The sequence below is a fragment of the Drosophila mojavensis genome, unplaced genomic scaffold, assembly GCF_018153725.1.
Source record: "Drosophila mojavensis isolate 15081-1352.22 unplaced genomic scaffold, ASM1815372v1 contig_136, whole genome shotgun sequence".
In the NCBI taxonomy this organism is placed as follows: domain Eukaryota; kingdom Metazoa; phylum Arthropoda; class Insecta; order Diptera; family Drosophilidae; genus Drosophila; species Drosophila mojavensis.
Window position 1 is genome coordinate 12307725 of NW_025318667.1, and position 72089 is coordinate 12379813.

The 72089-nt window shown below is 39.6% G+C and overlaps 4 protein-coding genes across 5 annotated transcripts; 1 reads left to right on the forward strand and 3 right to left on the reverse strand.

Moving 5' to 3' along the window:
• Positions 1-11694: 11694 nt before the first annotated feature.
• On the forward strand, positions 11695-13496 carry LOC6584950 (sentrin-specific protease 8). Its single transcript, XM_002009295.4, has 2 exons — positions 11695-11820; positions 11935-13496. The coding sequence occupies exon 2, from the start codon at positions 12031-12033 to the stop codon at positions 13078-13080; it is 1050 nt and encodes a 349-aa protein (XP_002009331.3). The 5' UTR covers positions 11695-11820; positions 11935-12030; the 3' UTR covers positions 13081-13496.
• A 19732-nt stretch (positions 13497-33228) lies between these two features.
• On the reverse strand, positions 33229-35552 carry LOC6583672 (AT-rich binding protein). Its single transcript, XM_002009296.4, has 2 exons — positions 35250-35552; positions 33229-35120 (listed from the first exon to the last, which is right to left on the reverse strand). Exons 1-2 carry the CDS (start codon positions 35427-35429, stop codon positions 34029-34031), a joined length of 1272 nt encoding a protein of 423 aa, XP_002009332.2. The 5' UTR covers positions 35430-35552; the 3' UTR covers positions 33229-34028.
• A 1146-nt stretch (positions 35553-36698) lies between these two features.
• LOC122756711 (putative cyclin-dependent serine/threonine-protein kinase DDB_G0272797/DDB_G0274007) lies at positions 36699-38491 on the reverse strand. Its single transcript, XM_044006936.1, has one exon. The coding sequence runs from the start codon at positions 38436-38438 to the stop codon at positions 37290-37292; it is 1149 nt and encodes a 382-aa protein (XP_043862871.1). The 5' UTR covers positions 38439-38491; the 3' UTR covers positions 36699-37289.
• LOC6583667 (uncharacterized protein DDB_G0283357) lies at positions 38449-53309 on the reverse strand. 2 transcript variants are annotated; one of them, XM_002009298.4, is made up of 5 exons: positions 53014-53309; positions 50638-52308; positions 45078-45280; positions 39464-41653; positions 38449-38709 (listed from the first exon to the last, which is right to left on the reverse strand). In XM_002009298.4, the coding sequence occupies exons 2-5, from the start codon at positions 52180-52182 to the stop codon at positions 38556-38558; spliced, it is 4092 nt and encodes a 1363-aa protein (XP_002009334.4). In that variant the 5' UTR covers positions 52183-52308; positions 53014-53309; the 3' UTR covers positions 38449-38555. The 2 variants fall into 2 exon arrangements, with proteins under 2 accessions (XP_002009334.4, XP_043867653.1); XM_044011718.1 differs by lacking the exon at positions 38449-38709 and having other exon boundaries at positions 41617-42862; positions 53014-53308.
• Between the last annotated feature and the right edge of the window lie 18780 nt (positions 53310-72089).

A 72089-nucleotide genomic window follows, 5' to 3' on the forward strand; every position in this document is an offset into this window, starting at 1 on the left:
GTCTGCACAGCCTCATGTTTACCCTGTTTTATCCGTATATACAGAGTCTGCAGCTGTAAAAACAATTCTGAAAAATACAAATATTTGCAAGTCATAAAAAGTTTCATGTATATTTGAAAACAATTGAAAATAGCATGAACATGCATAGTACTATCAATAAACATTCTGTCTACAAAATTAAATTAACCTACATGTATGTATGTATATTCTACAGCTAATAACTGTATATGTATGTATGTATGTTCTGAGCCTATGTTAATAACATTTAGATATTTTCATATTAATAGCCCTCCTGAAAGCCATCAAACAGCATAAACATAGTCTAAGCGATTGATATAAAGCGTTTATGTTAATAGCATTTAAAGTCTTTAAATTCCAATATGCATCATTCCTCATGTCGGAGGAGAGTCCGCCGAGATCACAAATCACCCTGAACAACAGCTGACAGTTTTAGCTGTGCCGCAATTGGAAATTCTTTGAGGCCATAAAAACTCAATGCTGCTGCTGTTACTGGTGCCAGCCTGTGTGCCTGACCATTAGAGTGCGGCCTCGACGGCCAGCGATTAGGAAGTCACACACACACACACACACACATAAATACATATATCTGTATATGTATATAGTCCTAATCACATAGATAGATAAATGTACGCCCACATTGAGACGTGCCCAGAAAAGTATGCAACAGAAATGTGACTTCGCTTAGGGCATTCTAATGAATGGCATTTAATTAGCAATATTTATTATTAATTAGTATAATTTCCAAAGCGCTGGCGCACATTTGATTTATGATGCAAGCAGCCTGCAGATGGGCACAGGTAATTAAAATCTTGATTGAAATCTCCTTAGGCTTATTCAGGTTGTAGTTTCGGCATGTGAGTGTGTGTGGGAGAGAGAGAGTGTGTGTGAAGGTGTTAAAGAGAGAGGCAGAGTTAACGTTGAATACTTAATAATTAACATTTAATATTTAACATTTAACATTTAACATTGGAGGATTAATTACATATGTATATCTTAAACAGATGTTACATACTGAATGACATAGCTGTAATATCCTTCGTCGGAGACGTCTTTGGTCAGCTTTTGATTTGATTTTGTGAAAACTTGTTGCTCTTTTAGCTCTCACTCTCACTCTACTTCTCATTCGTATTCGTATTCGTATTCGTATTCGTATTCGCCTTCACAATCCCCATTCTCCATTTCTGTAATAAAAAAACATTTTGATTAAATTAAAAGCAAAACAACGAATTAGTGTGGAATAAAGGAGAGCAGAGGGAAAAGAGAAGAAAAACGAGCATTTTGGGAATTAAGCAATGAATAATGAAGTAAAGCTGAAAACTTTTCAAATTATTTAGCTGCAAAATAGCCACATACATATATACACACATGTGTATGTATATCTGTATATAGAATTGTATATATGCACACCTTGATATACCTTGATTTTGTCATGTTTATGGAAATGTTTGCGTTTGCTGTTGACATTTTGTGTTGTGAAAAATTCAAAGGAATTTGAAACCTGGCCACGCTCCAGCTCTCATCTAATCTTTTTGTTCTATGGTTTTGTTGACCGTTAGTCATATGTGAAGGCAAACACACAATACACACGAGTATACACACACACACACGAGCTGTTCATATATTGGTTGAAAGGGCAAAGGTCCTGACTTTTGGCTTTTGCAAGAATCAAAACAAAAAACAAAACTAAATAAAACAAAAGACAATTTGGCAAATGCCACAAATCGGATATTTAATGGAATCGCCCTTTTTTTAGGAGGGTGGGGGGGGCGGAGCGTCCTTTTTTTGGACCTTTGACAAGAGCCGTTAACACGGCTATGCTCTATATATAACGGGACTTGCCGATATTACCTCGCATTGCCAGTGAAGTGTACCGTTATTGCTGCTCCTGAATCAATATTTTGGTTCATTGAAAATTCATGAATATGCATTGAATGTGTTCATGAATATATACATAAATATGTATAAGCATGTATGTATGTATGTATATATGTATTTTTATATTTACACATATCCCCTTTACTGGCACAATCAAACAGCAAAGCAGCTCGTCTTTCATAACTCTTGCCTGGCATCAAAAGCAACCTCCTCCATCTCTCTCTCTCTCTCTCCCTCTCTCTCTCTGTGTCACTTCATACTTGTGTGTGTGCACTTTATATGCATATTGTAATATCTTTTTCGCTTACTTTACCTTGACACAAAGCTGGAAGAGAAACAAGTGCAACACTCGACGGGAGACTTTAATCGAAACTTCGTGTGCGACAAAGTTTGTCAATTCTTTATGGCTCCATTAGTAAAATGCATCTTTGATAATTCCCATTAGAGCTTGAAATATAGAAATATACATATGTATGTATGTGGCTCAACATATTGTCATAACAAATATTAAGAGTATTGCTATATACTTTATTATTTACTGTCATCAGTCTCTCACTCTCCCTCTCTCTCTTTCGGCCTGTCTCTCTTCTCCTCCCTCAATCTCAATATATCACTCTCTCTCTCATTCTGTGCCTCTCTCTCTCTCTCTCTCTCGTATCACTCTATCTCCCTCCTTACGCCACCACCCTCAAGACCTACTGGATCGGGTCTTGACTTAACACCTCCAGATTTGACAATGAATATATGCATATAATATTAATAATAATATAGCTTTTAAGTAAATAAATTTTTGTAAATATCTGTTTAGGTTAAGTTACCAATTAGGTAGCGGTGCGCTAAGCTGTAAATAAATACATTTTATAATTTCTCTTAAAAAAAAAAAAAAAAAATATTCCTCCTTCTCTTTTCCCCTTTTAGAAAGACGAGACTGAGAGAGTTTAAGGTAGGGAGAGAGCGAAAGACAGAGAGAGGAAGAGAGAAAGACAGAAAGAATATAGATCCCACTCTCTTTATTTCTCTTTTTCTCTCTCTCTCTCTTTACAACTTTTTTCACTCTCTCACACTTTCTCTTTCGCTCTCATTCCCATCTTCTCTTTTCCACATCTCATTCATCTTTTATCTCCGCCGTCGCCGCGTCTAGCCTCAGCTATTTGTCACTTCTGTCAACAGTTAAGTTGACCAACTTTTTGTCCGCTTTGTAAACTTGACTTGCTTGAGATAGTTTGCCCCGCGTAATTTCTGTAGCCCTCGCAGTTGCAATCCTTAACTTTAATTGAATACATTAATTTGAGCACTTCCAGTGTTTGCATTTGACTCGCTCCTCGTTTTATTTGTGCCGTGTAAGCAAGATGAGCGGAGCATGGAGCGCAGGCCGCAGATATGGCCCATGAATAATGGCTTAAAAATTGAAATTTATGTTCGGCTCTAATGCCTTCCGCTGAGGCCATGGCGAGAGCAAATGTTGAATTGCATATTCATGTGGCGGCGTAAGACGTCAACATTTTACAGCTGATTAGCTGAATAGGACCCAAGTTGAAAGTCAAAGTTTAACTTGAAGCTAAACTAAATGGTAAGGTTAAGATAAAGGTTGAGTTTAAGGTTTAAGCGGCTTTCTCACTGCTCCTTCAGCAAAGGTTTATTGGCGATAATCGTGCCAAAGGTCTGATGCCATAAAGCATTTTTAATTTGGCGTCTTATCGATTGATGCCCTCCAGTTGAGGCGGCGTAGCAATGGCCGCCACCTGATGCGATGCTACCTTTGTCATCTTCTGAAGGCGCATAAGAGATTGCAATTGCTGTGCGGGCAATGGTGGATGGCATTAAGTGGCGACAAAAGCCAGGTAATGAGGGAAGCTTCGGCAAGAGCTTCAGTTATCCGTCTGCTGCGCATATGTTACTTGAAGCTACACTAGATAATTGTCATTGTCATTGTCATTGTCATTGTCATTGTCATTGTCATTGTCATTGTCATTGTCATTGTCATTGTCATTGTCATTTTCATTGTCATTGTCATTGTCATTGTCATTGTCATTGTCATTGTCATTGTCATTGTCATTGTCATTGTCATTGTCATTGTCATTGTCATTGTCATTGTCATTGTCATTGTCATTGTCATTGTCATTGTCATTGTCATTGTCATTGTCATTGTCATTGTCATTGTCATTGTCATTGTCATTGTCATTGTCATTGTCATTGTCATTGTCATTGTCATTGTCATTGTCATTGTCATTGTCATTGTCATTGTCATTGTCATTGTCATTGTCATTGTCATTGTCATTGTCATTGTCATTGTCATTTTCATTTTCATTGTCATTGTCATTGTCATTGTCATTGTCATTGTCATTGTCATTATCATTATCATTGTCATTGTTATTGCCATTGTCATTGTCATTGTCATTGTCATTGTCATTGTCATTGCCAATATCATTATATGCTTTCCTATAAATATCTATTGTTATCCGAAAAGTGTATTACAGTGTATAAAGCTCACAAGGGAGAGAATAAATTATGGTTTACCATATTTCAAGTTCATTTAATTTTCGGCTTCCGCACTTTTATCTCGGCTTTGGCTTGGCAGGGCGGACGCCTCACTGCATCCTTCTCGGACGGGGTATCAAAAGTCGAATTATATTTCAAGCACAAAAGCAGCTGGAGGTATGGTGGGTGCCGGCTGGAGGTACTTTTCCAGCTGCCAAACATATTCGACAGCTGTTCATAAGCTGCCTCCTGCTTGCCAGCCAGCCAGCCAGCCAATGAGGCAGGCATCCAGGCAGCAGGTGGGCGGAAGGTGTTCGGCCAGGAGGGCATATACAGGATAAGTTTTCAGCATTACTGTATTGGATTTTCGCAATTTGTTTGCCATCCCAAAATCGCAAACTCACATACGAAGCTAGCCAAGTATTAAGTCCCCTTCGAGGCAAACAAATTGCAAGGAAGCTGGCCGTGTGCAGGAAAGTGCAAATCCCATATGCCGGCTAAATGTCATAATAATAATAATGCCCATAATAATAATAAAGTGCCTTGTTTTCCGCATTAGCCTCGCTGCTGTCGACATTGAAATTATGGGAGCTGCACATGATTCAAGGCTGCTTGATCCGCATTTATGACAAACTTTTGGCCGCATTGCTGCTTTTTGCGAAAAGTTATCGATAAGTGCGGCGATTACACTGCCTCTGGTAATGTTCGTCTCAGCGGTGCAGAAATTAATGCGCAGCTGGCAATACGAGCCTGTGTTCCGATTCCATTTCCTCCTAAGCTGCTGTGCTTTAATGGAAATCGGACTGCCTTAAGTATACTCGTGCCTGCTTTTTATTTCATACAAATGTTTCAGTTCCATTTCATTGCAAGCAGTTTATCCTTATTGGAAATTATACAGTTATGCATTAATATATGTATCTATCTCTTAGTAAATAACTTTCACATAAAATGCAAAAAAAGCAATGTTTCAATTGCACTTATTTTCTTATCTAAATCTTCTCTTATCTTAAATCTAAATGGCCAACTCGCTTCAAGTGCAATGCACAAATTATCAAAAATAAAATCACGTTTCAACACCAGTTTGTTTCAATGGAATCAAGAGAGCTGTGGCTATACTCTTATGCAACAAAGCAAACAAATATAAACAGACTTTAAGTTTAAGATTTGCCTCCAAATGATGACATTATAATGTCAAAAGCGAAAAGAGACATGCATACGTTTTACATGGAAGAGCTACTTACACATGTATGTACATACATATATGTACGTACGTATGTGTGTGTGCGTGTGTGCGGCGACAGCTTTGCGACTGAGATTACTGACAGTTAGGCGCAGGCGGCCCACTTATGTAATTACCGCTTTTTGGGGGCATTTAGCAGGCACAGAGCTGGGTGCTCGACTAGCACATACCCAGTACAACCCACAATCACACCAATGCAATATATATTTGATATAGAGATGATATTATTCTGATATTAAGTAAGACGAATAGTAGTAATAGGTCTCACTGAAAGTATATGCCTTTAACCACTGTAGCTACAGGGTATAGCTTGCATAAAGTATGAGCAGTGTTTCAGGTGTGCTGCTCTCTCCCTCTCTCTCCCTCCCTCTCTCTTGCTCTGTGTGTGTGTGTGTGTATTATACAATATCCTCAGGGCATCAGCAGTTGCCATGCTCTTTTATTTCAATTACGTGTTTGGCGACGTTTTTTCTTCATCTTTCTTTTGTGCTTCAGCAAAAGGGTAGCTTGGCTGCGCATTTAATTAGCACCCAAACAAGAACACTTACAACAACAACAACAACAAGAACAACATCCTTGCTTGCGTGTGCGGAAGACGTTTTAAACATTTTGATTCCCCGCAATGCGAAAGCTCTCAAAGGACTTAAAGCACTCAAAGCAAACGCAAAGCAAAGGAAAGCAGAGCAATTGCGAGGATACCCTGTAAAATATACTACAGTCAAGTCGAATCGTATCAAATTCGATTTTATTATTTTGGTTAGAAATATATAAGTAAAAATATAAAATTTAAGTACTACGATTTCATATCAGTGTTTTGTTGTTCCCTCTCACTCATATGCACATAAGCACCCTCTCTCTCTCTCTCTCTCTCTCTCTGTCTCTCTCTTTCTCTCTTTCTCTCTTTTGGGTATACCCTTTCTCAGACAGATTTTATATACCAATTACAAGCTCAATGTAACCTCAATAACCTTCGCCCCACTCCCCCTCGAGCAGCCACAGCTCCTTATTCCCCCATAAATTCGGGTGTGTGTGTGTGTGTGTGTGTGTGTGTGAGTGTGTGGCAATTTCATTAGAATCTTATCTGGTTGGGCAGAAGCCACAACATTTACATGCAAGCCGCTGTCTCTGATTCCTCTTTCTCTCTCCCTCTCTTTCCCTTTACCAGACTCAATCTCTGCTTTAGGCTCTGCCTCTCTCTCTCTTCCGTTCGCTGTAAATTTTTTTACACATTTCCTTAACCTTAATCTAAACACTGTAAATCGAAAACTAAGGTATAATGATTTTTCTATTATGTATGTAATGGGTAGACGAAAAAGAGGAGGAGAGCTAGACCTAATGAGAAGCTCACTCGAGAGTCAGGGTGTTTATCAGTCGGACAGTCTGAGCTAGAATCTTGTTACTTGTAATTTTCCGTTACTACAGAGAATGTAGTATATGCTTTTTTTTTTAACGCATATGTGTATACATATTTATATATGTACATAGTACCATACATATGCACATAAAACAAGAATAATAGTCATAAAAAAAAATGCAAGCACATTTTGTTGCTGTTACAGTTGTGTTAAAAACCAACAAACATACAAATATGTAGGTTTGCATATTCCAATATATATATATACCCTATACAGCTATGCATGGTTATATATATTAATAAATATAAATTTCCTCTGCTGGACATAGTTTATACCACAAAATACTCTCAAAATTATGTTTCAGATATATTTTCCTGCATTATAATATATTATTTATGCTACATTTGAGTGTTTTGGCTCTTCTTTTCATTTGTGTCTCTCTTGCTGAAGCACATTTACAGGGTATTTTTAAGTCGAGGTCTCTATAATTTGGCATGCATGAATTTTTCGTGTCGTATTTTTATAGCTTTTGGGCGCATTTTAATTTGAATCCTTAACAATATTTTCGACAACAATACATTCACAAATATACTTATATACATATGTATATCAATATATATTTTCAGATATATGAAAAAAAAAAAAGAGTTTTATTTCAGATTTACAAGGCATTTTTATACTCGTTTATGCAACGTAATGTGAGCATATTGGTTGTTTAAGCAAACTGTTTTTTGATGGAAATGACGGGGATATAATTCGTCTCCACTAACCTTATGCAGTCGGTTACGCTCGTCTGCAGCTGGCTGACTTGCCTTTCGGACTGCTAGCTCAGCCCATGGGCATAATTGAATGCAATATCTTTGCCACCGCATGGTATTTTGCCTGTTATGATTTTGCGCTTGATTTTGCTTCCATTTGGTTTTATGGTTACTCTGACCTCTGCCTCCATTCCCGCCCTCTGGGCGCTTCCAATTGGATGAACAATATCATGGGAACATATTGCCAACATCTTTGTAAGCTGCTTAAAAACGAAAAAAGCCAACAAAAAACAGTCCACTCTCAGAATGAAGCTACAGGAATTACTTTTTGCGACAAAATTTGATGAATTTCTTTAAGCCAAATTGCTTCACAACTATTCAAGTCTTTTGAAGATTATACATTGGAATAAAATTTGCATTCAAATAGTATTTTACATTTTCTTTACTAAATCAAAAGGCTAGCCAAAATGATGCTGAAGCCAAAGTAAGTCGAGATATTTTACCATATTTATTAAGATTTGTTGAGTATGATTTTAATTGACTATACGATTTGAGCTCTAATGTTGTAATTACACTAGCCAACAGAATATCGTAGCCAGTAATAAAAGAACGATTAAGAAAGGAGAGAGTCCTTGAAAAAGATTGAGAACGACAGAAAAAGAGAATAATTTGGTCACTGGCCCCTCGAGGTCACTGGCCCCTCGAGGTCACTGCCTCCTCAAGGTCATTCAAGGCCACTGCCTCCTCAAGGTCCCTAAGCCCTCAAGGTCACTGAACCCTCAAGGTTTCTGCCCATCTCGCATTTAGCAGAGTGCGTGCTTATACTTGCCTGTGGATGCAGGTGTATGTATGTATGTATGTGTGCATAAGAGAAGTACAAAATGATTCGATTACCAGCTTGGCTTAGGGTATCTCCTAGTCGAGCAGTCTCGATCACAGCCACTTGTTAATATTATACAATTTTGTTGGCCAGTGTTATTTTCATAGACCGCCTTGACATGTATTTTACACTCCCACACATCAGGTAAACTGCTCACGTTTTTCTCCCTCCCTCTCGCTCTCGCCCCTCGAATCTTCCGTTGAGCTTGTCCATTGCTCGTTGCGCTTTTCATATTTTCCATTTGCCAGACTGCATATCTTCCCTAATCCTTATACATGTCGCCCTCTCTCTCTCTCTCTCTCTCTCACGCCCTGTCTCTGTGTGCACCGCCCTCCCTTTCAGTAATGTCATAATTGCATTTTAAGTAGCCTTTGCTATTTCAGATTTCATAGCTGCTCGCGGATGCTTGCGTAATCCCAAAGCTGCCCAACACGACAGCATCCCTGGAGCATTCGGTTAGACGCTTTGATGCCTTGATGCTGTGACGCTTTGATGCTTTAACCCGATGCGCCAGCTCTCTGTTCTGCATGCATATTAAACTTGAATGCAGAGCCACTGCCAGCAGCTGCATCTGCGGTCCAGTGCTGTGCATCGCTTGCATTTGCCAGTGTTGTGCAATGAGCGTAAGTGTTTATGTGCTTGTGTGTGCGTATGAATGTGTGACTGTGTGCGTGTGTGTGTGTGAATATGGGGTAATTGCAACTGACTACCCTATAGCTACAGCCTACAGAGAGTATCGGCTCTGATTGCCTCCATTTGCCAGTGTTGCACAATGTATAAAAATAGTGTTTGAAATTGACATTTAAATAAATTCTGACTTGCAGCCTGTGCAACGATGATTCGATGATTCTGTGAGCGCCTTTTCAAGGCCCAGTGAGTCTCAATTCTGTGCGCTTGCAGCTACCAGTGTTGTAAGGCGCCAGTCAGTGTCAGCCTTACATCATATACATACATATACATAGGTATGCCTGCGCCTAGCCCAAATGGTCAACCAGCCACACAGCAATTGTAGCAACCCTTTATTTACCTATCGGCTCTTTACAGGGTATTCGCGAACGTGTTGAACGAGCAAAATCAGCGAAGCAAATTCAATTTTGGGCGCCACAAATCGATTTATTAAAGTTCTTAAACATCTGACAAAAACCAGCAAAACGAACAAAAAATGAAGTGCAAATGGCGTCGACTGTGCGGCATGTCCTTTCATATCCTGCCACACCTCCTCGCATCGCCGCCGCCGCCCACTGTTAATTTAAATGAGCTGACGAACGGCCCCGGCCGCAGGCCATAAACAGCCTCGAAATGACAATACCAAATGGGATAAGGAGATTTTCGGTCGCATGGATAAGTCCATATCGCATAGACACAGACCTATATATGCCATATATATGTATACATGTATATTAATGTGTGTGTGTGTGTGTGTATGTGCCTATATGCAAATGAGTCACGCACACGCTGGCCTCTTCATAAGTATTATGTGCTTCCTTCCATCCATTTTTTCGCTTCTTTTTTTTTTTTTTTTTTTTTTTTTTTTTTTGCCTGAATGTCGCGTTAATGTTATTTTTCACAGCTATTGGCAAGCAGCAGGACCTGGAGGGACCCTGCGGGAATGGAGAAAGGGGCAAGAACAAGGGCAGCCACAAGGGCAGGGGCAGCGGCAGGGGCAGCGGCGCGGCATATGCGCACGTCGCATCTGGCAAGTAAATGAAATTACGGAGGACAACGACGAGAACGACAAATCCCTTTAAATAAATCCTGACCGCGCGCAACAGCAAAAATGAAACCGACAAGAAATGAGTTAAAATAATCAGAGCAAAAAAAAAAAAAAAAAAAAAAAACCCAAAAGGAACCGTGCTCGAGAGTGGAGAGTGCTCGACTGGGCAATACCCTCACCTAGACGGAGTTGCCTTTCTGAATATTCTAGCTTACATCTCCATAGCTGTAAGTATTACAAGAAGAATTTCTGATTGCAAACTCATTTTCCTTTGTAGGATTGAAACTCTTGAATGCAAATGAATCTGCGCAAATCTGAAGCCGTTGACAACTGGCAAAAATCAAACTAAAATTTCCAAATCAAGCAGAATGGAATGACAATTGTAGAAATTCACGCATTTGAACAATCGTTCAAATACAAACAAAAGAAAACATAGAGTTTTAATAAAAATAATAATAAAGTATGAATTAAAGTTAGAATTATTATTGAATTAAACTTTTGCCCTATATGTGGATTTCTCCACATTTGAAAATGGGAAATCAGGGTATAATGATTTTATTTTTATACCCTGAACCCATTTAAAAGTGGAGACTCGCAGTCAAGCAGTCTCGACTAGAGCTTTCTTACTTGTTTTACTTAATTATATTAAAAAGTCACTAATTCTAGTGCTAACGAAATATAAAAAAAAAAAATTTTTATTATCATATGTATAACACTTATAGATATAGCTGATTATCACTATAATTAGTGCGTTTCAAGATGGTTACAAAAAACCAAGGGATTCGCACGGTACTAGAGTAGACCTTTCTGGAAAAACTCTTATCATAAACTTAAATGTATGTATGTGCGTATTTATCTCCATCGCAGCCTCCCAGCCTCCCTAAAAAACCGGCAAGCAAATACAATTACACTTAAATGAATTAACTGGATTTGTGACAGCCGCTTGGGCAAATGTCAAGCGCAGCTGAGCACAGAGAGATACAGGCTACACACACATGCTGAAATAAGCACACACACACACACACACCACACAAGTATATTTCATTTGTCAAATTATTGTATTGATATCGATATTTTGTTGCATAGCTCAAATTTATCGCAATGTATCGATAAGCGCAAAGCTATTGATGTGTTAAATAGAAGCTGAGATGTAGAAACTTCTTATACTCTCTCTTTTCACGCGTCCACCTTAAAAGTGATTTCTTCCCCTCTCTCTCTTGGTCTCTCTCTCTCTCTCTCTCTCTCTGCCTCTCTTGAATGAGTATTGATAATGAAAACAAAAGTCAAAAACCAATCGATATTTGAACTCAACGATTAACAATTAGCTGGGAAAAGCCTATTGAAGTTGGCCTAGAAAAAACTGATGAACAGTAACAGAAAAAAACTAGAAACCGAGTAGGCTACATAGCTAGTGTAATACTCGTCAGAAACAAAAGGAACCCAAACTCAGACTATTTCTTTGGATTTTGACTTGAAATTCACATTGACTTGAATTCTGCGTAAGTATTAAATGAAAATTCCAATTTACTCAAATTCTTAGAACTCTCGCTCTCTCTCTCTCTCTCTCTCTCCCTGTCTCTGTGATTCTGCATTCCTCGATTCTATTTCTGTAGCTCTGTCGAATTCGCCCAATCTTCACAGAGATTGGACACGCCTGACGAGCAACAAAGGGAGTTAACTCACAATCAATCAATACAATCAATTCAAAGATGCCGCGCAACGTGCGCCAGAAGAAACGCGCCGAGCGACGCGTCCAAGGGGCTACCACAGCTGCCGCTGATGAGACGGCCAATGGCAGCAAGAAGCTGATCAACGCCGAGCTGGACGAGCAGGCCATGGGCGATGGCCATGGCAACGAGATGAACAGCAATGCCAACAGCAATACCAATGGCAATGGCAACGACAGCAGCAAGGATCAGGATGGGCATGGCCATAACGATCAGCAGAAGAGCAGTGGCAATGGCAATGGCAATGGCAATGGCAATGGCAATGGCAATGGCAATGGCAGCAACACCAACAACAACAACAGCAATAACAACAACAACAACAACATAGGCCCAGCCAGCTCGAGCAGCAGCAGCAGCACCACCAATGTGATGCACACCAAGAAGCCAAAGGCTTCGCGCGCCGATCCCATCCTGGCATCGCTCAGCAAGAACGCCTTGCGTATGAGCGATGTGCAGCTGTTGCACGGACCGCACTGGCTGAACGATGCCATATTGAATTTCTATTTCGCCTATTTGGAGGAGATCAAGTACAAGTCGAACACGGACTTTCTCTTTGTCACACCGGAGATGTCGCAGTGCATGCTCTACATGGACGACAAGGAGCTGCACGGACTGCTCGTCTCACAGCATCAGGTGCTGCGCAAGCCGTTCCTCTTCATAGCGGTCAACGATAGTCAGTCGCGTGAGCGAGGCGGCGCCCACTGGTCGCTGGTGGTGGCCTCGCGGCCAGACAAGAGCTTCTTTCACTTCGATTCGTATGGCGGGAGCAATACGAGCAGCTCTTTGGAGCTGGTCAACAATATCAAGGATGTGCTGGACATGCAGCACGCTCGCTTCCGTGGCATGCGCTGCCTCCAGCAGAGCAACGACTACGACTGCGGCATCCATGTCATTTGCATGGCCGACCAGATCACCGACTATGTGAATCGCTATGACAGTGTCGATGGGGTGCAGCCCCTGCATCAGGATGTCATCAAGGCCAAGCGCAATCAGCTGATCAAGCTGGTCACCACCCTCGGGCAGCACATTTAAGCAGCGACAGCGACAGCAGCCTAGCACACGAATTCGATCAGTTGAAACCGAAACGCATTTTTCCAAATTACATTTTACATTTGATAACACTGCATATAACTGCATTGCATTCTGCACTTTACAGCACTGCGCTGCACCTAATTCACTCTAGCTTGGCCCCCTGCTCAAGCACTCACTCACTCGCTTGCTCGCTCACTCACTTGCTGACTCGCTCGCACACCCACACACACACACACGCACACACATCTGTTCGCTCTTTAACTTTCCCCCTCTTCGACTCCTTAGTTCGCTCCCTTTGACAGTTTTGGAAAATGCGTTTTGTTTGCTTCTTGACAAACACACAGTGAATGATTATCTGTTTTTACTACTGTATGATTCTAGAAATATATTAAATGATGTCAAGAGGACATATTATATATATTGAGGCATCAATTTAGAGACTTCCTTTGCCAGCTCGGACCTAACCTCAATTCATCAAGACATCAAAAGCACCTACACACTCTTAGCTCGTCTGCATTAGTTTTCCAAACTCAAATTATTGGAATAATTCGATTTAACGTTTGCTCAAGTCTGACTTAACCTAAAATTTTGCCAACTTTCTTGATTGATCTCTAGATATATTACAAAAACTTCCAATGACTTTATCGATTCATAGCTCAGCTACCTTTTAGATGTTTTCAGTCTTAGCCCACCATTTCACGCCAGCTTCAACTATCAAGTCTGACCTAACCACAATTTGTTTAGCTCTTTTGATGATGATCTCTGGCTCGACATTAGGCACATGGCCGGCACGTTTGGTGGTCAACAGCTGAACATCTGCACAGCTTAAGTAGAGAAATGACCAATACAATCCAACTTGTTGCCAAAGTTCAAGCAGCAATCATGACCTAACCTCAATTTATTTGATTTTTTGTTTTTTGTTTTTTTTTTTCTTGCATTTCATATATGCATCATTTTCCTCACTTTTTTTGTTGGAGTAGTCGCTGTTTAAACAAATACCGCATGCACGGCAAATACGGTTTCAGCGAGCTACGTGCTGCCGCAAATGTTTTTCTTTGCTTGCTTCAACAGCGACTCAAAGCGTAAACTCAATTTACGTGATCGAATTTCGCTCCTTTTCCCCTACTCACGAATTTTTATTTTCTGGCCATACCCTGAACTTACTGGAAAAGGGAATTTTTGGGTGTAAGCGTTCGCAACAGATAGAACAAAGCTGAGTTTATCGAGTATATAGGTATGCTATGTATATTTTTGATCTACTAGAGAGACCTGATGTTTTTAATTATATATCATAACTTATATGTAATTTTGTGATTATCAATAGGAGTCAAAATTAACCTTAGTTACTCTATTGGGTATGTGGAACACTGCAATAAATAAACACTATAAAATTTATAGTATATAGTATTTATAGTATAAATATATTTGTGATTTTTAATAATATCCCATTGTTAAGTCGAAACTAAGAGGTATTATTCGGACCTAAAAAGAAACTATATCATTCAAGCATATTAGTTTCTCATTATGTGGTATCTGCTAGTCGGTCACTTCCGACTAGAACACTTTTAGTTGTTGTTTGTTTTTCTTGCCCTAGCACTTTAGGTGTAATCAGATTCACAGCTGCTTCACTTGGGCTAACCACACACACTCACTTACACCCACATCCACACACACACACACACACACACATTCGCTCACACCCACACACGTTCACTCAGAGATGTTGCCAAGGGTTGAACAACACTTTGATTATAATCAGTTTTTGTCATCTGTGGGTATTAAAGTTCGTTTAGCTTAGTGCTTCATGGCATAAACATAAACGGAAATGGAAATTATTTGGGAAATTAAATTTGATTTTCTGTTGACAAATACGGCAAAACCTTTTACAGTCAGCACATATCTGAGCTGCGGCTGCGGCTGTGGCTATGCTGAGGTTTAGATAAATTCCAATTGCAATGTTTATTCGATTTTGCTTTATCTTGGTTCCATACCCTCTTAATGAAGGGGTATATGCGTTGTGTGAGGTCGTTTGTAACAGGTATTTGAAATCTCTTATAGACTCTATATTTAACATTTACATATATGTGTATATTATTTTTAAGATATTTGTATATTGTTTTTGTCTCGTAGCAAATCATGAGGAATGAAAACAGAAATTCTAGTGATGATAGAAATTTAGTTAATAGATCGATATACATATATCGAATGTTATCGCTCTGAGGATATACTGAGGATGTCTTGCAAGAGAATCTAGAGATGATAGAAGTTTAGTTAATATATCGATATGTATCGAACATGATCGATTTGTGAAAAGTCAGGTATAAGAAAAGAGCTATATTGATTAATTTACTATCTCCTCAAGGCAATCCCCTTACCGGGTGGCGAATATTCGTGCTCTCGATCTGGTTTCGAGGTGGTTTTCCTTTTGTGTTTCATTTTGGGGCTTTCGTTTATTTACCTCATGCATCATTTGCCACACAATTGTGCGGGTGCTGCATGGACTCGGCAGCTATTGTTTTATTGTTTTGGCTTGTGTGGCAGTTGCTTTAACCCTAGCCCTTAACACGTACAACCACACACACACACACACCCTCGCCCCTCAGCCCCTTAGCATTCTCTCTTTTCGTCTCTTTTTTTTGTTGGTCGTTAACGATTTTTATTGTATTTATTTTGCACTTCATGGACGAGCTGACTGGAAAGCAAATGGCTACTCAAAGCGTGCCACAGATTAAACGTGTGTATGCATGTGTGATTGTGTGGGGGTGCGCACTTCAGTGTAAACAAGCACCACACGTTAACCGATAACTCGTTACTGACAGCGAGTACTCGTTACCTGCTGCCGGTTACTTAGCCCGGACTGAATGTCAATGTCAACGTCGAATCGGGTCAATTGAACGTCTTATTTAAATGAACTCGTGAGCTGATTGAGAGATCAGTGGAACGGAAGTTCACGAACGAACCGTTCTATGGAGCCACTCTATTATCGAGCCAGAGCTGCCAGTTGGGTTCGCTTCGATTTGTGGCAACAGGTGTGAAGCCCATTTGTAGCAACAAATTTAATCGGTTTCTCAACTTAAAGCACGCAGACATATGTACGTGTATGTGTGTGTGTATGTGTGAGTGTGCTTGTGTGCCTCTCTGGTGGCTGTAATCACAGTCGGCTGCCCCAGTTGGTCGGGGACATTTCTCAGTGGCCTGGCTTTCGGGCTAATGAGCCATGAGTCAACAAAAAGCCAACCAAACACACTCAGCCAGCTGAGCATCCAGGCTAAGTTCTCTCAATCCCAAAATGCTAACCCCTATAGCCTAACCTCTTACCCGCTTACCTACTGTCAAATCACAATTTTATGTTTCGCACCCAGCCCTCTGTGTGTGTGTGTGTGTGCTTAAATATTTATGGCATTTGCTTAAGTTAGACTAAAACCCAACGCAGACATTGAGCAAATCAATCAATTTGGTTAGGCAAACCACCTGACTTACACCTCTGTCTCTGTCTCTGTCTCTGTCTCTGTCTCTGTCTGTGTCTGTGTGCGTGTGTGCCAAGTGGTATCTCACTTGACTTTAAAATGACATCGAGGCTCTCTCTCCCTCTCCCGTCTCCCTCTGTGTCTCTCCATGTGTGCACAGCTGGGAAAACTGATAGCAGACGGATGCGGGCTTCTGGCTTCTGTGCCCATGATGCGCCAGGCGGGGCAGTAGCAGCGCGGTAAGCATGTCTGCCAGCTAAAGGACCACATTAAGTACACTGCAAGAAATACTCAAGTATATGAGCTGAAAGCTCATTACTATAGAACAGAGTTTGCGGACTATCGGTTATTATCGATAAGTATCTGCTGCAGACTGTTCCAATTGCTGACGATCACTTATCAAGTCTCTGTGACTATCGATCACACACTCAGCTATCGATATTTATATACCTACATATAGCAAATGTTCCTTTTATTCTATTACATAAATGCAGTCAGAGAAGTCAATAATGGATTTTTGTTTTTCGATAGGTAACCTATCGATAGCCAGCATTTTCAATATATTCTCTCAGTGTACACAGGCGCCCCTCTGCACAAGGCAATGACTCAAGCACAACGCAACAGATGTGCATAAATGAGAAATAAGTCGATGCGACGACACAGGAGCTACTCACATGAACAGATGCATTTCATTCATTTAGATAGACAATGGCTCTCCGTTTATAGCAAATAAGGTAGTATAATGCTATTGCTATATGCGTATTAAGATCATTCAAATTTATTTCCAGACATTGTTATGGTGTGGGCTGAGAGCCCTGATTGAGAAAAATATAACACAGAACCTCTACAGGAAATCTTGCCTAAGAAGTAAACAAAATATCGTTCGAGATTGCTTACTATAAAGTAATATATGTCTATATAAAGTAATATATGTCTATATAGGTCAACCAAACAAACTTTGATATGAAAGGATAATTAAAGAAAAATCTCAGTCTCTATCTCTCTCTCTTTCTCCCTTTCTCTCTCTCTCTCTCTCTCTTTCCGTCTCTCTCCCTCGTTAGTTTAAAGACCCATTTGTTTGCCAGCGGGTAAAGCAAATGCAGAGCTGGCTAATTAAAAGACTCAATTAGCTCGCAATTAAGAGAAACTCGTCTGAAGTAACTCGATTCACATCTAAAGCACTACAAATAGATCCATTAAAGCTATATTAAGTTTTCAGCTTAAAGAATTTCGAACGAAAACAAACTAAATCTGAGCTCAGTCTGTGTCGAGCTGAGAAACGAGTTAATATTATATATGTATATAGAGATATGTTTAAATAACTAAACATTGTATATATATATATATATATATATATATATATATATATTCCCTGATGGATTCAAGCAGTTGTTGTGCATAGCCATAGCGCGAAGGATATGCAGCCAATGTTCGTCCTGTTGACTTTAACAAAAATTTATGTTGTTTACTACGGCATAAGCATACAAGAGGCAGAACGAGTGATGGCCCGGACGCTAAGCCAAATGGAGGCAAGCAGCTAGCAGCACAGCAGGCGACAACAACACACACACACACACAACTTACAGCTGAGACTAAAGCCAATGCAGTGCGAGTGCAAATCGAAAGATATATTGAGAATTATTCTCGCATTTCAGCAGTGGCCCAATCTCAATTCCAAATCAAATGGCTTGGGAATGGCGTCACTTGTCTTAAGTGGGCGTGGCACTGCCTTTCAATTCAGCTGCCGGTGTACGTGTGTGTTGCATATTGAGTGATTTTCGGAATTGCATCCTTAATTAGCTGGAGAATAGGTCGAGATTTTCGTGCGCTCGGAAGTAGGCAACAGTTTTTTTATTTATATTTTCATTAAGTTTTTGTAGCCCCTTATTGACTTAGACTCTAGTCTATTGTGAATAGATGCAAATAGAATTCAAAAATAGTTAAAGGCGCTATAGACTCTATATCTATTTCTATTTTCTCTATCTCTGCAGCTCTTCAATAAGTTGAAGATCCTTGCTCCTTTATCTGTTCCGATCAACCAGTCAATAGAGAAGCTGCGCTCATAGTTCACTTCATAAGCTATTCTAGTGTAATTATAGTAATTCAAATTGACTTTAAGAATCTGGTAAATCGCCCGCCGTACGCCGTGCTCTGTTCACGTAATTGAGAACATTCTATTATATGTGCAAAGCCATTTTAATTTGAAACCTTCTTGGCCTGGCCGAGAGAAAGGAGAAGGAAAGAAGGAAATAAAGCAAGCGAATAGAATGTAACAAGCGGCTGGCGGAGTCGGACCAGAGCAGAGCACAGAGCGTACATGAGAATTGCGTAGAGGGGCACGCGACTGCCAGCGATTGCGGTAGGTAGGTGGCTAGAGGTATAGAGCCCTGACCAGCAGCAAATTGCACAGCGGGCATAATAACGTCAAGCATAATAAAGCAATTTAATGCTCGAGCAGGAACGCCGGCAACAATAACCGACCGACTGCTAAAAGGGGCGGAAGGGGGGCGTGGTGGGTCGTAGGGTAGATAGCACAGCGGACGAACAAACGAACAAGGAGAGTGGAAGAACTTTGGGACAATTGATATTGGTAGCTCATGCATGAATTTCGACACGAATCGCCAAAGGAAGCGTGGCCGGGGCAGGAGACGGAACAGGTTGGGGCCAGCACTGGGGCACGGCCAAAGACGTTCATCATAGCCTGTCAAGTCCCGACAAATTCCATCTAAACCTTTCCACAATACGCACACAAACACGCACATACATATATAAATGTATATATTTATTTACTGAAAACGGTTTAAGTCTGTTTTTAAAGAGTATCTAAATATTAGATATTAGATATAGATATAGATATAGATATAGATATAGATATAGATATAGATATAGATATAGATATAGATATAGATATAGATATAGATATAGATATAGATATAGATATAGATATAGATATAGATATAGATATAGATATAGATATAGATATAGATATAGATATAGATATAGATATAGATATAGATATAGATATAGATATAGATATAGATATAGATATAGATATAGATATAGATATAGATATAGATATAGATATAGATATAGATATAGATATAGATATAGATATAGATATAGATATAGATATAGATATAGATATAGATATAGATATAGATATAGATATAGATATAGATATAGATATAGATATAGATATAGATATAGATATAGATATAGATATAGATATAGATATAGATATAGATATAGATATAGATATAGATATAGATATAGATATAGATATAGATATAGATATAGATATAGATATAGATATAGATATAGATATAGATATAGATATAGATATAGATATAGATATAGATATAGATATAGATATAGATATAGATATAGATATAGATATAGATATAGATATAGATATAGATATAGATATAGATATAGATATAGATATAGATATAGATATAGATATAGATATAGATATAGATATAGATATAGATATAGATATAGATATAGATATAGATATAGATATAGATATAGATATAGATATAGATATAGATATAGATATAGATATAGATATAGATATAGATATAGATATAGATATAGATATATAGATATAGATATAGATATAGATATAGATATAGATATAGATATAGATATAGATATAGAGACGTTCTTTGGTAACAATTGTACAAGCTACTACTATATACATACATGCATATATGTATATCTGTACATGTATATATATTTAGCCGGCTGGTTGTCCTTGGAGGGCATAAAGGACGCTGTTAAGCAATGGCCAACTGAATGGATGTGCGCTTTGGCTATTGTTTGTGATTGTTGACGTTTCTATTGCAACAGTTGCATGTGCCCCATGCCCATGCCCATGCCCATGCCCGTGCCACGCCCACTGCAGCTTAAGCCTTTAAGCCTGTAGATAAAAAATATTTCGTTAGGCGACTTTTCGGACGGTTTGAAAATCTGGCCCCATTTGCTATTCCCTTTTCGTTGTTAGCCAAGCTGTTGCAGCATCAATTTGAGTACCCCGAAACATGAATTCCCATTACAGCAACAACAGCAAGAGCAACAACGAAGGCAATTCTGAGGATTTTGTTGTTTGAATTTGAATTTGAATTTGAGTTGGGAAGTCAATTAAAGTTTATAATTTGGCGCTTGCGTTATCCCTTTGTGTGTGTGTGTGTGTGTGTGTGTGTGTGTGTGTGTGTGTGTGTGTGTGTGTGTGTGTGTGTGTGTGTGTGTGCCTATCCTGTTAGCCTTCTTCAAGCATTCACTGAGCAAATAACTCTGCCGACCTCCCTATTCTCCCCCCCCCCCTCCCATTGCCACTACTCCTCCTCCTCCTCGTCCTCTTCCTCCGCCTTGTGTGTGCAGCCAAATGGAAACCATGAAACGACATTTGCACACGCTGCCAGCTCTCGCTGTGGGGAAGGCAAGCGGCGCACCTAATGCGGAAGCTATCAACGCCGCCTCAGGCACTGACGCTAGCCGGCTCAGTCTGAGTCAGTCAGTCAGTCAGTCAGCCATCAGGCTGACGGGCTGCAGACATTTAACTATAATAAACGATATTTCCTTCATATGCTGACAGGTCTATGAGTCTATGGGTCTCTCGCCTCCCACAAACACCACCCACCGCCCACCACCGTCCTAGCCCGCATGAAAATTATGCGTGGCCATTGCGAAAAACACTTTACATAAATCCCGCTTGGACCAAGCTGCAACTGAAGTCCAGAGCCAAAGCAATAAACTCGTGGATATAAACGAGTACAAATTGTATATATATATAGATACACGATATATACAATATACATATATATATATATATATATATATATATATATATAGTATAAATGCTGACTCTTGGCTGACTGCCCATTCGCTCTTCTATTCTATTCTATTCGCCTTTGACTTTTATTATTTTCAATGAAACTTTGCAATATGATTGCGAGCAAAAAAAAAACAAGCTTTGCTACAGTTGGCATACGCTATGAAAGACAGCGGGCTATGAGGGTGCATAGATCAAAGCACAACAAAATATGAGTCGAGTACAATGCGGATAGAGTGAGAGAGAGAGAGAGAGAGAGAGAGACAAACTAGAGGACTGCAAGCGATGAAATTATAATCAAGCACAGGAAGTGATAAGTTATCAAAGTCACATATGAAGCAAAACTCAAGGCATAATGAAAAACATAAGTCGAGTGAATGGGAAGCAAGCAAAATAATATATCAAAAGAGAAACAAGAGGAGAAATAGAAATCGATCAAAGGCTAAGAGACATATGAAGCGAGAGGCTAAGTAAAAACCAGAGTAAGATATAACATAAGAAGAGTAAAGAGAATTATGGGCAGATAAGTTCAGTGTTAAGGAGAGAAATGAATAGGAAAACAGAGGACAAGTTTAGAAAAAGGAGAAAAATAACATTTGGGATGAAAATATACGAAGTTTAATATTTACTTAAAGGCACAAGAAAATAACACACAAGAAGTGACGACGAGACGAAGAGAAAAAGTGAGAAAGCGAAAAGGAAGAAGCCGTTTAAGAAGTAAGATGAAATACACCTAAATGAGAAGCAGAAAAGAAGTTCTTAACAAAGTCATATGTGAAGCGAGAAGCATAGCCGCGAGAGCTGCAAAGAACTAAAGAGAACAGAAATGAGAATCAAAGAGAGAATCATTATGGAAATAAATTTGTTGAGGATTGATCTCGAAAAACTCATCATCAAGTGAGCATTTGAGCTAACGGTAAACACAGTCGTCGGCTGATCGCACATTTGTCTCTAGAATAAGAAACCGAATGTTCTGGATTATGAAATAGACGCAAACATAGAAGCATAAGGAGACATCCAGAACATTCGATATGCAGTAGAAGTAGGTATATAAGCGCGCTGTAAGTCGAGCCAAAGTTCATTCAGTAAGTTCATTGTGTAAGATCAATGTCAGTGTGTCGGCTCGGTTAGTTAAGTTCAAATTGTCGCGGTACGTGAAGAAGTGTACTTGTTACTGAATATTGTGTTAAATAAACTTTTTGTGTTGCGCCTACATATACCGTGTTTCATTTAAGAAAAACCTTCAACAGGTTATGGGCCCAGACAGTGCTAAACGTGTAATGTAGTGTGAAATCGAGTGCAAGTACAAAAGTGAATTAGTGGCAAATTTGTAACTAAATAAAGACAATGAAAATGGAGCCATTAAATATGAGAATTGAACGATTACGCGACAAAGACAATTGGCATTTGTGGTGTTTTATGATTCGTACGCTTTTGGAAGAAGACGACGATGTTCTTGCCGTTTGTGAAGGTAGTTTGACGTGTCCGACACAGGAGTCTGCAACATACGAGAGAGACTCGAAAAGGTTCTTGAAAGCTGATAAGACTGCAAGGAAAATAATTATTCATTCTATCGAGAGAAGACCGATGGAATTGATTGTGAGCTGCAAAACAGCAAGAGAAATGTGGATAAAATTGAACTCAGTGTATGATATGAAATCAGAAGAAAATTTATCGGCTATTCAGAAACAGTTTTTTGATTTCAAATGGATTGAAAGTGAGAGTGTGGACTACAATATTTCAAAGTTGGAAGTTTTGTGGAGCAAGATGAAAAATCTTGGAAGTGCTGTGCCTGAAACAATGTTAATGTCGCGAATCCTGTCATCTTTGCCTCAAAAGTTTAACTATTTTCATAGTGCGTGGGATTCGGTCGAAGACAGCAAAAGAACATTGAACAATTTGACGACTCGTTTAATGACAGAAGAAATGCGGTCAAAAGAACAAGAAGTGGTACCTGAAGAGTCAACAGCGTTAGTCGCCGGCAACGGAAAAAATAAAAGAGAACATGAAAATAAGAAGAAAATTATGAAGTGCTATAACTGCGGCGTGATGGGACATCTGAAGAAGGACTGCTACAGGTGTTATATATGCAAGAAGAAAGGCCACAAGAGCAACACATGTCACCAAAGGAGAAATGCAGGAAGTCAAGCGGAAAATAATCAAGGAGAATCGGGTGAATCATCGAGGAAAGGATTGATTGCGAGCAGGGACGGCAGAGAAGATGACGTGTGGGTGATCGACTTAGGAGCTTCTGATCACATGTCAAGGCGTCGAGATTGGTATTCTACTTATGAAGAATTTTTGGAGCCCCTGAGGATAGGCGTAGGTAACGGTAAATATATCACGGCGCACGGAAAAGGTAATATTGATATTGAAACTTATGTCAATAATAATAAAAGGGCGACGACAATGTTTAATGTTTTGTATGTTCCGGAAATAGTTTACAATTTATTTTCTATTATGTCAGCTGCAAAAAGGGGTGTTGATTGTCTTATTAAAAATAAAGGAACACAGTGTTTGTTGAGACGTGATAATAAAATAATTGCAACGGGTTCTAGGTTCGGAAACTTATTAAAATTAGATGCGAATGTTTTGATGCCAAAATTGTGTAATTTAACAAGAAAAATAGAATCGAAAGAAAGTGATTCTTTACAAGTATGGCACGAGAGGTTTTGTCATCAAAACGTTCGACATGTTCGCGATTATTTGAAAAATAAGAATATTGATTTTCTAGAAAATGATTTCTTTTGTGAAGGATGCGCTTATGGGAAGCAGCATCGGCTAACATTTCACAAAAATATTGACCGTGCAACAAAGACACGAGAGATAATTCATACTGATGTTTGCGGTCCGATAGAGGTAGAGTCTATTGGTAAAAAGTTGTATTTTGTTAGCTTTAAAGATGATTATTCAAGTTATCGGGAAGTTTATTTTATACGTCATAAGTCGGAAGTATTTGAAAAACTCCAAATTTTTATTCAGGCAATTCAGAATCAATTTCATGAAAACATTAAAGAAATTCACAGCGATGGGGGTAGAGAATATATTAATAAAGAAGTTAAATTGTTCTTTAATAAGAAGGGAATAAAACATATTGTTAATGCTCCTTATACACCTGAACAGAATGGAGTTGCGGAACGTGAGAATAGAATTATTATTGAAGCTGCACGATCAATGTTGCATTCTAATTCTGAGTTACCATTATTTCTATGGGCAGAAGCAGTAAACACTGCAGTTTATGTAATTAACCGCACAGGTCCAACAAAACATGGGAATAAAACTCCATATGAGTTGTGGTTCAAGAAAGAGCCAGATATCGGAAATCTTAAAATTTTCGGGACTGAATGTTTTGTACATGTACCAAAAGAAAAAAGGAGAAAATTAGATAAAAAGTCTATTAAAGGATTTATAGTAGGATACGTTGAAAATTGCAAAGGATATCGTGTATATGTTCCAAATATGAGAGATGTAATTATAAGTAGAGATGTATGTTTTAAACCAGAAAACTTTACAGCTCAGTTTAAAAAACCTGAAATTTTAGTTGACAATTCTGAAAGTGAGACTAATGAAAGTGAATACGAAAATAATAAAATTGAAGATGAATCAACTGAACATAATAATAGTGAAATGGGTCGGCGATTGCGAGATAGATCACAGATTCGTATGCCAGATTTTTATGGTTGCCCTGTTACATTTATTACACAAAGCTTGCCTTTAAATTATAATGAAGCGTTAAAGTCTGATGAAAATGTATCTGAACAAAATAATTGTAATGCACCTTACCGCGAAGCAATAGGAAATTTAATGTTTTTACAAGTTGTTTCAAGGCCAGATATAAGTTTTTCTGTTAATGTAGTTTCCCGAGAGCTAGAAAACCCGAAGCAGCATCACTGGACGTTAGTTAAGAAAATATTTCGTTATTTGAAAGGAACGATGGATTTGGGAATTTTATACAGTAAAATTAATAATATTTTTGAGACATATAGTGATGCTGATTATGCAGGTGATAAGAAAACTCGGAAATCTACATCTGGAATTTTGTGTAAATATGCGAATGCTGCAATAACGTGGCAAAGTAAAAAACAACAATGTGTAGCTTTATCAACAACAGAAGCCGAATATGTAAGTGCAGCTCTAGCAAGTAAGGAAATGATATGGCTAAAGAAATTGTTTTTGATTGTAACATTAATTTAAGTAACTACATCTTGTTTATAGATAATATAAGTGCGATTAAGCTAATCAAAAATCCTGAATTTCATCAACGAAGCAAACATATAGATGTTAAATATCATTTTGTACGCGATTTATTTGAGAAAGATGAGATAGATGTAAGGTATGTAAAGAGTGAAGAGCAGATCGCTGACATTTTTACTAAAGCTTTGCCAAAGCCCAGATTTTTGTATCTAAGAGAGAAATTGGGAATGAAGAATAAGGGACAAATTTGTTATAGAGATGTTGAGTTTTAGGGAGGGTGTTGAGGATTGATCTCGAAAAACTCATCATCAAGTGAGCATTTGAGCTAACGGTAAACACAGTCGTCGGCTGATCGCACATTTGTCTCTAGAATAAGAAACCGAATGTTCTGGATTATGAAATAGACGCAAACATAGAAGCATAAGGAGACATCCAGAACATTCGATATGCAGTAGAAGTAGGTATATAAGCGCGCTGTAAGTCGAGCCAAAGTTCATTCAGTAAGTTCATTGTGTAAGATCAATGTCAGTGTGTCGGCTCGGTTAGTTAAGTTCAAATTGTCGCGGTACGTGAAGAAGTGTACTTGTTACTGAATATTGTGTTAAATAAACTTTTTGTGTTGCGCCTACATATACCGTGTTTCATTTAAGAAAAACCTTCAACAAAATTGAATCAGTATAGAACGCAAGAAGCAAACAGATAAGCAAATCATCTAGCAAACCAGAAAAAGCAAAAGCCATGCCAATGCCAACTGCGTAGTTGTGCTCGTTTCTCCAGAGAGTGAGGGAGAGAGAGTGGGAGAGAGAGAGAGAGGAAGAGAGAGAGAGAAACAATGTTGAGCCATAGATTACCAATCAATCAGAGAGAGAGGGAGAGATAGGGAGAGAGAGAGGAAGAGAGAGAGAGAGAAACGATGTTTAGCCATAAATTACCAATCACACCACGAACACGTCAATTAACAATGATTCATCTAGGTAGAACTACTTATTTAGTGTGTGTTGTTCTCAGTGTAGAGAGGTTCGCTTCAATCGAATATTTACGCAAGGAACATTAGCGATGTGATTAACAGCCAAAGTTGGTCAAGTTGTAAATGACGTAGATGCCCGACCCAGGGCAGGGTATATCTGGCTGCAAAAGGCCAGAGCCAAGTGCCAAATAACACAATCAAATGAATGTTCCGGCCGAACAGAGAGAGAGAGAGAGAGAGGGAGATGGAGAATGAAAGAGAGAGAGAGTGTGTGTGTGTGTGTGTGTGTGTGTGTGTGTGTGTGTGTGTGTGTGTGGTGGGCAACGAGAGGTCAGTAGATAAAAAGCCAAGCGAAAGCAAATCAAATAAATTACATTAAAAGAAAAATATGTAATAAAATAAAAATGCCTCCGTCAAACACATAAACCAAGAGACAAAGGGAGGCAGCTGAGAGCTCGGCTCTGCATTAGAGAACAAAGCGCACAAATGGACAGAAATGGCCAAACACAAAAGCCAAAAAGCACACACACACACACAGAGAGAGATATGTCTATATGTACATATATATGAATTGAATTGTTGTTACATTTTTTTTGTTTTTCATCGCAAAAATTCATTTCATTCATTTTTATTAAGTGAGTTTCGTTAGCTGAACGCGATCTGGCAACGCCAAAGCATTTTAGTTGACTCCGCCTCAAATATTTCGCCAATTTAAAGCTGCTCCTAGACCCCAAAGTTATGGAATAGAATTCGAAACTCCCTTAAATAAGCAATACTCGACTGCACACTGATGTGAACTCTTCGTTGTGGAGATAGTCTCTAATACATAGTTCATTTAGCTTATATTATTCTATTTTTTCTAGTTTTCTCTAGTACTTTACCATTTATCAGCATATCAGTCCCCTTATCAGTCTGGTATATATGGTCAGAAATTCAATCCTCCAAATTTGACCACCCGATACGAGTATATCAATCTAGTGCCCAATCAAAGTCCCTATACCTTATAGTCCTATGGTCTATCTCCCTGCCAATCCAAAGGCCATGACTGATTAAGTAGATTCTAAATTTTGGCATTCGCATGCCTTAAAAAGTAAAATAGGGTCATTCTAGAAGCCTATACATAAATCTAGAAGTTATCCAATAACTAGTTTCCCTTAGTTTCCTTGAGAAGTAACTATACCAATTTATAATCACGTCAATTAGTTCTATGAATTTTCACAAATTTCGCTAGCAATAATTTATCTTTAACCTATTTATTATTATAGTATTTTTAGTATTAAAACATATTTAACATGCTTTCAGTGCTCGGCTTGAGTGGGAAACCACGCAAACTAGATATTAGACGACTCACATTAAGTTGGCTGCGCCTGAGCACATCTAAGTGCACTTTCTAATTGGTCTGAGACAAAGTTTGCTAAGCATTTAATTACAGCATTAAGTTGGCTGCGCCTCAGCACCTTCCACCTGCCACATGCCGTATGCGAGCTGGACACGAAGTCTAATTGCTATAAAACGGCGATTTAAGCCACCTAATTAGTTCATTAAGTTGGCTGCGCCTCACTGCACACGTCAGCCATGCGCCTGATATGAAACTTTCTTAATGCAATCCGAAAGAAAAAAAAAAACAAACAATTTTGTAAGTTAACAACGCGAGCAAGAAACCCATAAAAAGGCCAAGTTCAATGCTGAAGCAACGTTTCCGGAAGTATCCATAAAATTACATATTTTACATGCTTCGCTCGCTTTAAGTTTGCGGCTTTAGACTACACGCCTGCGACCTGAGTTTAGTCCAAATATTATTGTTTTGCCCCTGCACCCTATGCTCCAATAACATAGCTGTAAAACCATAAAACACTTTCGTCCTCTTCTTCACAAAAAAATATGAAAACAGAAAATGAAATAAGCAAGTTGCATCCGAAAACAAATTCCATAAAACTTTGCCCAATTTCTTAAAAAAATAAAAATAAGCTAAAGAAAAAAAAAAAAAAACGAACGCATCAAAAAACTTTTGTTTCACATGAAATACTCCCTGAACACCCTCCCACCAACCCCTCCCCCTCCACCACTCCAAAGCCGTGCACAGGTTAAGCTTATATTGTTCGTTCTGGATGAGTCATGCTCGAGTCCATTGTGGAGCAATCGTGTTGCTTTAGCTTCGCATCCATTGTTATGTCCGACGCTTCAATGGGGCTCAATTGAACGGCCTGCCATAACCAATCATAGCTGCCAAACACCAGTGACTTCGCCCCTCCCACTCCCTTGTCGCCCAACCGCCCCTGCCCCACCACTCTTCACTTCGTCCATAGCTCGCTGCGTGAGCTGAGCGTGCTCATAAGTAGGCAATGGAAAGTGTTTCGTTTCTTTGTCCTTGAGACGGCATTTGGCTAAGTCACATAATCCAGAGATGCCCCATGCCCACGGCTGAAAACACACAGAGTCGCGGCCACATTTACCTGCATGCTACTTAACCTCGCAACGTACACAGAGAGGGAGAGCGACAAAGCGAGATAGAGAGAGAGAGATATATATATATAGAGGGGGGGTGGAGAGGAGAGGGAGAGATACCATGGGTGTCAGCCACTGACATTGGCGGCAAGTAGCTTAAATCCTTTACATTATCCCTTACGTTATCCCACATGTAACTGTTTCTAAGCGTGCCTAAGAACAACGTCTATCCAACACACTTAGTGTGTGTTTATGTTTGTGTGTGTGTGTGTGTCAGGCTGAGGGCGCGTATTCGATTTGCTTGAACCAAATTTTCTGGCAATTTAAGAGCAAATTTCCCTTAAATGAAGAGCAACAACTGGAAATGTCCTGGAAGTTGGGCAATTGCTTTGCGCCGACAGCACAATGCGCTGTAATTCAGCATGATAAGCATGAAGAAATCATTTTTGCTTTTTAAATATTAAATTTATCAAATACAATTAAAAAAGAAAAGATAATAGTAGTAATAATTGAAAATGTCCCTTTTAAAAATAAGTTACTTAATCTACATTTCTAGTCAATTTACAAACATAAAAAATTGATACTAAGGTTAAATAAATTAAATAAATTGTATAACTTAATTTTAATTTTTGTAATTTTCTTTTAAGCACATCATCATCATCAGGTAGTAAATGCCGTCTTGAAGCTCAGCAAACTGAATTGAACAGGCGAATACATATGCCGTTTATGGTCATCGCCTACACTACATTTCCAGCACTGGAAGGCGAGAGAGCGCACAGAGTGAATTGCCCAGCACACAAATTGCGATTCAAAATAGAGTTTACCGTTACTAACGGTGTTATGGTGTTTCAGATTTAGCCAAATGTCGGACTCTAACCGACAACAACATTGAATCATTCGGCTAATTCAATTAAATGCGAAAACTGTTCAATTTTTTGCAATTCGATATGCGGACAGACTTGTCAGCTCATCAGTTTGCCAGCTCATCAGTTAGTCAGCTTATCAGTTTGTCAGCTTGTCAGTTAGCCAGCTCGTCCAGAGTTGCAACTAATTGAATGTGAAGCAGTGCGTTAGTGGAACCAGTTAGCTACCCAAGGGTATTACCGTTGCTGGCGTAGCCTTGCAATGGAGCTCGAGTTTCGACAATGTGATTAATTGTGCATTTGCAGGTTTATGGACGAGCTGCGTTGTTGCAACTGTTGCATGCACATTGCATAGTGGACGACGCACACCTGTGTGCCCTGCTGTGTGCTCTATGAATAATGCACATTGAGGTTAGGTTCAAATTAAGTTAAGTTAGTTTCGGATTCCCAACTCAACGCTGCGCATAAATTGCAGGTTTTTCACATTTTGCATGAAATGTTATTGCTCTCATTAAATTCTTCTGCATTATGAACAAAGGTATGCAAGGACACCTCAGTTCGTAACCGAGGCAAATGCCAGAGCTGGTATGCCATGCCAGCAATTTCTTTGAATCCAGAATATTACCCATTCCCTGAAAACGAACGCTCTAATTAGACGACCAAGTTATCACAAACAGTTACGAGTTTCATCACTCACAGCGTTGTTGGCCAACAAAATGCCACGGCAACTGCAACTGCAACTGCATAGCAACTGCAACTGCGCTAAATAGCAACGGAAAACAATGTAAAAGTCGAGCGACAAAATCATATGTGACTTTAAGCCGACATCAGAGTATGCGACTTCTTTAGATACTCTGTAAAGGCAGAAAAGACATTAAAGCTTGCCGAGGATATTAAAGTTCATCAGTGTTTAGCTAGAATTTCAATTACTAATTGATATGGAACTTGCTCCTCAAAGGGAACCACTCACCCGCAGCAGAACTGTCTTTATTTGTATATATGTATGTATGTATCAATATGCACGAAATGGAAAAAAATTATGATCCTAGTCGGATATACTCGCATGCTCATGCAACTGATTGAGGAAAACTGATTATAGAGAGTAAAATGAAAAACACGCGGGCCGCGGCACAACTGAAACTCAATTTGATTTCGCTGGGTTTTCCTTTTAATCCAGCATATGCACACATGCGCACACATGCACACCCGCACACTCATGCACACTCTACATATGTATTGTTGCGCGTTTAATTGAAACTTTTAGTGGATGAGTCTTTTCACAGTAGCTTAAATTTTTGGCACTTCGATACAGCCAGAGCCTAATTACAAGCTATCTCCGTCTCGCTTTCGCACTTGTTGAGCTGTCTGGGTAATATTTTTGGCTGAGCAACTGCAAGCGCAAACAAAGAGCGAGCGAAGATGGCAGAGGGGGAGCGTGAAAGGAGAGAGAGAGATAGAGAAGATGGAGAGCCATGCAGACAAAGTACTTAAATAAGCAGCGTCATTTATAACAGCAACTGCAACAGTTTAACTGTTTATGTTCTCTCTTACACGAACTCTCCAACTGCCCAGTTCACAGTGGTATAAGAAGCAAGCATATGTGACATAATTAAACAACTTAGAAAGTGAGGCTAATTTTTCTTCTTTATGTTAATTTGTGCAGTAAGTGTAAAAATACAAATAAATAATATATTTGAACATAAATAAATAAATAAATAATAAATAAAATTATGCAGTATACATTTTGTATATATTAATCGTGAATCTTTTTTAAAGGAAGATACACCATCCCATAGTGCAATGCTTAAGTTCTCTGCCGAAAGTTTACTTCCCTAAATAATATTCAGCTTGTTACCATAACGATGTTAAGATTTTGTTTGTTTGTAAATGCAATAAGTGTGCAAAAGATTGTTAACGAACAATGAGCCAAAATGAATCAGTAGTAAAGCATAAAAGAAAAACGATAGCTTATGTGGGCAGAGGAACCGATAATGCGACTCAAATGAACCAGGGAAAAGGCTTGCATTTTGTGAACGAAGCCAGCGATTCTGCAACTGAACGAGTGAACAACTCAACTAGCTCCTTTAATAGAACTGCCATGGACAACTAATGTAGCATACTCTTTTGGGCCAAGTTCAAGGCATGCCTGTCTGTTTCATGGACAACTGATTGTATCTGCTCAAATGAGGCAGAGGCACACATATCGGCCGACAGTCTGTCTGTCTGTGTGTGTGTGAATGTGTGTAACGCAGCGCAGACATCAACAAAAAAACCTTTCAAAAATCTAGTGCGTACATTCGTTTGCTGCACACATTTCAATTTCCGCTTCATTTACGCCTTCCTTTTCATGCGTGTGCGCGTGCTTGTGTGTGTGGTGCCTGCCTCTTCACTGTGCCTCCAACCTATCTGCACTCAGCAATTCACACGCACAGCAACAGCAATACCAATACACACATACACGCCTATCTATGTATGTATGTATATTTAAACACGCTCATTCGTTCATTAAAATTGAAGAGTCTTCAGTTTGCACCTCTTGCAGCATTCAGCTTTTGCGCTGCTGAAAATAATACAACACATGCATTACATTGATATCATCTGTATGTATGTGTAGCTTTATTTGAAGGACACTTCAATAGAGTTTTGTGTGATTTCATAACATTTTCGGGATTCTAACTATATTTGCTGTCGATTATGTGGAAATCAAATCGGATGCATAAAATGCACTTTGCGGCTTGATTTGTGTTGGAAAAGTCTTTCATCTATACAAATTGATATAAACCTAGATTTTAAGCATACAAAGAAAACATTTCCATATTTTACTTTATTCAGACTCTCAGTGTAAATACATACATATATACATTTAGTACTTGCCCAAATCGACGGTTTGTAAATGCAGAATACGGAAAAAAAAATTTTTTTTGCTTTAAAAAAAAAAATGCAAAGCAACTCTTTTGTGGTTTATGTACGTGCTACAATTTATAGCAGCAAGGACACGAATCCGGCGAATTGGAAACTACACGAAAATTGCGTACTAAAAATAGGACGCACATTCAGCGAAGACAGTAACCCACACAAATAGCATAGACACAAGCCAGCCAGTATTTTAAAAAAGGAATTTAACAACTACTAGGATTTTTCAATATGAAATAATAATGGCTGGGCCAGTATAAGAGTGGAAGGGAATAAATAAGTATTTTATATAAGGGAAAAAGGGACTTAGCATAGACATAAACCAGACCGTATTTTATAAAAAGGAAGGGAATAGTAAGGGACTTAGCACCTCCGAGAGCCCTTCAATGAAGCAAATAATGCCAAAGCAAATAGATCCCCTCAGGATATTTAACAGCACAAATTCAAAAAAAAAAGCAAGCGCCGTTAACTGAACAATTGTTAAGGTATATATTTTGTTGTCGATTTTTTACTGGATTGATCGTATTATTTGACATAGTTTCGATAAAAAAAAAAACTGTAACGTTATGTAATTGCTAACAACTGACTAACGGGTTCGTTTTACTGTTAATATTCATCATTTTGATTAATCCTCATTTTCATTCTCATTCTCCTGTTTGTGTTTCGGCTGCTTACAAATAAACGCTTAATAATTAACGGTAAAGTTCTCTTAACGACTACATAAAAATCTGCATTTACAGCTATACGAACGTAAGTTGTGTGTGTGAGTGTGTAAACATACACATGTAAAAACATACAGACATACCGTACAAACATACATACATATACATATATATGCTGATGCACAGTCCTAAAATCGGCTTAAGTACACCAATTTGCTATGCCCACAGAGATTAACATAACCTCACTTAAACATATGCTTAACACTAAATGGGATGGGGAAGAGGGCTACGGTGAGGGCGCGGCAAGGGGCTAAAACTTAAAGGTAAATCATATATTTATACATTTATATATATGTGTGTGTGTGTGAATATGCTTAAGATTAACTTAAAACTAAACAAATTAAAACAAACAAAAAAAGAAAAAAAAAACATTTACATACATATATATATATATAAAAAATATGGCTTAGATGGATGGGATTTGGAATTGGACTCATGATAGGAGTTTTAAGGTTCGGGGAAGGGGGCGCGACTTTGCACTTGGTCCTTAGGTAGCGGGATGGAGGCATGGCGGCAAGAAGGCGTGAGCACCTCTCACGCACATTAGAAGCGCTGCGGCAAGAGCTCGCTCTTGATGCCCCTTATTGAGTGCTTCTTCTTGCGGTGCGTGGACAGGTTGCAAGACTGCTTGAAGGAGGCGGTGCACATATCACAGTTGAATCGCCGCTCCTTGCTGTGCACCACCCGATGCAGCTCCATGCGCGACTTGTACTTGAACTTCAGTCCACAGGCGTTATAATCGCAGATATACCAACGCTCGCCGTCATCCGACGACACGGCGCTGCTCGCGCTGGCCGTCGTGCTATTCGAGTCCTTTGGCAGCAGCTCCTGGCCGCCGGCCAGCAACGGTATGCACGACTGCTGCAGCACCACAGCGGCGGCGGCGGCGGCAGCAGCAGCCGCCGCATTAGCATTGACATTCACATTAACATTAGAGCCGCCAACCACTGAACCGGCCAATGCGGTATGCGACAGTGGCGGCGGCGGCGGGGGCGTGGCTGTTGCTGCTATTGTTGCGCTCGTTGTCGGAGTTGTCACTGTGCCCGCGTTCACAAAGCAGGACGTCGATGCCGGCGGCGGAGGCGGCGGTGCCACTGGCACCACCTGCGACAAATGGTAGATTGTGGTGTTGGCGTTGCTCCCAGCTGCTGCGGCTGCCGCTGCCACCTGCATATCCGGTGGTAGGCTCAAGCTGGTGGGCTCCACTTTGATATCGATGCTGCTGCCTCCGCCGGCCCCGCCGCAGACGCTGCTGCTGCTGCTGCGCGCACTGTGATCGCCAGCGGCAGCAACTGCCACGGCATGCAGCTCCGCCAGATCCTTGGCCGTATCCCGCTGTTGTTGTTGCTGCTGCTGCTGTTGCTGTTGCTGCTGAAGCTGCAGCTGTTGTTGCTGTTGCTGTTGCTGCTGCTGCTGCTGTTGTTGCTGCTGCTGGTGCTGCTGTTGCTGCTGCTGTTGCTGCTGTTGCTGTTGCTGCTGCTGTTGCTGCTGATTTTCCTGTTCCTGCTCCTCCTCGTTGTACTTGGCACAGTGATACAATGCCAGCGGCATGGGCAACGTTGGCAACGTTGTTGTACTACTCGCGGCAGCCGCATCCACGTCCGTCAAGCAATAATTGGAGCTGCGACCATGCTCCTGTTTACACAAACACAAACACATGAAAACAAACATTTTGGGCGCCAAAATAACATAAGAAGGGAAACATAACATGCACGAGACTAGGACATTGGGGCGGTCGGTGCGGCTGCTGGCTCTGGTGCTTACCTTGGCGAGGCCGTGCAGAAAGTTGTGCTCATCTTGGATGTGCTTCCAAAAGGCGTCCTGCGTCTGCAGCTCTTCCTGACATGTGTGGCAGACGATCCAGAAGCTGTCGCCCGATAGGCAGAACTCGCCAAGCTTTGTGTAGATTTTATTGTTCTTGCTGAGAATGCGCGGAAAGCCCATTGCGTTGACGTTGTTGGCGACGCCTCGGGGCCGTGCGTTGCGTTTTATTATTATTATTTATATGAATGTTTTGTTGGCTGGCCGCAGTACAGGGTTGCATTTAACAAGGTATGCATTTTGTGGCGATGTATCGAATGTATATATCGATGTTGCGCGGCACATTTCGCAACACACAAACACACATGGCGTTGCCACCTAGGACTAATTTCAAAATCCCGCCAAACATTTCAGTTGAATTTAAAGAAAAACACGTTTCATATATTTTTTAGCATTTTTTGTTTTTAAATTTATTTTGCTTAATTCGTCTGCAAGTTCATTAAGTAAATTTTATTTTCTGTTGGTCTTGAAATAAAAGTAATAAACAGGAAAAAAAAATATATATATATGCATGTATATATATAGTGTTTTATAAATACTTTGACGGCTTCAACTAACAATAAAAATATATAAATGTTTATATATATATATATGTATGTATGTGTTTGTGTGTGAAACTGAAACGAAAGTTGAAATTTCTTAAAATTCATATTTACCCCCAAATCTAATTTAATAACAGCACAAAAAATATACATATGTCTAGTATATATACGTATATATATACATATATATATGCAAGTATATATATATATATATGTATATATATAGTTAGAATAAAAAAAATGTTTAATACAAATAAATATGTTTAGCTTGTTCTTTGCCAAATAATCCATAAAACGGATATTCATATAACTTATTACACATATACATATATACACACATATATATATTTATATATGTTTATACATGTGTATACCTATACACATACATAATGTATAACATAAGCAATATTTGTTTTTTTTTTAATGTTTTTAACATATATACTTGTTTTCTTTTCATTCATTTCTTTAAGTTTTTTTTTTTTTATAATAAATTTTAAGACTTGGATATCGTTAATTTACAAAGTACATAAGTAGTTGTTTTTTGCTTATATGGAACATATTTTAACATTGCTTGTGACGATGAGAACTCGACACAAACTGCGTATGAATTTTTTTATAGTACATTTGAATTTTATTTGTATTTTTTTTTTCTTTTTGTTTTTATCTTTGTTTACGAGTAGTTTTTGCAAGAAATTGAATTTCTCGCTTAGAATTAAATGTTAATGACTTTTTATAATTTATTTATGCGTAAACACATGAAAAATGAATTTAATTTATAAACTATGCAGTCGGTAAATGTTGTTTGTTTTCTTTTTCAGTAAAGATGTTTTTATTAATATTATTATATATATATTTGTTGTTTTTATTTTTCTTCTTCTTCCTTTTTTTTTGCTATTATGATCGGACAGTGCGCACGAACTTTTCAATATTTTGTGAGTGTGTGTGTGAGTGTGTGTTGACCTTGAAGAATACTAAAGTTATTTTGTTTTCGTTTGGTTTGTTAAAGTTGTTTGCTTTAATGTAATCAGTTCTTTGAGTTCTCAGTTTGAAATTTTGTTTTGCTTTTGTTTTCAACACAAACGAAATAGCAAAATTAACGATAGTTTGTTTGGTTTTAGCGTTCGTGTTGTCATCGATACATATACATATAATATATATAATATATAATATATAATATATATATATATATTTAGATATATTTATTTCGCTTCGTGTAACTATCAATAACCATTTATTCTTAATTTTACTTTTTGTGGCATATTATGCCCAGAAAATTAGTTAACCTACTTACAAGCTATGAAAAAAAAAAAAAAAAAAAAAGAAAAAAAAAAAAATGGTTATCTCGAAAGAAATTAATAAATAACTTAGGCATAGTCTATTAATTTACATGGTATCATATGCGTGCGTGCGTGCGTGAGTGCAGGCGTGCGCGCGTGTCCTCTCAGAAGGCATCGCCCGCATACCAGGGATGCACCCAGGGCGCTGACGGCGGCGGCGTCGGCGGATAAATCGTCGGCGATGGCTGCCCATGTGCATGATGGTGCGCTGCTGCTGCCGCTGCCGCTGCCGCCGCATTTATATGATGATAGGGCGCTGAGAAGGCGCCATAATAGGAGGCCGCTGCCAGAGCCGCAGCAGCGGCCGTTGGCGACGCGGCCGTCGACGACGAGTGCGTGGACGAGGCGGGCGACAGGCTGGCAATGCCAGCGGCACAAATGCTATGCCGCCGATGCATGATCGCCTGCCGCTGCTGACGCTCTGCTGCGGCGGCTGCTGCGGCGACACGCGTGCTGGCCGTCTCTATTGGTGCAGCCCGACGCGCACGCTGCTGTTGCTGTTGTTGTTGTTGCTGCAACTGTTGCTGGTGCTGCTGCTGCAGCTGTTGCTGTTGCTGCTGTTGCTGTTGCTGTTGCTGCTGCAACTGTTGCTGGTGCCGTGTGGCGGCCACATCCTGCTGATGCGTACCCAGACTCCAGTCGAAGGCGCTGCTGCGACGCGCCTCCTGCTGCGCAGCAACAGAAGCTCCGCTCAGCGGCGGACTGAGCATATTGGCTGCTGCCTTGCCATAGAGCGTGGACAAATAGGCGTGCTCCGCCTCAGCCATCTGCTGAGCAGCGGTACGGCTGCTCTTGTTGCAGTTGCTGTTGTTGCTGCTGGCAGCGCTGCTGCTGCCACTGCCGCTGCTAGCGTGCTGTCGCTTCTTTAGTTGACGCTGTTGCTCCTGTTGCTGGCGTGTTGCTGCTGCTGCTGCTGCTGCTGCGGCTACAGCTGCAACTGATGCCGATGTTGGTTGTGTTGCACGCAGCTCTATTGGCGGCGGGTGCGGGCGGTGCGATTGTTGGTTGTGGGAGTACAACATTTCGTATGTGTTGCTGCTGTGTGTTGCTGTTTGTTGTTGATAGTGATGCTGATGCTGGTGTTGTTTCTGTTGCTGTTGCTGTTGCTGATGCTGTTGCTGTTGCTGATGATGTTGCTGGTGGTGCTGTTGGTGGTGCTGTGGTGCTGGTGGCGGTGCCAAATGAGCCATGTGATGAGATGCGGGTATTGTCTTATGTTGTTTGTCTGTAGCTGTTGTTTTTGTTGTTGTCATTATGTTGTTACTGTTGTCTGCTGCTGCTGCTGATGATGCTGCTGTTGTTGCTGATGCTGTTGCTGTCGGTGTTGGTGTTGTTGATGTTGGCAAATGTTGTGCTCCCCAGCTTAATTCCTAGCTCGTGCGCGTGCGCTTCGACGGCGGCTGCTCCGATTGGCGTGTCATGAATGTTAACTGCGTCATGTACTTAATGATGTCGCGCACCTGCACCAGCGGCATATTCTCATTGTAGGAACGATCGTGCTCCATCAGTATTTGCACCTGTCGCCTGGGTTGAGCAGACAGAGAGAGAAATAGAGAGAGAGAAAGAGAGAGTTGGTAAGATGTGTAATTAGTATTTGGATTGCAGTCGCTAGGATTCTCATTTTAATTCTATCTCATTCACTCATTCACTCGCTACTTCTACTCGTTGCATTTCCTACCTACTCATACTCATATACCCAAGTTATTCGCTATATTTACTCGCTATGTCTGCTCGTTGCTTTTATAAGCTAGAATACTCTCTACTCTAATTAACTTATGTTTCTATTTATTTCTCTACTTTGATAAGCTTATATTGATACATACTTATATACCCTATCACAGATATGCACCCTAACTAAATTAACTCGTCGCTATTATTCGACATATTTAGTCGCTAATTTTATACTATTATATCTATTATTTCATGATCCCCAAAGTGACTTTTATCTATTCTCTTGTAACTCCTTCCACTCGAGGCAGATATTCGTAATTTTTACTAGCTAGATATAATCGCACTCGCTACATTTGGTAAACGTATTCGTTATTTCATTCTGGCATCTATTCTATTTAATATAGGTTATATATGCATATCTCCATTTGTGGAGCTCCCTTTACTCTCTACTCCTACTCTCTACTCCTACTCGCTACTTTTTCTCGCTGCTTTTACTACACTACTCTATCTGTCTTCTTTCTCTGGCTGCTTACTCTAACTACTGAGCTATTTATAGGTACACCCATTAAACTAACTAGATGTTATATTGTGCCTGAGCTTGACTTACCGATTCGCCTTGTAGAGCTCAACGCCGAGCGCCTCAATCAGACGCTTGCAGTGATCCAGTGCGACAGTGGGAAAGAAATTCTTTTGGAACTCGGTGAGGGTCATCAGCTGCTCGGATTCATTGTAGGCCTTCATGTTGATACAGGGCACCAGATGCTTGTCCACGCACACCTTGCGCACCTTGTACGGCGTGGGATTCATGTTGCTGGTCTGTATCTCCGGTATGACGGACAATCGATGTGCCCCATCGCCGGACGCACTGGCGCAAGCAGCGGCCGCCAGTGCCGCATGCCTTTGCAGATGCATCGAGGCGCTGTTGGCGTTCGAGTTGCTGTTGCCGCCGGAGGAGCTGCCGCCATTGGAGGCAGATGAGCCACCGCCGCCGCCGCCGCTACCACCGCCACTATGGCCGCCATTCTGCTGCAGATGCTGGGCATGATGGGCGAGGGCGGCAGACATCCGCTGATGCTGCGCCGCCACAGCCTGTTGCTGCTGCTGTTGTTGCTGTTGCTGCTGCTGTTGTTGTTGCTGCTGCTGTTGCTGCTGCACGGCTGCGGCGGCCTGCTGCTGCTGCTGATGGAATGTTGAGGCAGCTAACGACCTTCGGGATGAAGACAAATCGATAACATCAGTGGGCGTTGTGCTGGGCGTGATTGTGGTGCTGGCGATGCCAATATCCAACTGGCAATTGCCACCACCAGCAACACCACTGATACTAAATGGCTGATGACTGTGTGACTGACGACCGTAACCACCGCTAATCGATTGCGATTGCGAATGCTGTTGTTGTTTGTTGTGACGCGCACCGCCCCCACCTGAACTCCCGCTGCCGCCCCCACTACCGACGCTACCGCCGCCACTCCCGGCCAGCGACAATATGGCCAATGGCAGCGCATTGGCTTTCGTTGAGCAAATGACACTCTTTTGCCGCGCACCACCCGCCGCACCACCGTTAACACAATTATTGCTGCCACCGCCACCATTGTTCCCCAGCGGCGAGGCAGCCGTCGTGGAGGCACTCGAACTGGAACACGAACTGGACGGCGAGTGCAGAAAATGTCCCGGCAATTGTGGTGTGATCGTCACGTTTGGGTTCGAGGCCAGCGACAAGGTGGTCACATTAGCACCACCAATCGCCGGCGACATGGGTGGCGAGATGTACGCGTTTAGCGGATGTGAATTACTATTATTATTGTTATTATTATTATTATGATTATTGTTGTTCGCATTGGTCTGTATGGAGGTGGAGAGATCTGGATTGGCTATCACCTTGTGTATGACGGCTCGCATCTCGTCCGTCATATTGAACTTCTTCTCGAAATCCTCCAACGCTTGCGTGGAGTTCAATGGTATTGTGGTGACACCACCAGCACGCTGCTTTCTGCTAGTCGGTGGTGCGGGCTGTTGTTGTTGTTGCTGCTGCTGCTGCTGCAGCAACTGTTGCTGTTGATGATGTTCATCCGATATTAATGGTGGCACAGTGGGCTTGGTAAATGTGCCACCCGATGCACCACTTGCCTTGCTGCTGCTGTTACTGCTGCTGTTCTTATTGTTCGTCTGCTTGTTCGGGTTGTTGTAGTCGAGCATCGTGATCAAATCGGTGTCCAGTGGCAGCGATGGCAACGCCGGAAAGCTGCCACCTAATGGCGAGCCATGCGCTATTTTGGGCGACGTGCTGGCAACGCCGCCACCGCTGCCGCCGCTATTGCTGCCACCGTTGGCGCCGGTGCTGACGCCCTTCATTTGTTGCGTCAGCATCAGGCGCTGCGTCGGCGTCAGCTGGTTCCAGAGCGCCAGATTTGTGTAGTCCGCACGTGTGGAGGGCATATTGTAATTGAATGGACTGCCTAGTAGGGCGTGCATATTGGCAGCGACGGCGGCAGCGGCAGCGGCAGTGGCGGCGACAGCAGCAGCAGTAGCAGAGCCAGAATTTGAGGAGCTGTTGCTGTTGTTGTTCTTGTTGGAGGAGTTGTTGTGCGTACTATTATTATTATTATTATTATTGGTGTTGCTATTATTATTAATGTTGTTGTTGTTATTGGCAAGGACATGGCCATGATGGCCACGTGAACTGTGCGTGTTTGGGGAGTGTTGTTGTTGTGCATGGTTAAATGTACTATGGTGTTGTTGTCGTTGTTGTTGCTGTTGTGTCTGTTGATGTTGTTGCACCAGTGATTGCTCGACATTTGACCTAGAAACATTATATACAATACATGAGTCGCATTTAGCTTGGCTGCAAAATTTCCAGTTTTTTTTTATTATTTTGATTTTTGTTTTATGTTATCTATTAAACATTTCATTCTCCTTCTATTCTTATTTGACTGTTTTAAAGCATTTTTCAAATTTTGTTGATACGCGCCTAACAATATTTTCAATATAAATATGCACACACATACGCATACTCAGGCACACGCATTCACTCACAGCTGTTTTTTATTTCTGCATGACAAAAAAAAACAGTTAGTTGAATTTATGCATTAATCGTTAAATATTTATCGATTATTTGCAACGTTGCTGCGTGCTCATCGCCTTACTGCTGCAGCTGGCTGGTCTAGTGCTTGCCAAGTGTTGCCCTACTTAATTTAGTTTTATTTCATTATTAGCGCATAATTTTAACGTATTTGATCAAAACACTAACAAACAAAAAATAACAAAAGTTGTTTAAAACTATTATTATTTTATTTGCTTTGGTTAACTTATAATTTATTAATGCCCTAGACGCTATGAGCGTTAACGTGTGCATGTTTATCTGTGTGTGTATTTCGTATACATCGAAATTAGCAAGTCCAATGATTGTATTGTGTATGTGTATATGTGCATGTGTGTGAGTGTGTACGTGTGTGCGTGTGTATGCAATGAACTTTATTTAATTTAGTTGCAACTTGCAAGTTGCAGCTTCACAGCTTGTGTTTTATCTTGGTTTCAACTGGTTTTATTTTTGGTATAACAACTTTCTTAAATTATATGATTTAAGCCTTTATATTGACTTAGAAGTCTATATACAAAACTATATATATACATATATATATATGTATTCATATATATATGTATATTATATTTAAAAATACATGAATGTATAAATACATTTTGCTTATGAGAATTTTGTTTGCCAAATTTTATATCAACTTGTACACGCATTATATATAATGTTCTCTTGATCTTTCACACTCTCTCTCTCTCTCTTTATCTCACTTTCCCTGTCACGCTCTCTCACTCCCTCTCTTTTCTCTTACTGCTCTCTCATTTTGTATGGGGATAGTTTAGATGTCTGATTCTGTGCAGTTGGTTTTGATTGCGGCTCTTGTTAATTCGATTGATATCTTGTGGCCGGGTTTGAGGTTGAGGTTGAGTTCTTTGCGGATTGATGTTGGTTTCTCTGCCATAGGGTGTAGTGGAATACCTGTCACCAGAATTTCTTGTTAAAATTCCATGTTTAATTTGTTTGTTTTTGTTTTTTTTTTTTTTAAAGGTATTTTGTTGTTGTGCTTCGATTGTTGGTTTTGTTTTTATTGTTGTTGTTGTTGTTGTTGCTTTTATTTTACTTTAGTTTTTTTATTAAAATTTGAATTGCAATTTGCATTTGTTTTTTGTAAATTCGATTCACGATTGAGTCACGATTTGTTGCTTATTTTCGATATCGTTTTCGAGTGCGACAAATTATAGTTAGGGGTAGTCAGTACACACAGCCATCAAATCAAATGTATGTAAATATATTTGGTTGCATATATATACATATATATAGATATATATATATGTATATGTTAATGGATTGATGTTTATATTGATAACATATATATATACATATATGTGATGTATATATAAACAAAATAATCATTCGTTTCTTTATAGAACACAAAAAATATTGTTGATTGCTTTAAATGCGAATTCATGTTTTTCAAAATATGTTGTAGTTCTTCTATTAGCGTTTCATCGAAGATCAAAATATAAAAAAAAAAAAAAATAAACAAAAAAAAACATTACAATTAAAGAAAGTGAACTAAACTCCAAAGAGAAGCAATTAATTTATTTTTTATTTTTAAAAACCAATGTTTTTTTTTTTTTTTTTTTTTTTTTTTTTAAGCAAGCATCACAAATAGAAAAGTTTGCTTAAAAAGCGTTAAAGTTCAAGGCATGCAAAAACTACATGAAAAAGTGAAGAAATTACATATAAAAAAAAAATTAAAATGATGTATGTGAGTGTGTGTGGATGGGTGGGTGGGTATGTGTGGGTGCGGGCGTATATCTGATTCGTGTTTTGTGTTAATTACGTTTACCCTTATTACCCTTTATTTAAAACTGTTTAGCAAAAAAAAAATGTATATTGTCAAATTTTAACAAATTGACACCCTAATGCATGCCATATTAAGCTAATTAATTTCTTGTGTTAGTAACGCAAAATAGTTTATGAGAAAGTAGAAAAAAGACGTTTTCAATTCGTTTAAGTTTCAGATTTATATTTTGAAAAACATAATATGTAGTGACGCCCTAAATGAAACATACATATATATATATATATATATATACATACATACATATATATAAATATATATATATATATATCTACATATCGGTGACAAAATCTAGAATGCAATGAGAAAGCGTTTTTTACTTTTTACTTCTCTTTTTCTTTCTTTCTTTTTAACTACTACAACAACAATAAGAAAAACATGGAAAGATTTTTTTTGTATACAATAATTACAATTAATTTTTGTTTTGTTTTGCGTGTTGGAAATAAATTACGAAAAATAATGTAGCGTGACTTTTTTAGGTTTATTTTCTTTTTTTCTTTTTTGACGTGGATTTGGTAAAAGGGCAAACGGAATTGTAGCAAATAAGTTATAGTATATATGCGTATAACGATTATTTTTCATAATTTCATAACATGTATATATAGTTTTGTTTTTTTTTTTTTTTATCAAAAACGGTAAACACAGTCGAAATTTGTATTAAAATTAAATAAAATGCGTGCACAAACGCCGATTTCGGTAAACTGTTTTCAAGTTTTAGAATTTTATTACAACTAAGATGAGAAAAAAAAAAACAATTGGTGCATAGAAGAAGAGAACAAAAAAAATAATAATAAGAATAATTAAATAAAATTACAACTTGCTGGTTCTGATCTTGAAATATTTTTTCTTCTCATTTCGTGTGGCACCCTAACGGCAGAAAAATATTCAACTTAACTTAGAGTGAAAAGGTAATGTATGCATGTACACATAATAAACGAATTACAACAAAATTTGAAAAACACAATTTCTGCGCAAAAAAATGTTTGTTTCTTGTTTTGTTTTTGATAATCAATCAATAAATATGTAAATAAATATATTAATATATAATGTATATATGTGTATAAATATATATATTTATATATATATATATATATATATATATATATATATATATATATATATATATATATATATATATATATATACATACATTGACAAAGAAAAGCAAAATCAAAGTAAATAGCAAAAACTAATTGTAACTGTAATTGCAAATTTGCTTTCATTATTTGATTAATTGAAGTAAGTGAAACGGCGCAGTTACACAAATCGATAGCAACAAAATGATAACAAATCGATTTTCATCGATTGCATACTGTGAATACTTACATGTGATTGGCATTCTGTCCTGCAGCGGATCGTACCAGTGGCGGCGGCGCATTGCCACCCCCACCGCTGTGGTTGTTCACCGAAGACATCGAAATCGCAGGATTGTTGTACGAATACGGTTGGCGGCTGCTGCCACCCAGCATCATGTTGTTTATGTGTTCTCGATAGGCGCCTCGATTGGCATTCGCATGCGATTGTTGCGCCTACAGGTTGCAGCATAGAACAACACATAGGGGAAGAGAGAAAAAGAGAGAAAGAATGGTGAAAATGAGAAAAAATCAACATTTATTACAAAGCTCATGTGAGCGAATGCGTGTGAGATAAAATAAACCTCAACAGGTTGCCAAGCACAGAAACACACACACACACACTCATATACACATACTCACACGTGCCTATGTTTGCTCGAGCAAACAACTTTAACTACAGCGAGAGCATAGTGTATGTGTGTGTATATGCAAGCATATATGTGTGCATGCATATATACACATGTGCATGAGTGTGTATGACCCAGTTTCTAAGCTGCTGCGGCTGGGCCGCTGCTGTTGCTGCGGCTGCTATTGCCAAACTGTGAGAAAAAAAATCTGCTAAATATACCCACACACACACACTCACACACACATTTACATTAAGTTATCTAGGCATGTATTGATTACAGAGACGTGGCCAAATGCACTTTTCCCCGATTTTCTAATATAGTTATCCTTATATTTATAAATTCATTCATGTATTAATTTTCGTACGGCTTCTAACTCATTTTGTTTCGTTCATTTCGTTCATCGATAACAAACGTTTTGAACTAGAGCCTGGCACGAGCCAACATTTCATTCATTTCATAAATAGCACAAACTAGAACGGCTGCCTCTCAAGTAGAACAGTTGAACGCATTGAACTGTGACAAACGCTCAACAGTTCAATGGCATGAACGGTTCGCTTGAACTTGATTTTCTGTTCGATTGCTTTGCTTACGTGATCAAAACGAAAGGCAAAAGGAATTATTTGATGACGTTTAAGCGGTGTATCCTCAGTTGAATTTGTTACACGAATAGGAATAAAGAATTTTGAGCTAACAAAAATATATATATTAACATTTTACAATTTATTTAAATGAGAAAATTCGATGCACAATTATTTGCATTTAGAATCATTAAAGAGATCTGCAAATAAAGAGTGTTGCACGACTTCTGCTTGATTTGCCCCAACGGGATAAATTGTGCAGCCCGAAGAAGCTGTTGTTGAATCGGATGCAAATGGTGTGCTAGTCCGATAGATCAGCGTCGTATTTGGGAATGGCCTTGTGCGCTGGGCTGGTTGGTACACGGTTGCAGTGTGGCCCGGGCGCAGGTTGTTGGTATTGAAACAATCTTTCATATACCAGCATACCCAATCGGACTTGAAGCAAAATTTCATCAATTCCCTATTTTGTGAGAATTTCCTGGTCCACTGTCTGCCTATACATCGCGGATGCACCAATCTTTTGGTCTTTTATTTGCATTATTATCCAAATGCTGCATTGCTTTTTGCAGGAACTCGCTGCTCTCATCGCTTTTTTCGTTTTTTTGACCAGATCTGAAAGTACAACATATTTGTTAATTATTATTTGAGGTGCCTATAAATTAAAACATTTGTAAAAAATAATAGCATCAAGCTTTGAGAGCCACTGTGCATATCAAGAAGCCTAATTCATCAGTATCATTTTACTAGAACTACGAGAAGACGTTTGGCATTATATTGATGACTATAGTAAATGTAAACTATGAATTTTTATGAGGAGGTTGAAGTTAACGGAAGGTCATCAGATTCTGCTCAATCTGAATTTAAAACAAGATTTGATGTAAACTCCTATCATTTGCCGAAGCCTAGCAATGTTGTTCGAATGACAGATGTGTAGGGACGATGCCTTTCCTTTATCAACAAATTTAATGAACAATTTAATATAGTCGTCATAATTTGACTAGAAAAGTGCTAATTTTTAATTGCCGGCTTTCAAGAGCTCACTCGAAAAAATTTTGGCATCTGAAGGAAATTTGACGGATAATGCCAAAGTAATTCGTAATAAATTTGGCGAATATTTTAATACGAGTGGAGCAGTGGCTTGGCAAAATGATCTATTTTAATACATATATCTATGTTAAATAAATAAATTAATAATCATACTTACATTTTGAAGTTCAATATTTGGTGTCCTTGAATATGTGAAGTCCTTCGGTGAACGATTCCTTGACTTCCTTAAATTTTCCAAGTACCATATGCTTGGTAAAATCTTAATTTTTAGCAGTTCGCGCCTATATGAAGCGCGCAGAGAATTTACATCTTTTTTTTTTTTTTTTTTTTACAACGCGCTTTTGTGGATTTCTTAATATTTGATTAATAAGTTGTCTCAAGATTTATTGCGCAAATTTTTATTTTTAAAATTTTTACTTTCCTTTCGCCACAAAGCCGGTTAATTTTGCAATAGACTCTTCTAAAAGTTTCCTGTTGATATTTTGAGAAATTATGTTCGTGCGAACACTCGAATCCATTGTCGAACATGTTTGCACGAACACGCGTAAGATAGAAACGTTTCGACTTTTACGCGAACATTGCAAACAAAAAATTCGTACAAACACATTTTCGTGTAAAAAATTCGACTGTGGATACAACCGCTTATGTTACATAGATCAATATTGGAAAATGCCCATAAGAGACGACCGAAGGAGAGAATAGATAATATGTAAATATATACATATCCTAATATGAATATCTTAAAAGCCCGGCACGATCAGGAGAGCTTCCACGAGTTTCAAAGGTAGCAAAACTTCTGTGGGTAGCCACCCCCTGGGTGGAATGACCCAAAGTCGGGCATCTAATATTTTGCCCCATTTTTACTTTTATACTCTACTACTGAGCTCTAGTTGTGAGGGGCTCACCGAGTCCGCTGCCCCTCCCCTTCTTTTTACTCCTCCTCTTCGACCTCTGCCCACCGGTTGCTGTCCTAGTGGCGGCATCGCCGGCCCTGATGTCTCGCGTAGTAGTTGTTACAATCGTTCGTATAGTTAGGGTATCTACCTCCCTACCTCCTCCTCCTCCCAAGGACTTACACTTAGGTCCATTACATAGATTTTCGAACGGACTATCTTTTCCTTTCCGCTGGTCTTGGTCTTTAGGGCCTGAAAATCGATTATCACACACAGCCGTGATAATCGACTTCTGTCTCTTTAATGCGTTTTTATACCCTGAACCCATTGAAAATGGGAAATCAGGGTATAATGGTTTTGTGAAAAGTATGTAACAGGCAGAAGGAATCATCGCAGACCCCATAAAGTATATGTATTCTTGATCAGGACGACGAGCTGAGTCGATATAGCCCTGTCCATCTGTCCGTATGAGCAAAAGGATCTCAGAAGATATAAAAGCTAGAGAGCTGAAATTTAGTATGCATACTCGTGTATACCATAGGCAGTACAAGTTTATCATATTTTTTCGATATCTCATCCGATAACTTTTTATCGAGAATAATCGAAAAATCGACATTGTTTTTTCAGCGTAATTTGAACACTTTAAGACCTGGAGTCTTCAAATTCGCGTTGTATATAAAGTTAATGGATACAAAGATTTTGTAATTTTCAGATTTTTGGTACCACGCCCCATTCGCCCCCAATTTGTAAAAAACACATTTCAAGTACTAGAGACTTGTGCTTTGGAATGTACACACACATTTACCATATGATTACGCTCATACGCTCATAAGTTTCATTAAGATCATATGTCTAAAAATGAAATTATTCAACAAATAAATTCTCATAATATTGCCCACACTGCAGCGCAGCCCAAGCGCAGTCGCTGCTTACTGCGCAGTTAGCAGACTGCAGGCTTATGCGTGCATGTGCATGCATGTGTATGTATGTGTGCATAAAAGAAGTGCAGAATGATTAGAGTATCAGCTTAGAGGGTTCAGGGTATCTCCTAGTCGAGCCGTCTCGACTGGAGCCTTCTTACTTGTTTTTTCTTATTTCAATTTTCTGTTCCTTTGCTTGCTGTTCTTCTCTATGTTCTCTTCTCTTAATTCTTCATATTCCCCTACCGCATGGTTCCGAAAATTTCTTTTGCTTTGCTCATTGCTATCTTTGCTTCGCTCCTTTTTCTCTCAACTCTGTCTCTATCTCATCATGGATTACCAGGTAGACTTCCTCCCATTATGAGATATATATTTCTAGCTTCGTATTGTACCCTCGTCGCTTAAATCAACAATATTAGCAATAATAACAGCACTGGATTAAACAATACTGTGATTCTTCACAAGCTTTGAGTCAATAATTAATTAACTGTTTCTGTACGCACGCACACAAACACAGATACACGCACACTCATACGCCCGTAATGACAAAGTGTGTGTTTTTGTTGCGGCTATATACATGTGGTACAATTGTACCGTTTGTTCAGATGGTACCGTGGTACATGGTACATTTTTAATGTGATAAAGCTGTATTTGTGTATGGCTATATAAATTAAGTAAACAATGTAATTGTAATCGGATTGCCCGACTAGAAAATACCCAGGATATCAAATGATTTGAGGTTTTCAATTTTATTCGAGCAACAACAAGAATGTTTGTTAAACAAAAAATTAAAAAATAAATAAAATTAAAAATTAAAAAAAAAATTCCGCCCTGATCTAAATCTAAACTAAAGTTACGGCTACAAATTCAAACTCAATTCAATTGCTATTGTAATTCGTAGACCCCCTCGCCCAGTCATTGAAATGAATGTTGCATAGAGAAAGGTGTTTGAATACGTGTGTATGTATGCGTGCACACATACACGTATAGGAAACACTCTTGTCGCTGCTGCCACGTGCGTTTGTTAATTGACCAAATGGTTTATTTAACAACTTCTGTGTTTCTGTCTTACGCATTTCAATGCAGCGCCCAAGTATATGATCCAAATGTTCTATGAAACATTTGTCAATTAAGTACAAATGTTTACATATTAGCTATATTGACAATTGACCTTTAATTTCAAGAATTTTATAAGATTTTATAAATTATCTAATATATGCATTAAACTAAATGCTGAATTTGGAGTCTCTAGCAAAATAATGCATAAGTGTATAGCTGAATTTTGATAGGATTTTTAATCGATAACATTAAGACGGGAATAATTATCGTTTTTTAATGCATATGCTTTACAGAGAGCTACAAATTAAGCTGAATTTCAATAGGGTTTCTTATCGACCAAACTGAAATGCTAATCGTTATCAATTTGTTGATCTGAGTGGGAACGTATTCAAAGATTCAAGTCTCTAGTTTTTATAGCTTCTGAGTTGCACACGTGCATACGTACGGACAAAAGGGCGTAGAAAAGCAATTCCGCTCGTCCTACCGATCAAGAATTTATATACTTTAATGGTATCTTGAGCGCCTTATTCCCATTTAATAATAAATATACAATATAGTTCCACGCTCTCTGCTCCCTTCACCAACTATCGCATACACACACACACACACATGCAGATATACATACATACACATAGCAGAGCTATCGATATCCATTAACATCCCTGCTCATGCTCATTTACTCACCAACATTTGGACATGCAGCTGGGGCACATTGTTCTGGCTGTTCATCCAGCCGCCGCTGGCCAGAGCCTGGACCGTGGCCTGAGTCAGCATGCGGGTGTTGCCCTGCGTCTGCAGCATGGCCGCTGCCGCCGCATGGGTATTGTATGCTGCTGCCGCAACCGCTGCAGCGGCGGCCGATGGGAAATTGCTGCCGTTTGCGACGCCGTTGGCAGCGGCGGCAACAGCAGCGCGCTGCTTCATCAAATGCTGTTGCTGTGCCGCAGCAGCGGCGGCTGTCGAGTGCTGTTGTTGTTGCTGTTGCTGCTGTTGCTGCTGTGACTTTTGTACGTTGACGGCGCTGCTGCTGTTGACGCTGGCAGAGATTTTTGGTGGCGGCGCCGATGGCTGTCGCGTCCAATTAACCGAATTATTGACATTCGCCCGATTGCCGATCAACAGATTGGAGTCGACCACCTTGCTGGGCCAATAGTCCTCGAATTCGGTACCATTGGGAAAGTAGCTCTTGATGTCGGTCAGCGATATGACGGCAACATTCTCGCTGGAGAAGAGCTCATTGCGTATGCCCTGAACTTTGCAGCAGAACTTCAAATAGGCCAGATCCCAGCCATTGAGCAGTTCCGCCTTGGTCTTCAGGTTCTCCGTCTCGCCCTCGAAGTAGAAGAGCGGCACCACCTGCTGGCTGTTGCGCACCGTATACGGCACCACCGACTCCTTATTGATGCGTATGAAGCCGCATTTCTCTGATGGCGTTTTGCTGCCCGCCACCAGCTTGCGATAGCATATGTCCAGGAATTGATAGAATTTCGATGCATCGCTGAGACGGACGACCAGATCCTTTTGGGTGAAAATATCACGGCCGAATTCACCGTCACAATGCTTGTGGTTGATCTCGATGAAGAGCCGTGCCTCGGCATCGGTTATGTAGTAGCTGCGCACGCATGTGCAGCTGGAGTAGATGTCCGGATGGAGGCAATTTAGATATTTGCCAAGCAGCTTCAGTTCGATCATGCGCACCGAGCAATACTTTTCCGATTGTCTGTATATATAGGGTATCGATACTTTGCCGAATTGCGCCCAGCCAAAGTGGCCTTTGATCGATTCCTCGTCGCACGGACCACCGCCCGATGACGATGACTTCTTATCACCGTTGTTATCCATGATGGCTCCGTTCGCCCGGCCATTGGCCGCCAAAGCGGGCACCACTTGCATTGTGCCATTGGGTAGCTTCTGATGGCGCGACAGGTAGCTCATGATATTTGTCTGGCCATTGCCATTGGTTAACGGTGGTTGCATTCCCGCACCACAACCGCCACCCCCAGCTCCGCCACCGTTGGCATGCTGCATGGCAGCTTGCCGGCTAGCCTGTTGGGCTGCTTGTTGTTTCTGTTGCTCCTTCATTTTGGCCGCCAATTCGCGGATTTCAGCATCGTCCTCCTGCTTAACGGGCGGACCGAGCGCACCGCCCAAGCTGTTGCCGTGCAGCGGCAGCGTCTGGCCATTGGCATCGATCACGCTGGTGATCTGCACATCATCACTGCTGGACATGACTGCTACTCTCTCTCTCTCTCACTCTCTTCTCTGTCGCTCTCTGCTTATATATTTTATTTACTTTCTTTTTCTTATACTCTTTTCTACCGTTTTTATTTGCAGTTTTAATTCATGTTTCAAATGCTGCAATTAGGCGGAAAAAACATACATTTTTTATAAGCACAATCAAAACTTAAAAAAAAAAAATAAGAAAAAAAAAATACAACAACAACAAATCGAACAGCAAATTAACACAGACTCTGTCTCTCACTCCACTCTTTCTTTCTCACTCTCTTTTACTCATGGTCTGCGTCTGCCTCTGCCCGGCATGCGCCAACGCTCAGCTGACACAGATATGGCAACACTGGTGCGGCCGTTGGCCACACACATATATACATATGCACACACTCACTCTCTTTTTCTCTCTCTCACTTACACACACACACGCACACACACTGACAACAACAAAACGTGCTGCTTGCTGCTATGTTGTTGATGTTATTTTGTTGTTGCTTTTCAACTTTTTTTTTGCTGTTTCTGATGTTATTGTTGTTGTTGTTTGTATCGTGCTGTTTCTTTCGCGCGCACTTTTTGTTGTTGTTGTTTATGGTGTATCGCTGTATAGCGGGCGGCAGCAACTGCTACTGCGTTTTGTACTTCTTCTTTCTCTTCTTCTTTTCTTTTTGCTTTCTGTTTTGCAAATTTCTTTTTACAAGCAACTGTCAAACATTTGTATATAAACTAAGTTGCATTCATTTATGTGCACACTATTCATATATATGTATATACTTATATATTTATTTTATGCATTAGTATTTGTTGTATTGCTTTATTTTGTTGTTCACTTACAATTTGGGATATTGTTGATATTAGAACTTGAAAAAAATTTACACAACGGCATAATCACTTCGATTTTTTAATCATTTGTTTCACTCACTAAATTTATATACAATGTACATGAATATAATATTCTTTGTTTAATATATGCATATATTTTTATGTTTTGTTTGTTGATTAAACACCGCCGACGCGACGCCTACTACGACGACGGCAACAAACGACGCGAAAAAACGCTGATTTTTGCTATGCGGACTGCGACGAGACGTCCTCCCGTCTTCGCAATACACAAACGAGTGTGATCGTTGTTACGAAAATTATTTCAACGAAGTCAACTGAAAAATATGTGCGTGTGTGTAAGTGCGCGCGCGCGTCTGTGTGTGTGCGTTTGGCTGTGTATGTGTATATATAGCAACGACGGCGACGGCGACGCCAACAGCGCAGCAGCTTTGTGTGTGTATGCATTGAAATACATACATATACTCACACATACACACGCGTACAATAGCGCAAAAAGAAATACAAAATACATAGAGCTGTCGCTACTGCCGGCGCTGCAGCAACACCAACAAGAACAACAACAACGACGGCTGCAGAGACACGAACATGCAACGAACATTTTGCCGAATTGCTGCTGCTACCTTGCTCGCCACCGCACACCTCGTAGCTCCCTCTTGCACTTCTTCTATCAACTAGCTAAGCGGCACTGCTAGCTACATCTACCATAACAGTGGTGCAATTAGCTCGAAACATAGATGTACATAGTTAGTATAGCATTACCTAAATATGCGAAAAACATGAATAATAAATATGTGTATGTACCATTTGTATATAATTACATACATATGTATATGCATATATATACATACATATGTATGTATGTAAATATCGTACTAAATCATATTGATTGTTATTAACTCCAAAGTCAACCAACTAAATTTCATGAATATAAATCATTTTCTCAATCTTTCTATCTACATTGTATCACAACTTTTATTTATTTATTTATAGTTGAAAATAAAAATAAAACTTTATAAATACCATATTTTCCCATATGTATGTTAAAGTCTAACGAATCAATTTCCATATTATAATAATATAATTATATTTAAGTAGAAAGGACAATGTACTCTTAAATTGTACTCCTCAAGGATTTAATTGGAGTCAATTATTCTTTGCATAATCTAATGCGGCTCAGAGAATTATGTTAAGCCTGTAATTATCCATACTATTACCACGGTGCAAGCAAAGCTTAAGCCATGTACGATTCAAGCACATAGAGCTAGGCTGATAGCGGCGACGTCGACGGCTGCGTCAGACGCTGGCTTTGGCTCTCTATGTTGTGTGCGCCTTAGCTGCAGCGTGGGTCAAATACGCCACAGCCACCGAGTGTCAGTGTTAGTTATGTGTGTGTGTGTGGGTGTAAGTGTGTATGTATATGTATTTTGGGGCAGCACAGCTCACAGTGTGCGGGGGCGTCTCTATTTTTGGCAGCGCCATGCTAACCTCGCCCCGCTGCCATCGCTAACAGCAACAGCAACAGCAACACCACCACCACCATCACCAACACCACCACCACAACCACCCGGCTCGACCCCTGCTTGGTCATGCGACTTACATACATATATATGTATGTATGTACTGTATAGTATGCAGTCGCTTGGTCGCAGGCCCTGGCTCTGTGCACGCTCCCTGCCCACCTCCCGCTCTCTGTCTCATTAGCTCACGCTCTCTCCATCGGTCCCTCTCTTTTACGCTCACTGGCCATCTCATGCTCTGTATGTATATGCAAGAAGTTTTCATTATTCGTGAGCTCTGTGTGCTCAAGAAAGGCCCCGCTTCGTTCGGCAGCAGCAGCAGCAGCGCTAGCAGCAGCAGCAGAAGCAGCAACAGACAAGACAGCAGCTGCCGACGACATAGCGGACTGCGGACACGAGAGCGCTTCGTAAATGCGTACGTGTGTGTGTGAGCTGTGTGTATGGGTGTGTGCGTGTGTCTGTCTGTTTGTTGTTGCTGCTGCGGCGTTAGCTGGGCCATTGTACGGTAAAAAGCAAAAACTGCGACGGTGGCGTCAGCTGCGCAACACTAAAAGGTCGCACTTTGAATGCATTTTCCAAAAGCAACAACAACAACAAATAGTTTTTGTAACAAAAATTCCCGGCGCTCACTACCTGAGCCCTGACAACAAATCAGCTAATGCGTTCTCAGCCGCTCTCTCAACCTAAAAGCTTGTTCTTCTATACATGTACATACATATGTATATGTAAACACACATACACACATATGTACATATGTATTTAAGCAGAGCTTTAGTTTCGCAGCTGCGTCTAAAATTAGATTCATGTGCGTTTATTTGTTGTATGTATGTACATACATATGTATGTATTGTTCGTGTGTGTGTGTGATATCTCAGTGTTTTGCTAATTAGTCAGCTGTGTTGGGCCTTTGCCGTATTTTGTGAATACCAAATGGGCTACGGCCGGACTGGTGTTTTCCCTTACGTAAATTACAGTGCACATATACATGTACATCTACATAGATATATTGTATATGTATGTGCGTGTTTATAGAGTATATACATAAGTAAATAAATAAATACATGCATACATAAAGGAATATATGTATGTATGTATATAGATATGTATGTACATACATACATATGTACATGTACATACATACAAATAAAGCGCAAAATATGTGCATGCATACATACACAAGCACGCACAGCCATCGATAAGCGTCGTTTTTTTTTTTTTCTCAGTCGGGCACCCGAACAACGCCAGCAAAGTGAGGCCCCGTTTCATGAACGCTTTGCTATGTAAACACAGCTAAACATGTGTTTGTGTGTGTATGTAAATGCGTGTGAGTGTGAGTGAGAGACTGTGCTCGCCTTTTCCCATTGATACGAAACGGTTGAAACGAACGGCTTGGAAATGGAATAGGAAGGGGAAGGGGAACTAGCGATAGGCGATGGGTGATGTGTGATGGGATATGTGGTGTGAGCGATTGGGTAGCTAACCAAAGTTGTTGCTATTATGTGCATTGCAAATACATACATATGTATGTTTGTATGTACATATGTAGCTCGATATGATATTAACATGAATTGGAGTTTGAGTGGGGCGAGAAGTTTGATTCCATGCGTTTGTGCCAAGTGACACAGTGGGTGAACAAAGCGGAGGGGTAAATGTGTCCTGTTCAGGATGTACATAGATATGCATATGTATGCTCATACATACATACATGTAATACATATGTACATATGCAAAGGCTGTGTGCTATGATACGTTAACTGTCTGCATGTATCATGTATCATGGGTGAGTGATAGACAGATTGACTACATACAGTTGATTTGCTGATTGACTGCAACTGACTGATTGATTGATGGTTGGTTGACTGACTCCATTCACTGACTGATAGATTGTTTCGTCAATTTATTGTTTGATTGACCAACTAACTGAACTAACTAATTGAATGGACTGATGAACTGGTTGATTATAGATTTAGCTAACGAATTTAGTGATTGACTGATTGGTGGATTTTTTTTTAAACTGTCTTATAGATAAACTTTTAAACATTGTGATAATTGACTGATTGAATGACTAATGAAATAACTAACATGACTGACTGACTACTTTAAAAGGTTATTAGACTGATTAATTGCCACTGATGAATGAGCTGATTGACTGAATTGGCTGACTGATTAAATAACTAGTTGATTAACTGACCGATTGACCTAAACTACAAATGTGTAACAAAATAATAAAAAAAAAAAAACATTGCTCATTTTTCAAGCTGTCGAAAAACTTTTCACCTACTTATGTACGTACTATGTATATTTCCTTAAAGTTTAACAGTTCTATATAAAAATACATATGTACACTCATGATGAAAATAATAGGTACACCCCTAAAAATTAATCTTTTTTGAGTTTAGTTTAGCAAAACACTTTTTCTACTGCCCTTAACATGAAAATTTAAATGCACATTTCTGAATTAGGTATATATTAATAAAAATAAGTAAATTTGGGTAAAAAATAATTATTTTTTCAAAAGTTACAAACAAATATTTCAATGGGAGCGAAGATCTCGTTCAGCAAGTTATAAGAACTTCAGTTCATTCAATATATGTAGCTTTCACTGTAGTTTCACACACACACATCCATGCATGCTGTGTATGTATGCATGTGTATGTGTGTGTGTCTGTGTGTCTGTTCGTTGGTCCAAATTATTGGCTAGAGTGGTCCCCCAATCATTTTGGCCCTGGTTGGACGGCATTGGGCCGGATATCCGCTCGCCCACAATCAGAGAACGCTTAGCTCGCTGGCTACCGTACCTAAACAACAGCAAGTCGACCCTCCTCCCGCCCCCTACAATTCCCCTGATAGTCCTCAATTGCATTACAACTTTTTGAACAAGTTTGCTTTCTGCTTCATTATCACAATTCCCATCTTTGCTTATCATTTTTGTTGTTGCTGGGTTTATTGTTTTTATAGTCTATGCAAATAAAACGACTACAACAGAGGAAGAAGAATTGGAAAAGTAGCAAAGTGAAAGACGTGCTTAATAAATTGTCTACCCACCTACACAGAAACACACATACACAAAAACATAAACACATGCACACGCACAAGCATTCATGTACACACAGTTTCTATCTCGCCATGCACTTTCATTCGCTCGCTCTCCTGCCTCTCTCTCTCTCTCGTTCTCTCTCATTCTCTGTCTCGTTCGTTCTCGCTGCACGCACTGATGGAAAATAATAAGTTACCATTTGCTATTGCTTATTTGGCCGCACGTGGGCTGCAGCTGTAGTTGTAGTTCTTGTTGTGGTTGTTGATGCAGCTGTTTGCTGACTTTGACTTGTGCGTTTTTAAAGCTTTCTTCCAATAAAAAAGGGAAGACTGCAGCGATAAGAGAGAATTGCTCACTACTATAATAACAATTCCTGCATCCTTTGATGGCAGCTGCCAACGACGTTACCACCTGGTATCAAAACGATATACCATTGATATTGTCACTGTCTACGTCAGCTGCATCTTTTTTACGCCTTTCTTACATTCTGTGACGTCGACTTTGACGCCGGCAGCGGCAGCGGCAGCAGCAGCAGCAGTATCTGCTGCTATCGCAACGTTTGTTGCGCTGCTCGGCTTTATGTAGGGCATGTCTGTTAATAAATTTTCGCGCGACTTAGAACAAACGTAATATTCATACATACATATGCACTTATTTAGGTTTGCCCGGAATTTAGAGATAATTAACTGCCCAGACAACAATAGTTGTGATTCGCACAGGTGAACGCAACTGTTGCTGCTTCCCTCACTCACCCGGTCTCATTCATTCATTCAATTGTTTTAGGCGTAGCGCATACCGAGTGTCATAGAAGCCGGCGCAACGAACTTCTGACCCAAACAAGCAACAACAATAATCGACGACGATGAAAAGACGCGAAAAAAATATCATAAAGAAAAAACCGAACAGCGCGCAAAGCGTTTAGCGGCTTCTGTGTGTGTGTGTGTGCATGTGCATGTATTGGTGGGTGGGGCCGAAGTCGAAGCAGGCGACAAACGTCGTTTTGTATATGTGTGTGTATATGTATATGCATACAGTTAGACTTTGCTATAGTCGAAATGTTGTCGTCATCAAACTCCGTAACGACACGAACGACGGCTGCTGCTTCTTCTTCTTCATTCAATTTACTTGTGCACACACTTGTACACAGATTAGCTTACATACACACAAACACAAGCGCACACTAATGTATATATGTATATATGTGCATAGCGACGCGTCGCTGCCGCCGTCGCTGCTGCTGCCACGCAACGCTCCGTCATTTTGGGCTATGCGTGTATGTGTCTATGTGAGTGTGTGTGTATATATGCCGAGTATGTATTTGGTGTGTGCCTGTGTATGTTTTTTTTCTCTTTCTGTTGTTGCTGTTTCTCGTTCGTTGCTCGCTCGTTTGCCGTCGGCTGCCGTCGATGCGCATATTTAAACGTGCTGCATAGTCTCTTGCCAGGCCCTTGTCAGCCGGCAGCCAAGCAAAAGCAAGCGAGGCGAACGGTCGTCGTGACCGTCGGCCCGTCGGTTCGTCATTCATTCAAGCACGCTGCTGGCTAGGCACACATACATACATATGTATATTATATATATATGGATATATACAAATATATATGTATATGTATATATACACATATATATGTATGTATATAAATGTATGTACAATCAAACACACACAGAGCAAGACAAAAATTCAATTGGCCTCAATAATGAATTAACGAAAAAAGAAGGAAAAAACAACTACTACAACAACAAAAACATCAGAAATGTAGACGTAGCGTGCGAAAAGCAGGGGATGAGCGGCATGGGGAATAAACATGCTTGCTAAAAGACAGGGAGAGCAATATAGAGAGAGCGTAAAGATAAGCAACTTGTGTAAAGTTGTGTTATTACAGTTACATGACGTATGTATGTATGTATATATGTATGTATATAAGTACTTACTACTTAATGTGCACATACACACATACAATGTATGTATGTATGGAACGTACATATGCGTATGCATACATACTTATGTATGTACATACATATGTATGTATAATATACTTTTTTTTAATGAATTTCTTAATATTTTGTTGTAATTGATGCTATATGTATGTATTAGGGAATAGAGTATACGAGTTAGATATTTTATACACATTTATGTGGGCATACGCGCATCAATGTGTATATACAGATATGCTTATGTATGTATGTAAGTACATATGACATACATACATACATTTGTATGTGTGTAGGTGTCTGTGTGTGTGTGTGTATTTAGTCATCGCCACCAACCGCTGCCTCTGCTGGAAAAAACTTGTTGTGCCTGCCGCAAACGAAACGGGGCCTGCGAGTCTTTGGCTCTGGCGACTCTCGCGATTAAAGAGAAGGCGAGGCGAGGTGGCAGTGGCGGCGGCGACGGCGGCAGCAGCAGCGGCAGTCAGAAGCGTACAGCCGAGTGAGTAAGCGAGCGCGTTGCGCAAGGCCGGCCATTGTGTTCGCTTGCTAATACTAGCGAAAGAGGGGAGAGAGCAACAAATCGACAAACATGCGTGTGTGTGTGAGCGCCGTTATCGCAATCGCTGCTTCTAAAACCGCCCACACACCACGCCCCACATTGGTCTCGACCGGACAAGGTTTTTTTCATTTTCTTTTTGGTGATTGATATCTTCATACGAAACTACGACGACGACGCCGACGCTGGCGCTGGCGCGGGGCCTTGTGAGTGGGTGGTGGTAATTGCGGGCGGCTACTGGCCGAGGAGGGGTCGTGCGACCGATTGCATGAGCCTTCGTTCTTCGCTGCCCATCTCATTCGCGCGCTCGCTAGCTCTATCTCTGTCGCTCTCTTGTGTGCGCTGCCCTCGATTGTGTGCGAGTCTGAGGCTGCTGTAAATTTAACTCGTTTTTGTTTAATTTCTTTCTTCTCTTTGCTCTTGCTTTCCTTTCTTTCTGCTCGTTTTGCTTCATTGCGCGCTTTTTGTGTGCGTTTTGTGTTCTTATTTGCATGTGATTTCATTTTCTTCGGCTACATTTTGTGTTAATTTTCCTCTTTTCGTTTCTTCAGATTTTTCTTCCATTTGTTTGTAGTATGTCCAAGCAGCATTTGGCAACCCGTTATAGTAGTTCTTCTTTCCTCACGCTGTCGTGTGCCCTCTCGCTTACGCCTATTGCAGTCGACGTCATAAATTGTGCCTGTCGTCATTGTCATGATTGTTTTGTGTTTATTATTATTGTTATCATTATTATACCATTTGCATTGCGCTACACACAAATCTGCCGCCCATATTGGTAATGCGGTCAATGGCAACAGGCTTAGCTCAGCTGTAGGCGATACATAAACATATACATACATACATATGTACATATGTATGTATATAGCTGTTATTCGGCTTAGACGCATTCATAAAATTCTACTCCAATATCAAGCTCAATGTCATCACATTGAATATCACCTAATTAATGTACATACATACATACATACATACATATGTATAAGTTCATATGTATATGCATTAATGTACTCTCACCGTTCGCACATACTCCAAGGCTCCGTTATGTTCGCTTTCGTGCTTATGTTTCGCTGCACTTTGCTGCTGAATTCGCCGAAAAGCAAGCAATCAGCCGGCGACCTTGAGCAACAGCGCATGCATATGTCTGGCTGGCCGGCAAACTTTATAGCCGCACTGGCCGCAGTCGAGCTGTCTGCACTGCTGCTGATGACGTTGACGATGGCGGGGCTGGTGTTGGCATTTGCGTTGGCGTTGGCGTTGTCGTTGCCGCTGGCTTTGGTTTTGGTTTTGGTTTTGACGTTAACGTCAACGCTGGCGTCGTCGTCATTGCCAATGCACTCTCTCTCCCGCTCTGTATTACACTCCCACATTCTCTCGTCCTGTTGCAGCGACAAGTCGACGAATCGAGGTACCGACAGTCGCAACGCTGCGGCCTGCTGACGTTCGCTTAGATTTACAGCATGACGACGCCATTAAAGCGTCGACGGCGAAAATTTTTCAAGTGCTGCGCGGTCAGCGCTGGCGCCATCCGCAAATATTTCCCATGCTGCAAACGCAAAGCAACGGCAGTGGCAACGGCAACGACGGCGACGGCGACGCTTCCGCATGTTGCGAGCTAAAAGCACAGTTATAAGTTTATTGTAAATGTATGTATATGCTCTTATCAAACACACATACGCACGCACAGTGGGCCAACGCTGGGCACTACCGGTACCTGGTCAATGGCCAAAGGGGGGTGGGGGCGAGTGTTTGGGTTCGGCCTGTGCCTAGGGCCAGAAATTTGATCACTGACTAGTGCTGCCATCTAGCGAGCAAAGTGAGAGCTGTCGAGTGGGCGTGTATGTGTGTATGTATGTATGTGTATATATGTATGTATGTGTGTTTGTGGTGGCTGCCCGGCACCGAGATTAGCAACAGCAGAAAATTCCACAAAAGCTGACGCTGGCAGCGATGCCGGCGCCGGCGCACCCAGCACAGCAAACTTTGTTCGTTTTCACATATTTGGGTATTTTGTTGTTGTTGTTTTTTTGGGTTCCTCTGCTTTCTGCCAATTCATGTTTTTAAATTAGCAGCATACTGGATAAAAAGAGAGCGAAGACAGAGTGAGCGAGCGAGCTAGCGAATGCTTGTGTTCATAGAGAAGGAGAAGGAGGAGTTGGCTGATAGAGAATAGAGGGGTAAGGCAAAGGGTGGTCATTCTTGTGAGAGAGTTAGATGGCGAAGAAGAAGAAGCAGAGGCAATACATACAAACACGCACACATACATATGTATGTATGTACATAAAGTACAGTTTTCTTAACGAAAAACAGGCGCTTAGCCTCGTTGGCCGCCATATTTTATGCATTGCTCATGTTGTTGTGTTTGTCGCTGCTTAAGGAAGATGGCGATCAGGCGACTGCATAGAGTTGCCATCCTGTTTGTGCGCCATTGATTAAACAGAATGAGTGAAAAAACGGTAGGGCTGGCTATTTTGTATTGCAATTAGAATGAAACATTAATTAATTAATTAATTTATTTTTATTTATTTATTATTATTATCATTATTATTCTTTTTATTTATTTTTGTTGAATTTTTTGAGCTGTTAGAGAGAGTATTTAAGCTTCGATGTGCTGCAGTTAAATTTTCATCCTCTCATACTTTGTTTTTAGTTTACAAATACATACATACAATGTATTTGTTTATGTGTGTAAATTAGCTTTGCTGATGCGACAATTGTTGCTGCGAGTGCTTGTCGTGATTCATCAATTATGAATTTACATGCATATCTACAAATATATACATACGTATATATACATATGTATATATGTATGTATGTATGTCCCTATTTGCATGTATGTCTATATACTTGTATATACATACATATGTATATATGTAAGTGTGTATATCAGATACGAATCCAGTTGCCTCAAATGACATTCAGCTACCTAAATTGTGATCTTTTAACCCATTCAAGCATACGTACAAATATATAATTTATGACTCATCCGGAAATATCAGTGTTGGAAAAGTACATACATAGTGCATATTTATCATAAATGCTATGTCATTTCATAAGTTCAGTTTTCTGGAACTTTTTCAATTTCAGCGGCAATATCTAGAGCAACGTGGTAACAGGCACTACGAGCGGGAGTGGAGTGGGGAGTATGTGGGGGTGGGGTTCTCCATTGATATGGTGGTGATTCAGGCGGAAAGTTTTTATTGCTTTTAGAATTTTTTTTTCGTAGAGTGCGCTTGGGGGTGGATCAGGGGGTTGATCAGGTGTGTTGGCAAGTGAAATTTATGGACTGCAATGCAATGGGAGAGAATGGAGGAGAAGGAGAAATGGAAGAACAAGGTGTGTAGACAAAAGGAAAAGAGAAGCTTAGGGATAAGAAGTAAGGAGTAAGAAAATAAGAACAAGAAAGTAAAAGAGATGAAGTAAAGGAAAGTAAAAGAAAATTAACGGAACATTCACAATAATGAGTTAGAGAGAGAAGAAAAACCAGATAAAACAAGTAAGAACGTTGCAGTCGGGCGTTACCGACTGCGGAATACTCATTCACACCCCATCAGCAATTTAGTAGCTAAGTTTCGCGCTAATACTGTAGAAAATGCAGTTTTTCCCGATTTGCCACGCCCCTACTGGGCGTAGGCACCTCATTTTTGGTCAGCTCTTAGAACGAGATAACGGTACCCTAACTGCAAAGTTTGAATGCTTACCCTCAAAAAATGTGAAAATTACAAGGTATTTTTCGATATGCCACGCCTCTAAAGAGACGTAAAAATTATTATTTAGGTCATCGATAGAGGAGGTTACTGGTAACTTAACTATCTAAATTTGAAGCTTCTAGCTAGTATACTTTAGGAGATATAAGCAAAGCTTTTTGATCTTAGGTGATCAGCCCGAGTATACAGTACCGAGCAAAAATGAGTGAATGTTTCACAACTTTGACTTTCATCACGCATAAAAATTAAACCATACAAGCAAATTAAGATTTTGTTTTTTATACTTGTTTATTAGTTTGTTCTTAACAAATAGAAAAAGTTTCAACGCTAAATCAGCTAAACTCAATTAATGAAAAATAAAAAACCAAAAAAATCCACATAAACTCAATTTTGCACGTTTCATAATTGCCAATACTTTGGCTCTTCTACTTCTCTTCTCAGCCGAAATCATCCAGATTTCCCCATAACTTAGCTCCTTGGGTATTCTTCTTAGTCGTAGATTGAGCATGTAGATTTACCGTTATCTTAGTCCTTTTAATATTCTTATTTGTAAAGCGATTTGAAGCACATTTTCTTTTCGCAACAAATTTAAAATAATTGGTAAAATATAATTTTAAAATGTGGAAAATTTCAGTCGACATTGAAAATAGTGGTGTGTGCCTGACCGGGAAGGGATTTCCTTCGCTTATTATTGCCGAAAAGCTTTGAATCAGCCGAAATTTGACTCCGAAAACTCAAGTCAAAGGTTGCAAAAAACTGTTCTCGGGCTCTGATGCTCGCCTAATGATGTCGAAAATTAAGAAAAACAAGCTGCTAGCACCAAAGGGTGTTTCTCTAGCAATTAATAAAAATGTTAGCAAATGGACTGCTAGAAGAGAAATTCGTGGCTTCGGATATGTATCATTCGTTAAAAAACAAACCTGCATTGTCCGAAAAGAATATGAAGGCGCGTTTGAAATTTGCAAGGGATCACAAAAACTGGAGCATTTATGATTGGAAACGAGTTGTTTGGTCAGATGAATTAAAATTTAACCGTTTCCAATCATATGGAAAGCAATATTGCTGGTGCAGACCTGGAGAACGCATTCAACGACATCATGTAAAGGAAATCGTCAAACATGGCTGCGGCAGCATTATGGTTTGGGGGATGCTTCTCTTGGTAGAACTTTGATCCTCTACATAGAGGAAGGATTATATGAATATTCTTCAAACCCATCTTCCCAAATTCACTGATAAATGTGCGTGTCCCCACAGAGAAAGGGTTTTCAACAAGATGGCGATCCAAAACATACTGTAAAGATTATTTAGGAATGGATAGGAAAGCAGAATTTTAAGCTAATTTTCGCTCCATACATATAGAGTCTATATATAAATCCTATCCCGACTTCAATCCTATTGAAAATCTGTGTTCAATAGTGAAAAGACGGCTGGGACAGTATGATGCAGCCCCAACGAACATTGACAGCTTATGGGAGCGCGTAGAAGCGGAGTGGAGCCAATTTCCGAAAGAAATGATTCAAAGTTTGGCTGAGAGCATGCCAAAAATAGTCAACAAAATTATTGCTAATAAGGGTTTTGGACTAAATATTAAAAATGTTTAGTTTTTTTTAGTTTTTAGTAGTTTTTTTTTAAACGTGCAAAATTGAGTTTATGTGGATTTTTTCGGTTTTTTATTTCTAATTTTTTGAATTTTGCTAATTTAGCCTTGCAACTTTTTTGTATTTGTTAAGAATACACTAATAAATAAAGACACAAAAAAATTTGTTGATTTGCTGGTATGGTTTAATTTTTATGCGTGATGAAAGTCAAAGTTCTGTAACATTCACTCATTTTTGCTCGGTACTGTATGTACATATAGACAAAATTTGAGGTCTCTGGCATCAATAGTGTCCAAAATATAGCAGAATTTAATAAATCTTTTGACTTTATAGAATTATAACATTAGCTGACGTGCAAAATTTAAGCGCTCTAGCTGTAAAACTCTTGGAGATACAGTTTTATCCAATTTGCCACGCCCCCAATAGGCGTAGATATATCCGTCATAACACGAGATCTTGGGTGGTCGATGCGGATCTATATTCCAAATTTCAGCTTTCTAGATCTTCAATTAATATGATTTCTGGCATATCGGAAAATGCACAAAACCAATATACTAATTCACTTTCGTGAATGAGTATAATAAAGAGTAGGCGCAGGATGAAGTGTTTAGGGGCGCGAGAGAAAGTGAAGGAAGCTAGAAGTCAGAAATGCGATGAAGAGAAAGAAGAATGCCGAGAGTAAGGAAAAGCACCAGCTAACGGAAGCGGACCTTTTTGACTTGCTTTTTATTGTATATATAGAAAACTTGTATACATTTCCTTTGTTCGTCAGCCAACACTAAAAGGTTCCATATTCTTATACGTTAAATAATACATTTACTTAGCTGTACAATTTAAGCAAATATTCATTTAATATGATTTGATCTCTCAGGAAAAATCACATTTAAAATGCATAATACTTTCAAAGAAAATTTGCCAATAGCTTCCTGCAAATGATATTATGGACTGAGGAATTTAGAACATAACTGTACAAAAATATTGCGAAAATTGAATAGAAAAGAAATTGTAATTAAAACTGTGTGCGAGAGCGAGAGAGTGTAGAGTCTGTGACACTACAAGCTAATCCAAACTTCATTTCATGAGATTTTTCTCTATCTATCTGCCTGTCAGCGTGTCGTCTACCTGATAAGCGAAAGATTTATATTGAGCCACCCTTATAAAGCTCCTCAGCATGTCCCATTTTACCTGAGTTGCGAAGATCCTGCGTTACCTGAATTGCAAAACAAACTGAGCTCAATGACAATGGTAGCCCTTTTCTATCTAATCTATATACATGTACATATGTTGGTGTATATGTTTATATATATGTGAAAATATATAATAGGCACAACTCTCTTATATAGTAATAATAATAAGGAATTTAACTGATCATGGCAGACTAGGGAAATTCTGCAAACTAAGCTGCACATTTCTTTATTTTCTTGAGTTAAAAATATAGTCTAAGCCATTTTATTAAACACATTTTAAGAACGATTTGTATCTATATTCCATAATTCGTCTCTTTATTAGTTTTGAAAGATGGTGCGATAATTCTAAACTATTTGAATGTGGGAAAGCTATAGCTCCCGCTCTCTCTTTTACTTTCTCTCTCCCTCTCCCTCTCCCTCTATCTTTTTATCCACTTATCTTTTCATATCACAGTGTGTCCTCTCCATTTCTGTCTATCCCACTATTAAGCTGGTTATTAGCAATCTACCGTCTTCTCTCTTTCTCTTTCTCTCTCTCTCTCGCTGTACCCCCTCACTTCTGTAATTTAACATTACTTTCCTTCCCTCTTTGTCTCCTATTCTATCGATATTTATCTCTCAATTAATCTTTCTTTTTTTTCTTGTTCTTCTCTCTCTCTCTCTCTCTCTCTCTCTCTCTCTCTTATTCTGTTTACCTTTCCATCCATCTCTGTGCTTATCTTTCAGTATATGCAGTTTTTCCGTTTTAATCTACCTCTCTTTCTATCTATATTTGATATCTCTTTCTCTCCCGCTTGCACTTGCACTCTTGTTAATGCAAGCCCGACTGTTTTATAATATAGGTATGTACACATACATATATGTACATATGTATATTAACATACATACATAGTTGCATAGGTCTAAATTTGTATATTCCGCATTTGTTTTCCCACAGTTGTATTAAACTTTGAGCATATAGAAATCGAGCCATAAAAAGAAAATTGGTTTTTCATATGAATTTTCTACTTACTCTGCGTTTTGCGCTTTTCTTTGTGCCGCGTTTCACACACACACACATATGCATACATGTATACATATTTGTATGTATATATGTAAGTATGTATGTCTGCAGAGAGAGTTACTATGCTTCTCCACATACATACATACATATGTATGTATGCATATAGTCTTTATATCTATATTTTATAGTATATGTATGTACCTAAACATACATATATAATAACCATTTCATCTACAGACATACATAGATATTAAGTTGCGCTTCTTCTTCAACTGCATACAAGCACACATATACATGTATATTTATACATACATACATATGTACATACGAATATGAATCACAGCCATAAAGACATTGAGCAGACCTCTATATACATACACACACACATACACATATGTATGTATATTATACATGTGACAGCTATACGAATACATGCATATACTAGATACTGCTACGCACACACACACACCTATGCATACATGTATATGTACATCTGTATCTAAAAACATTTATAAATGATTTATTTTGCAGTGCGAAAGCAACAACGGCGGCAAAAAGCAGAAATGCAACAATGAAAATCCACCAAAAGAAAGAGAGGAATAATAAAAGATAAACATAGCGAAAGAGTGAGCGCCAGTTGCCAAGCGTTGCCACTTTTCTTTTTTTGGTTAAATGCCAAAAAAGAAAAGAACAACAACAAATAGAAGAAGAAGCAAAAAGAATATGCAAACAGTCCGTTGAACCGGAACTGTAGTGGCCCGTCGGCAAGGGACAAGGGTCAAGGGCGAAGAGGCGGGAAATGAGGGAAGTGGATGCGGGCCGGACTCCAGGAGTAGAGGCAAAATGTGTATGCCTCGACACTTGTTGGCAAGTGCCCCAGACCAAAGCTGCCACGCAGCCAGAGAGGCAGCCACCCACCTACCCACCCACACACACACACACACAAATACTCACACACACACCTTTGCAGCTGCAATCCGCAAGAAATGTATCTTATAAATACATAGAGCAAAAATATGTACATAAATATACGTATGTATATACATATGTAGGTATGTACACATGTATATGTTTGTATATGAATATAAAAATAAAAATAAATTTGGGAAAATGAAAAGACAAAGCGGCAAATGAAGTCATAAATGTGTAGCGGCAGCGACGCAGCTGAGCTGTTCAACGAATATAAAAATCAAAAGGGAACGAAAATTCATAAATTACTTACATACAAGTATAAATACACACACACATAGATAGTATGTGCTTAGATAAACGTTTATATACTAATTTACATGCCCTGTATAATCTGCAATGATCTCTCTGCTGCTGCGATGGTAACAGAGGCAGCAGCAGCAGCAGCAACAACAACATAGCTTCAAGTCTTCTTGATGGGAAAAAAGGTCAAAGTATCTCTCAAACATACAAAACTCTCACACTCTCTCACACACACATACACTCTCACACTTACAGCTGGGAGCGAATTCGCAGCACCAACAACAAAAACTTAAAGTCGCAGCTGGTTACACGCACACAAGTACATATACAAATGTATATGCATGTATGTATATGTATGCATGCATATACTAAAATATATGTAGATAGAGAGAGCTCATAAAAGAGAGAGAGAGAGAGAGAGAGAGAGCGCGTTAGCGAAGTGTGGGAGCATGGGTACACGAGGGGAGCAGTTACAACCACATAACAGATACATACAGAAAGGTACCCGTACACACACACACAGAAATAAACTCAGATGCATACAGATACATATGTATGTGTGTATGTGTTTATATGGCCAATACATTTAGTGCTAGGGCAGCGCAGCGGCCACCAAACTGAGGGACACAACAACACCAACAATGAAAAGTAGCGGCACCAACAGCAACAGCAACAGCAACAACAACAAAAGACGCAGCAGCAACAGAAGCTGAAGAAGAGAAATACCAAAAGTGCGCTATGCAGCGAAGGTCGCCGTCACTGTTTATCTATCGGTCGACGCTGACGCCGACGTCAACGTCGACGTTAACGTCGACAGCAACAACGGAGAATTCCTTATAGAAAATCAAGAAAACTGCATTAAATTTTCGTATCTGTTTTGTGTGAATGTTTGCCTTTGTGTACTCGCGCGCACACACACACACACACGTATATACGTGCGCTCATTTGAGCGTGTTAGTCGAATACGGGTTTTTTTTTGTGATATCCGTTCACTCGCTTTAAAAAAAAGCTTTAATGCAAGCACACGCACACACACACACTGGCACACGCATTTACGCTCATATATGTGTGCATGCATGTATCTATATCTAATTAGACATGTACATAAATACATATACATACATATATAAAATCAATTGCCGTGTGAGTCTTGCAAAATTTCGAGCTGAGCTTCACTAATTTGATTGATTCTTGTTTGTATTTTAATGCTGGGGTGACTCTGCAAGAGAAGAGAAGAAGAATTTCTTTCACCATGAGGAAGATAAAGGCCAGACCAAAGTATAGATCGGGCAAGAGCTAATTCATACGTGAGCCGCTCAGATAACAGGTTTATAACATATCTCAATATTCATGATGAACAAATAATAAGCAAAATGCATTAATTTCGATCACAAAAATGAAGATAAAATGATCAATGATAAGTATGCAGAAAGAACGATAACGATTACCAATCAAACGGAACTAAGGATTTTACTTATTCTTTTGAGCCCTGCAGCCATAACAATTTAAATTGCAAATGGAATGCAGCCAAAATCAGTGACAGAAGAAAGGGGAAAGACGGAAGAAGAAGATAAATAGATAGAAGGAGCGAGAGAGAGAGGCTTTTTTTTTTTTTTTTTTTTTTTTTTTGCCAGCTCTGGGACAAGTTGTCTGCCAATATAGCCAATGCAGTGAATCGGCAGGGGCATGAGAGAGTTTTTAAACACGATCATGGATCAAACAAATATGAAGGTGGTCACAAATGACACGCTGCTTGACATGCATTGATGGCATTTCAATATATCGAATATCGAAGTATGTACTTTAAAGTGAACTGGATATTTATCTGTACATATATTTATGGCTCTACGATTTAGAAATATGTATATGTATAAATAGAAACTTATGCATATTTTATAATGACAAAAATTTCCCTCGACTTAATCATATATTTTCAATTAAATCAAAATAATTCTACAGTACTGCATTTCTGGGAAAACAAGCTCACTTCAATTGGAGATACCCCAAATTAATTGGCTTTGCTTCTACGTTTTATACTTGTTCATATCTGATGAAAACATCATACGCATATGTGCGTATCTAGCCCGATCGTAAGGATACTTTGCTGATCAAGGTTATTCGTTTTGGAATGTCTGCTACAAATACAGGAATAATTTTTGCATTATGCTCGGCAAATACCTTCATTAAATATGCGAAAATTGCAACGAGAGCTCCTAATTAGTTTTAATATCGATTTGTAGTGCTGCCAACCTATCATAAGCAGCGAGCCTTTAGACAACTATTAAAGTTGCCACCCTGCGCACCTGACAGCTGAGTTGTAGCTGCAAAGAGAATGTGTGGGAGGTGGAGGTAAAGGTGAAGGTGGAAAGTAAATGGGAGAGGGAGCGGGAGCGGGAGTGAGAAAGTTGAGTCTGTTCGCCGCCAGAGGGTGCTGCGAAAGCGAAGAGAACAAATCGAAGGTGCCGCTAATGCTGGTATGATGGTGGTAGCAGGGCGAAGAATGGGCAGGATGGAGAGTGGTGTTAGGTATAGGTGGTGGCAAATTAAAAGTAAATTTGCTATCGCCACTTCGAACATGCAGGGTAATAAGCAGCAGCAGCAACAACAGCAACAATAAGAATAACAAAAACAAATAGTACGAACACCGCGATTCGGCTTTGCCGAACGCCAAAACCGAAGTCCGCGACCACAAAACGAGCACACAAAAGCTTTCAAAATGGGAAGTAGATGGAAATATTCCCGGTTGCGCGCCAACGCGCTCGCCCGCCCACACTGTGACACGCCCAGGGCACGCAAACGCCGCCCTTGCGCGCACAGTGTGTGTGAGTGTGTGTGTGTGTGTTTGTGTTTGTGTTGAGCTGCCAAAGTCGTTGCGCGCGCGGCATCGTCATCATAGTCGCGGCTGCCACCGCCACTGCTGCCGCCGTCGCCGTCGTCTTCTGCTCTGCCTCTCGCTTTCCCTCTGCCGCTGCCGCTGCCACTGCCTGCCTACCTACCATGTGCTATTGCGCGTCACGAAACGGGGCCTGGCCAGGAGACTATGCAACTTGTGTGTGTTGTCTACACATTGTGTGTTTTCTTGTTGTTGTTTTTCTCTTGTCTTTTCTTTTTTTCTGATTTTTTTGGTTTGCTGTTTGTTGCTTTTGCACTTATTTACATACATACATGTACATATATTGCATTTTTGTTGCACCGATTTATATATGCATTTGTATACATGTACGTACGTATGTATGTATGCATGTATGTATGCATGTATGTATGTATGTACATGTATGTATGTATGTATGTATGTATGTACATGTATGTATGTATGTTTGTATA

Bases quoted from the DNA above. Each gene is read 5' to 3' on its own strand.
- LOC6584950 (XM_002009295.4), top strand. From the start codon at position 12,031: ATGCCGCGCAACGTGCGCCAGAAGAAACGCGCCGAGCGACGCGTCCAA.
- LOC6583672 (XM_002009296.4), bottom strand. From the start codon at position 35,429: ATGGGCTTTCCGCGCATTCTCAGCAAGAACAATAAAATCTACACAAAG. The intron at 35,121-35,249 runs GTAAGCACCAGA...TTGTGTAAACAG, and splicing joins TTCTGCACGGCCTCGCCAAG to GAGCATGGTCGCAGCTCCAA.
- LOC122756711 (XM_044006936.1), bottom strand. From the start codon at position 38,438: ATGACAACAACAAAAACAACAGCTACAGACAAACAACATAAGACAATA.
- LOC6583667 (XM_002009298.4), bottom strand. From the start codon at position 52,182: ATGTCCAGCAGTGATGATGTGCAGATCACCAGCGTGATCGATGCCAAT. The intron at 41,654-45,077 runs GTAAGTATTCAC...TAATGTTTCTAG, and splicing joins GGACAGAATGCCAATCACAT to GTCAAATGTCGAGCAATCAC. The intron at 38,710-39,463 runs GTAAGTCAAGCT...TGCTCAACCCAG, and splicing joins GAGCTCTACAAGGCGAATCG to GCGACAGGTGCAAATACTGA.